Source organism: Vulpes vulpes, chromosome 9 (genome assembly GCF_048418805.1).
Source record: "Vulpes vulpes isolate BD-2025 chromosome 9, VulVul3, whole genome shotgun sequence".
NCBI classification, from domain to species: domain Eukaryota; kingdom Metazoa; phylum Chordata; class Mammalia; order Carnivora; family Canidae; genus Vulpes; species Vulpes vulpes.
This window is the reverse complement of record NC_132788.1, coordinates 17,712,552-17,784,640: the sequence shown is the minus strand read 5'-3', so window position 1 is coordinate 17,784,640 and position 72,089 is coordinate 17,712,552. Positions and strand designations below refer to the sequence as shown.

General features: G+C 47.0%; 1 protein-coding gene across 2 annotated transcripts; it reads right to left on the bottom strand.

Moving 5' to 3' along the window:
• Positions 1-24,687: 24,687 nt before the first annotated feature.
• Positions 24,688-66,532, bottom strand: SLC25A37 (solute carrier family 25 member 37). Of its 2 annotated transcripts, none has more exons than XM_026007914.2 (4): positions 66,094-66,532; positions 32,202-32,430; positions 30,150-30,206; positions 24,688-28,318 (listed from the first exon to the last, which is right to left on the bottom strand). In XM_026007914.2, the coding sequence occupies exons 1-4, from the start codon at positions 66,301-66,303 to the stop codon at positions 27,798-27,800; spliced, it is 1,017 nt and encodes a 338-aa protein (XP_025863699.1). In that variant the 5' UTR covers positions 66,304-66,532; the 3' UTR covers positions 24,688-27,797. The 2 variants fall into 2 exon arrangements, with proteins under 2 accessions (XP_025863699.1, XP_025863700.1); XM_026007915.2 differs by having other exon boundaries at positions 31,731-32,430; positions 66,094-66,449.
• Between the last annotated feature and the right edge of the window lie 5,557 nt (positions 66,533-72,089).

The following is a 72,089-nucleotide window of genomic DNA, read 5'->3' as shown; positions in this document are numbered from 1 at the left end:
TTTGACCAGCAAACTAACATTGGACACATCATCTATAGTAGTTGAAGTTGAATTTGCAGTCTGAACATAATCAGATTGATTACCTGTTGAAACAAAATAAATATTCTTCAGAGGACTTTAATAGGACTCAGAGTCTCACAACATAATATTTAAAATACTCAGAAAACAATCTGAAATTATCTAACCTGCCAACAACTAAGGAAATGTGGCTAATACCCAAGTAAAGATAATTAATAGATGCCAATCCTGGATGACCCAGATGTTACAATGATCAGACAAAAACTTGAAAGCAGACTGATAACCATACTTCATGAGATATAGGTATATACTTTTGAAAAGAATATAAAGATAGATATTCTCATCAGAAGAAATAGCCCACTTTTTTAAAAGCTAGAGAGTCTTAGTAGAACTAAAAACAAAACAAAACAAAATAAAAAACAAAACAAACAAACAAAAAACAATTCACCAGATGGGCTCAATAGCAGAATAAAGATACAAAAGAAAAAGTGAGTTAACCTGAAGATAACTCAAAAGTAATTTTTGATCTGAAGAAAAGAAAGTTAACATTTTAAAACACACAAATTGAGTTTTAGGGACTTATGGGATATTAAAATTCTACACTTAAGTCATTGGAATCCCAGAATGAGAGGATACTAATGCAGAAACAATATTTGAAGAAATAAGGGTGAAAATTTTCCACATTTTGTGAAAGATAAAGATATATAAATTCAAAAATATCAATGAATCCCAAGCAAGACAAACACAGAAAACCAACAAATAGTAATCAAATTGACAAAAACAAAATACAAATATATATATACACACACACATTGAAAATAGCCAGAGAAAATGACACATTATGTATATGAGACACTAGTCAATTACTGTAGATTTCTTTACCAGGAACCATGGAGGTCAGAAGAAAATGGAACAGGGAAATGCTCAAAGAATTATCAACCAAGCTTCATTTCCATTGACTATACTCCTGAAGGCAAATAAAGACATTTTCAAATGAAAGAAAACTAAGAATAGAGGATCTGCTCTACAAGAAATGGTTTTTTAATAAAGATTTTATTTACTTGTCATGAGACACACACACACAGAGAGAGAGAGAGAGAGGGAGAGAGAGAGGCAGAGGGAGAAGCAGGCTCCATGCAGGGAGCCCGATGCGGGACTCAATCCCGGATCTCCAGGATCACACCCCGGGATGACGACGGCATTAACTGCTGAGCCCCCCAGGCTGCCCTCTACAAGAAATGATAAAGGAAGTTCTTCCAGCTGACAGGAAATGATATTGAAGGAAAATCTAAAGGGACGCCTGTGGGGCTCCGTGGTTAAGTGTCTGCCTTCAGCTTAGGGCATGGTCCTGGAGTCCCAGATCAAGTCCCAGATTGAGTCCCAGATGGAGTCCCAGTAGGCTCCTGCATGGAACCTACTTCTCCTTCTGCCTGTGTCTCTGTGTCTCTCTCTGTGTGTGTCTCTCATGAATAAATAAATAAAATCTTTTTAAAAAATTTTTGAAGGGAAATCTAGAACTTTGGGAACAAAAAAAGATGAGCAGCAGCAGATAAAATCTAGAAAAATTAATAGACTGTTTTTCTTAAGTTCTTAAAAATATGTGTGATTCATGGATAGCAAAAATCATTTTATATTGTTTAGTGCGGATGGAATTGGTAGGGATAGAAAATGATGCACCTTATTTTTTTTTAAAGTTCTAAAGCACAAGGGAATTTGCAGGAAGTGATGGAATTATTCTGTACCTTGATCATGATGGTGATTACATGACTCTGCATTTCTCAAAACTCTGAACTGAACACCAACATATTTCATCATTCTTTATGTAAATTTATAAATACATTTTTAAAAATTTAGCAGACTGTTAATGCCTTCAATTCCTAATGTCCCTCCATTAAGTCAACATACATGTTTCTAAAAGCTAAATGCAAACTGAACTCTTGTAAATTTAAATATTTAAAAATCCACTAAGGGAGCTTGCTTTTAAAAAGAACCTTAGTGTGAATTATTTCACAAAGTAAACTGGGTGCATCTGAAATTCAACTATTATCTATGTGAACCAGAGATTTGAATTGCATCACCTGCGTAAAGGGAAGTGAATGTGTAACACCAAGATTTTTCAGGCTCTTCTTTCTTTTTCCATAGCTCTAAGGTGGGTTGGGTGAGTTATTCTCATGGCCTGTCCCAATGTCACGACTGGAAGAAAGAGTTGGAACACTTCCAGGCAGTTCACGTCCCCCAAGACCTGTCACTGGAGAAACCCATGTTGTCTAACTTAGTGAAGAGGACACTGGAAGGCAGGGCTGGGGGATCCCAGGGCACCCGGACTCATCCTTTGTAAGACTGCACTTCCAGCTGAAGGTCTCTGGGGCTGAGCCCCATTGAGCTGGATCATAGCCACATCCCTCCTCTCACTGTGCCAGCTTCCGAATGCCCTGATGTCAAGAGCAAACAGCAACCCCATGAGAAGGAGGAAGTTGCCTTTGTCTCAGCCTGGTGCTTCGTGATGTATGTCAGAGATGACACCTGTTCAACAAACCAGGTAAACTTTGTGCACTTTGTTCTGGCTGCCTTCAAGCCCCACAGTTAGCTCAGGTGCCCTGCCCCACCGGTTTGCACATCCTGGTCACATTTCCTCAGGTCTCACTTTCCCAAGTTGTGTTTCAGGTTCAGTGGTCTTCCAAAAACTCAGACAGCTCTGCCCTTGCCCCCACTAGGAAAGTGTTCCTCACGTTGCTCAATAACATCCTGAAAAAATAATGGATGCAAATCTCATTATTATCAATCATGGAGCATAATAAAAGCCTGGGGGAGTTCCCTACAGAGCAGGCCCAGTGCGGCTTCATCTACAAATTGAAGTTTCCTATGTCAACAAAACTAAAAGACAACCTACAGAATGGGAGAAGATATTTGCAAATGACGTATCAGATAAAGGGCTAGTATCCCAGATCTATAAAGAACTTATTTAACTCAACAGCAAAGAAACAAAGAATGCGATCATGAAATGGGCAAAAGACATGAACAGAAATCTCACAGAGGAAGACATGGACATGGCCAACGAGCACATGAGAAAATGCTCCGCGTCACTTGCCATCAGGGAAATACAAATCAAAACCACAATGAGATACCACCTCACACCAGTGAGAATGGGGAAAATTAACAAGGCAGGAAACCACAAATGTTGGAGAGGATGTGGAGAAAGGGGAACCCTCCTGCACTGTTGGTGGGAATGTGAACTGGTGCAGCCACTCTGGAAAACTGTGTGCAGGTTCCTCCAAGAGTTAAAAATAGACCTGCCCTACGACCCAGCAATCGCACTGCCAGGGATTTACCCCAAAGATACAGATACAATGAAATGCCGGGACACCTGCACCCCGATGTTTATAGCAGCAATATCCACAATAGTCAAACTGTGGAAAGAGCCTCGGTGTCCATCGAAAGATGAATGGATAAAGAAGATGTGGTCTATGTATACAATGGAATATTACTCAGCCATTAGAAACGACAAATACCCACCATTTGCTTCGACGTGGATGGAACTGGAGGGTATTATGCTGAGTGAAGTAAGTCAATCGGAGAAGGACAAACATTATATGGTCTCATTCGTTTGGGGAATATAAAAAATAGTGAAATGGAATAAAGGGGAAAGGAGAAAAAATGAGTGGGAAATATCAGAGAGGGAGACAGAACATGAGAGACTCCTAACTCTGGGAAACGAACAAGGGGTAGTGGAAAGGGAGGTGGGTGGGGGGATGGGGTGACTGGGTGACAGGCCCCAAGCAGGACACTTGACGGGATGAGCACTGGGTGATATGCTATATGTTGGCAAGTTGAACTCCAATAAAAAAAAGAAAAGAAAACCAAATTGAAGTCTCCTTTTGTAAAGGAGTTAATCCACCTTTCTACACACACACACATGCACACACACACACACACACACACACACACACCAATTTCTCTGGCTACTAAATCCTTATTGACACAAAATGGTTTTTTTGTGTGGTGAGGAGTCACTCTCCTGGGTTCCTAAAATTACCTATGCTTTAATGCAGTGTTTCTGGGAGGCAATTAAGCTTCAGCTGAATTATTAGATATCAAAACCACTCCCCAGAGCTCCAAGCTCCTGACAGAAGTATTTCCTCTTCAGTCTGCAGCACACAGCAGCTTCTGCTTATCTCCTAGCCCCATCCAGCAGTCTCCACCTTTATGGAAGAAGGTAGTGGCATCACTAAGGAGGATCTACTCAAGTAAAGCGTGCAGTTAGGAAACAAGAAATAGGTTGTAACGTGTAAATGCCCTTTCACTGAACCAAAATACACCAGAGTTTATTTTCCTTTTCTGGGGCTCTCACTCCAACTGCAAGGGTAAGTGAATGTTGCGAAAGTTTTATTTTTTTAAAAAAGATTTTATTTATTTATTCATGAGACACAGAGAGGGAGGGAGAGAGGCAGAGACACAGGAGAGGGAGAACCAGGCTCTATGCAGGGAGCCCGACGTGGGACTGGATCCCTGGTCTCCAGGATCTGGCCCCAGGCTGAAGGCGGTGCTAAACCGCTAAGCTACCGGGGCTGCCCATATTGCGAAAGTTTTAAAACAAAGCTCAGTACAAGTCACATTTTAATTGTTAATTATCTTATTTTGAAGGTGTCAAAGAGTATCCGCTAATAAGGAAGTCCACAGACCCCCTGGTCCACTTCCTTCCTCATCCTGTGCCGGGCTCGCCCTATGCTATCTGGTCCACTGGTTGAAGGACAGTAGCAAGTCAGGAGGGCTGATTCACACCCCCAGACCCTGCTTCACCTGGCTGCCAAGTCACGTTCATCCTTAAGGACTCCATGGCAGAACCAGCCATAGGAGCAGAACAGTTTCAATGACTTTATAGGCCTCACTTCCTATGTCCTCACCCCACATCAAATCAGACATTTTAAATTTACCCACATACCACATTAAATAGGATTTCTACATGGCTACATAAGCAGTTAATTCACTGACACAATGTTTTATAGACATTTGATTAAATGTTCATTTAATTTTGATTTGGGATTTTCTTTTCATATTTTGAAGTTAACACATTTCTTTTTGGGTTCCACACATTCCCGCTGTCCCCTGTAAAGCTGGTCCTCCTAAGGCACTGGATCTATAGTGTTTAATGCATACAATGGCCTTGCACAGAGGAACCCAGAAATGGACCAAATCTGTGGTATATCCAGCTCAAAATGTTTTCACCAACCAGGGGCCAAAATGTTTGAATAGAGGAAGAACTCAGCTTTCGAACACCTAGTGGCAGTCAGCTTAACTTATATCATCTATTCAATTCTTTGCAACACTCTTTCATGTTTGGAAGAAAGTTCATGTTTCGTCTTCATGTAAAGAAAGGGAAAAATAAAGCACAAAAGTTCTTAATGCTTGTCCAAGATCCTCCTGCTTTTGAATCCAGGTCTCATGGCCCCCAAATCCAGTTTTCAACCGAGTCCTGTCTCCTGCAAAGGTAGCAGAAAGTCACAGCTGTCCTTCCTAACATTTATAGTTAAATAAATATTGCCAATTTCACTGATGACTTAATTCTGTCATTCATAGATCTGCTTATATTGTTTAGAAGCTATTTATTCATATTTTTCTGTCTTTACCTTTTGGTCCAAAATGACCCTGTTAAGCTGTAAAAAGTACTCCTCATGTAACTGTTGTTTGTGTTGTTGTTTCAAGGGGCTAGAGTTGAATCACCTTCTCTCTCTCAGCCTTACTGTATCTCATGAGGAATTCTCCTTGGGATGCCTACATCACACACCATCTTTCAAACTCATTTGGCACTTGGAACCCAGTGTCACTTTTTTATTTCTACTCATCTGGTCTCTCTTAAATTATACTCTGAGATCTGCTAGGCAAAGATGGGGTCATATGCTTTTTGCTATCTCCCTTACCAGTGGGATCTAGTGGTAAATGAGTCCTGGTTTCCAATTCCCACTGTGAAGCTACTCAGTTATGTCACCTTGGGCAAGCCACCCAACTTCTAAGTTTCTCCATTTATAACATGAAAACAATAGTTACCTTGCTTAGTTAAAGATGAGAAAGCAAGCTGAGCAGTGCCTGAGTGGCTCAGTCAGTTAAGCATGTGACTCTTGATTTTGCTTAAGGTCATGATCTCAGGGTTGTGAGAATTGAGCTCATCTTCTGGTTCCACACTGGGTGTGGAGCCTGCTTAAGATTCTCTCTCTCTCTCTCCCTCTCCCTCTGCCCCTCCCCACCTGTCCCTGCCCTCCCCTGCTCCCCACCCCCCAGCTTGTTCTCACTCCTGTGTATGTGCTCTCATTCTCTCACAAAAAAGAAAGAGAGAGAGAGAAAGAGAGAGAACACGTAAGCTGATACATATGTAAATGCTTTGCAATCTAGAAAATAACTATGCACATATGCAGGGTGATTAGTCAAAAGTATTACTGATTGTCACTGAAGAAGCAGGTTCCCGGAGTCTTTTGCCAAACTAAGAAAGTTCATAGACAATAACAGTTACACTGCTACTGTGTTGGGCTTCCCAAGGTCATGGCAGGTGAGTGAACCAATGGATCAGCTATGATGTGACAGCTGGGTCAGCAACTGGGTCCCAGAAGAACAAGGAAAAATCGTCAGGCAGCCATATTCTCATGAGACCTTTGTGAACCTCCTGGATCCCTCAAGAAATGATACTGAAACTCAACCCCTGACTGGTACCATCTGATTGCTGAGCACCTAGAATGTTCTGAGAGGTATTGCCAACACTCAAACAATCACCCTACGCTCGATGCTTACCTTAAGAAAGCATGACAGGTGCAAGCACAGATGCCAGTACATGAAGAGGGCACTTTGCCAAACCCTTTTCTTAAAGCCCCAAAATGTCAGAGTGAAAACACTGTCACAGTAGGACAGGCTAATTGCAATGAAAACTGGAGAAAGCTGATATAGGAGAGAATGACAGGGAAGGAGGCCCCCCCAGCCAGCAGGAAAGGGAAAATCTGATTCAACTAGTCAATCTGGCCTTAACAGAAGGAATTAACCAGGAAAATGTCTATGATGGAAAAATAATTCCCTCCATTCATGACTCCAAATAAAAGTAGAGCCATCACCTGTGATAGAATCCCAAGCAAAGAAAGCTCACCTAGGCTCAAGGCCCAACACGGCCACACCTCAGTCTGCTCCCCCATCTAAACACCCATCTCTTTCCCTAGTCTAACTTCTACTCCAGCCAAGTAGTCCTCTTGGTTCTTTTGGCTCATTTCCAGGCAAATCTCTCCCCACTCACAGAGCACCCACCCCTGCACCTTTAGTGGCCCCCTGAGCTCCTCTGAGCTCATAGAAGATGTGATGCAGGCATGGCCAGGGAGCCACTTTACTGTCTCGTAGAGCAAACTTTTCTAGAAACATGTGTAAGCAAACGTGCATGTTTTTGGTTTCGTGGAGCTTCAGTCAAGGACCTCAGTGCTGGTAGTTTATTTGGAAGGTGATACCAGAAAACAGAAGTAAGACAGTCCACAGTGTGAGAGAAGAAGAAAGAAAACCAGCCAAGGATGCATTATAAACCAGCTGCCACCTTCATCAATGGGCCTCACACCCACCAGAATCCTCTGAGGAACCATGGAGTGTGCGCTGGGCATTGTCCTAACTAAAGATGGGAGGCTAGGGCCTATGACCAAGGAGTTATGCCTCCTTGGAGGCTTCAACTATCCCACCCTTTGTCCTTCAGGTCTTAACCTGCCACAGCCAAGTAAACTTCTTCTGCTTCAGAGAAAGCCCTGAGGTAGCTAGGGGCTGCATCGTTTTTTGTACAGTTCTCCACAGGTCACAAGACTTGCTTCACTGAGCATGTGTGTGCTTTCTCTGTGCAGCTAGATAGCAAGCTCCTTGAGTGTAAAGATCCTAAAAGGGGAATGGTAATGATGCAAATGGTTTCAATCGTAAATTAATATGATCTTGGCTAAAAAAAAAAAAAAACCTTTGAGATGGCTTGCTTTTTGTTGTTTTAACTTAGTGGCATTTTACCAATTCATTACCCCTATGCTATCATTGAAAAATGAGACCTTTTTGAACCATTTTTATGGCAAAAACATCAGATAAGGAAATAGTAGAAGAAAAATAATTGTCTCCTTTTGCTCTGTGAGGCAACAGCTGTGTATATTGCTGCATTCTGGCTGTAATAATACAGAAAAAGAAATGAGGAAATCTTACTTTGGTCTATCAGATCCTGTCTAACTCTTACTCTGCCCATCCCTCAATAAGCAGGGTCAGACAAGAGGGCCAAGTGACCTTGGGCAAGTCATTTCACCTCTCTGAGCCTCAACTACTTTCTCACCTATAAGGCAGAGATAGTAACTGTGTTGACATCACAGGGATATTGTTGACATTAAACATGCTGGTGTTTGAAAAGATGCTTGGTAAACTGTAAAAGGCTATTCAAATATCATGTATGATCATAGCAGGCCTGGCTAAGGGGCTACCTCACCCTGCAAGAAGCCCTGATGTACTCAGCCAGGTGGATCACTTCCCTCTCTGAAAGATCCAATGCAGGTTTTATACCACCTAAGTCTAGGTGTCCCGTATTGCCTGGTATTATTATCTACATAGGCATCATGTGTCTTTCATGGTGCCCCCCCTTCCCCCTGGTGTACTTCGCATCTTGACAATCCATTAAAATGGTCTTTGACTCCCCCCTGGAGAAAACACAGCTCCTCAGCATGGCCCTGGTGGTCGTGCTGACTCCCCAAGTTGTAACACACATCCCCACCTCGACTTTCTCCATCTGACCCACACCCATAGTTTAGAGTCAGCTTCACTCTACTCATCCATGAAACACTTCTCAGCCTTCTTCACCCATGCATTTCATAAGTTTTGTTGTAGTTCTTTTGTCTTTTTGTTTGTTGGTTTTGAGTACCTACAAGGTGCCAGTTCTGTGCAAGCTATAGGGGGAACAATGGTGAGCATATTGGATTTGATCTCTCTCTCCTCATGGATCTAGAGATGTTACTCATAATAATGCTCTGGAACTTAGACAGTTTGCCTTGTGAGTTTTTCCTTTATGGTTATTTCATTCACGTACCTTGTACAGACCCAGTGTGAAAGCTAGATTTGAATAAGGCTTATTTGTACCCTCTCACTCACAAGCAAAATGCGTGTAGCATATATGTCAAAATACTTCGTGTCTTCTCTCTTGGCTCTAAGGCAAGAAAGACATGAGGAAAGTTCTCAAAGTATGATACATATTCAACACAATGATCAATCACAAAAATTTAAAATGCACGAGCACACCTTGATACAGATATGAACACCAGACAAAAAAAAGTTTGGTTCAAGGCTGCTAGACAAATGTAAATTAATGCAATTTCCATTAGAGATGTTGCCATTCGAAAAAATAATCTGGTACGATAAACTTCCCGAAACTGAGACAGGTGTGGGTTTCCAGTTTGAGGGGTGAGGTGAGTGATTCTTGTATTAATGAAAATCAGATGCCATCTTGTGGCCAGAAATAAAAATTCAAGAATTTAGTTGGGCACAAGAACTGATCGCTCTGGGAATCAGATATAATATTGCATTCCCCAAGCAATCTGCTCCATGCTAGTAGAGGTAGTGTATTCCCAAATTAACTCTCAAAGCACTTCTTTGATCTAATCTTTGAGGTTTTGCTTCCACAATTCTTAATTCATATATACATGACAATTACAAGCTTTCTAAAGCCCCCCTGCTCTAATTTATAGGGCTGGCTGTCTCCTCACCCAACATCCAGTGTTGATTAACCCCTGAAAAACTCTCAGGAAAATTTTGGTATCTTGTTACTTGTATCAGTAACAAGAGAATGGATGCTTTGCTAAAAGTTGTCTACAAAGGAAGTAATTTCAAAATATTTTATAATTTGTAACACTTACATTTTGTATTATTTTATAAATTAAATATATTTTGTGATATTATTTTAAATTATTTTTCTTTTACAAAATTGATAATTTGTGATGTTTTTTCGCCACATATATGACCAATTTTCACAGCATTGCAAAGTTCAGAATTTCCCTCAAACTAAGAGTTTTTCCAATAGAAAAAAGAACAATGTAAACATAATCATGCCTTGTTGCAGGTATTATCTATTTGGATGATTTTTTTAAGTTTAGAAATGCCTCAATTATAAGGCAGAAACTGTCAGAGAGATTAAAAATGAGCCTAAATTATTTTTTTGTCTACAGGAGACACACTTTACATATAAAGACACATATAGATTAAAAGTAAATGGATGGACAAAATATACCATGCAAAATGAATCAAAAGAATAAAAATGTAGCTATATTAATTTCAGACATACAGGACTTCAGAACAAGGAAAGTTATCAGGCATAAGGATAAGCATTACATAGTGATAAAGGGATCAATTTTCCAAGAAGGGAAAATAATCCTTAATGTATATGTACCTAAGAACAGAGCATCAAAGTAATTAGGCAAAAACTGATAAATTGAGGAGAGATAGATGAATCCCCTACTACATATAGTTGAAGACTTGAATGTCCCTTTATCAGAAATAGATCCAGTGAGGAGCAAATCAGTAAGGATACAGTTGAATTCAACAACACCATGAATCAATTGGATATAATGGGTATCTACAGACTGCTTCATCCAACAATAACAGAATGCACATTCTTCTCAAGCTCAGTTAGAACATTTACCTAAGGTAGAACACATTCTGGGACATAAAGTACACTTTCAAGAATTCTAAGAATAGAAATCATACAATGTCTGCTCTCAGACCACAGTGGAATTATATTAGAAATCAGTGACAAGGGCAGCCCAGGTGGCTCAGCGGTTTAGCGCTGCCTTCGGCCTGGAGCCTGATCCTGGAGACCCGGGATGGAGTCCCACGTCAGGCTCCCTGCATGGAGCCTGCTTCTCCCTCTGCCTGTGTTTCTGCCTCTCTCTGTCTCTCTGTGTCTCTCATTAATAAATAAATAAAATATTTTTTAAAAAATCAGTGACAAAAGATAGCTGGAAAATACTTGGGGGTTAGACAACACACTTCAAAATAACATATGGGCCAAAGAAGAAATCCAAGAGAATTTTTGAAATATTTTGAACTAAACGAAAATTAAAGCACAACTTATCAAAATTTGTGAGATGGAGTTATAAGAGATCTTATTATAAGACATCTGATAAAATTCTCCATGCAGATAGAACTCAAAGAGAGTTAGAAAAAACTCCCCCTCCCGCACGGCTCTGGGAGACCCAGCATGCTAGATCTTAGCTGTAGTAGGAGCTGGCACCCTTCACAAGGTGGCTGAATTCCCATAAAGGGCATCATGAGCAGAATGATGCTGAGGCTTTTCCAAGTGGCTCTGCAGACCAGGGAGTGAGAGCAGAAGAAATAGAGGCAAGACACTCCACACCATGCAGGATGGTCCTTTCAAAGTGCTTTCAAAAGACTTCTACAATGACCACCAGACCCCCATCAGGCATTATTCATTACCTACGATGCATCACAACCACTTGGCAAATTTATAACAAATTGAGTCTCTTATAACATGAAATCATTACTAAATGCTTAATAAGCTGTCAAAACAAAATTTCTAATTTCCCATTGCATTACATTTTCCTCCTTTTTTCCAGCTTTACTGAGGTATATTTGGCAAATGAAAATTGTATATATTTAAGGTGAAAAAAACTAATGGGACACAGCAAAAGTCATGTTTAGAGGGAAATTTATAGCACTGAATGCATCTATTAGAAATGAATAAAATAGGGACACCCTGGTGGCTCAGTTGGTTAAGCTTCTGCCTTCAGCTCAGGTCATGATCCCAGAATCCTGGGATTGAGCCCCATATTAGGCTCCTTGCTCAACAGAGTCTGCTTCTCCCTCTCCCTTTGCTCCTCCCCTTGCTCTAGCCCTCTGTCTCATTCACTCTCTCTCTCTCAAATGTCTAAATAAAATCTTTAATAAAGAGAGAAAAGAAAAGAAATGAAGAAAAATCTAAAATCAATCATCTAAGTTTCTACCTTAAGGAAAGTAGAAAAATAAGAGTAAATTAAATCCAAAGTAAGCAGAAGAAATAATAACAATTAGAGCAGAATTCAATAAAATAAAAAACAAATCAATAGATAAAAATCAAACTAAAAGCCAGTTTTTTGTAAATTGTTAAGTCTCTAACCAGGCTAACTAAGAAAATGAGAGAGGACATAAATTACTAATACCATAAATGAAAGAGGAGACATCACTACAGATCCCATGGACAGTCAAAGAATAATAAAGCATTACTATGAAAAACTGATGTCCATAAATTTGATAACCTAGATAAAATGGACCATTTTCTTGAAAAACACAACCTGCCAAAACTCACACAAGAAGAAATAGACTATTTGAATAGGTCTATATCTACTAAAGAAATTCGATCAATAATTAATAAACTTCCAAAACAGAAAACATGAGACCCAGATGGGTTTACTAATGAATTATATCAAACATTTAGGGAGAAATTACACCAGTTCTCTACAATCTCTCTTAAAAGATAGAAGCAGAGGGAATTCTTCTTAATACATTCTATGAGGACAGCATTACCCTAATACTAAAACCAAAGACATCACAAGAAAAGGAAAACTATAGACTAATGTCTCTCATGAACATAGATGCGAAAGTTTAGCAAATAAAATCCAACAATGTATAAAAAGAATGATAAACTGTGACTAATTGGGTTTATCCTAGGTATTCAAAACTGGCTTAACATTTGAAAATCAATTAATGTAATGCATCACATCACCAGGCTTAAAAAAAAAAAAAAGTCACATGACCATATCAATAGATGCAGAAAAGGCACTTGACAAAATCCAATATCCACTCATAATAAAAACTTGCAGTAAACATGGGAGAGAGGGGAACTTCTTCCATTCAATAAAGAATGTCTACAAAAAAACTACAGCTAACATAAGGTGAGAAATTTGAAGCTTTCCCAATAAGATAAGGATCAAAGCAAAGATGTCCCCTACCATCACTTTTTCAACATTTTGCTGGCAGTCCTAGCTAATGCAATAAGACAAAAAAAAAAAAAAAAAAAAGAAAAGAAAGAAAGAAAGACTACACTGAGAAGGAATAAAACTGTCTCACTGTCTCTGTTCACAGATGACGTTATTGTCTTTGCAAAAAATCTGAAAGAATTGATCTTTTTAAATTCCTAGAACAAATTAGTGATAGCAAAGTTGCAGGATATATGGTTAATATCAAAAGTCAATCACCTTCCTATATACCAGCAACAAACAAATGAAATTTGAAATTCAAAACACAATATCATTTAATTAGCAACCCAAAAAATGAAATACTTAATTTTAAATCTAATAAAATATGTACAAGTTCTATAAGATGAAAACTGTTAAACTCTGATGAAAGAAATCAGAGAAGAAATGAATAAATGGATGGATAGTCTATGTTCATGGAAAGGAAGATTCAGTACTGTCAGAATGCGAACTCTCTTCCCAATTTGATCTATAGATTCAATGCAATTTCAATCAAAATCCCAAGAAGTTATTTTGTGATATCAACAAACTGATTCTAAAGTTTATATGGAGAAGCAAAAACCCAGAATAACCAATTCAATATTGAAGAAGAAAGAACAAAGTCAAATAACCGACACTACTTGACTTCAAAATTTACTACAAAGCCACACTAATCAAGACAGTATGGTATTGATAAAAGAATAGACAAATAGATCAGTGGAATGGACACTGAAAGAGACCCACGTAAATATAATCAACTGATCTTTGACAAAAGAGCAAAGGCAATACAATGAAGATAGTCTTTTCAACAATGGTACTGGAACAATTGGACATCCATATGCCAAAAAAAGTTAATCTAGACACAGACTGTACACCCTTCACAAAAATTAACTTAAAATGGATCATAGTCCTAAATGTAATATGCAAAACTGCAAAACTCCTAGAAGATAGCATAGGAGAATACCTACATGACCCTGGGTTTGATGATGACTTTTTAGGTATGACACCAAAGGCATGATCCATGAAAGAAATAATTGATAAGCTGGACTTTATTAAAATTAAAAATTTCAGTTCTGCAAAAGATGCTGTCATGAAAATGAAAAGACTAGCCATTGACTGGGAGAATATTTCAAAAGATGTCTGATAAGGACTGTTATTCAAAACATACAAAAAACCCTTAAATTCAACAATAAGTAAACAAACAACCCAATTAAAAAAAAAGTGTCAAAGACCTTAACAGATACCTCGCCAAAATATATATATATATATATATATATATATATATATATATACACACAGATGGCAAATAAACATGTGACGAGATGCTTCATATTATGTTAGCAGAGAAATGCAAAAACAATGAGACAGAAATACTCACCTATTAAAATGGCCAAAATCTGGGGTGCCTGGGTGGCTCAGTCAGTTAAGCATTCGCCTTCAGGTCAGGTCATGATCCCAGGGTCCTGCACTAGAGCCCTGGGTTGGGCTCCCTGCTCAGCGGGGAGTCTGCTTCTCCCTCTCCCTCTGTCCACTCCCCACATTCCAGTTCATGCCCTCTCTCTCTCTCTCAAATAAATATATAAAAAAATCTTTTAGAAATAAAATAAAATAAAATGGCCAAAATCCAGAACACTGACAAGGATGTAAAGCAGCAGCAACTCTCCTTCATTGGTGGGAATGCAAAATGGCAAAATACTAGTCACTTTGGAAGACAGTTTGGCAGTTTCTTTCCAAAAAAAAAAAAAAAAAAAACCCATGGTCTTACCAAACAATCCAGCAATCATGTTCTTCAAACCAAAGGAGTTAAAAACTTTCAAGGCAAAAACCTGTACAAGGATGTTTATAGCAACTTTATTCCTAGTTGCCAAAACTTGGAAGCAATCAAGATGTCCTTCAGTAGGTGAATGGATAAATAAACTGTGGTACAGCCAGACAATGGAATATTATTCATCACTAAAAGGAATGAGCCAACAAGCCATGAAAAGACATAGAGGAACTTTAAATGTATATTAATTAAGTGAAAGAAAAGTGAAAGAAAGCCTCTCTGAAAGACTACATACATACATACATACATACTATATACATACATACTATATGATTTAATATGTATATTAATTAACTAATGATTTAAATGTATATTAATTAAGGGAAAGAAAAGGGAAAGAAAGCCTCTCTGAAAGACTACATACTATATGATTCCAAGTATAGGACATTCTAGAAATGGCAAATTATGGAAATAGTAAATAGATCAGTAGTTGCCAGAAGACAGGGGAGGGAAGGATAAATAGGTAGAGCACATTGGATTTTCAAACTAACAAAACTACCCCGTATGATACTATAATAATGGACACGTCATTATACATCTGTCCAAACCTATAGAATGTATGACACCATGAATGAACCCTAATGTAAACTACAGTCTTTGGGAGATATTAATGTGTCAATATACATTTATCAATTGTAACAAATGTACCATTCTGGTGGGATGTTAGTAATGAGGGGTGCTTGGGGCGCCTGGTTGGCTCAGTCAATTAAGAGTCAGGGTCCTGGGATTGAGCCTTACATCGGGCTCCCTGATCAGCGGGGAGTCTGTTTTTCCCTCTCCCTCTGCCCACTTGTACTCTTTCTTAAATAAATAAATAAAATCTTTTTATATAATAATGGGGGGGGGGCTGTGCATGTCTGGGGGAAGAAGGTGTATGGGAACTCTCTATCTTCTTCACACCTTTACTGTGAACCTAAAACTGTTCTTAAAAACCGAATATAGAGCAGCCCCGGTAGCCCAGCAGTTTAGCGCCACCTTCAGCCCAGGGTGTGATCCTGAAGATTCCGGATCCAGTCCCACATCAGGCTCCCTGCATGGAGCCTGCTTCTCCCTCTGCCTGTGTCTCTGCCTCTGTGTGTGTGTGTCTGTCATGAATAAATAAATAAAATCTTTTTTAAAACCCCATGTCTAATTTTAAGTTTAAACAGTCTCTACAATTAAAAAAAGCCACAGAAAAACTACATTGTGTCTTCCTATAGGGATATACTAGGTGAAAATAAGGGCATTACTACTATCACATTCCGGAAGTTGCAGGCACTTGATACATTATGACCTATTTTGTTTCAGGCATTGTGCAGAGCCTAGAGTTCAACACAGAGGAACAGTCAGCACTCAGAATTTAGATAGACATATAGGTAAACCAGTTACTGAATTACAGTTCTACAGAGATGTAGCAGTTAAAAGCCTATTACAGAGAAGGATGTGAAATACACTGAACATCCATCATTTTCCTATACCAATTTTCTGGATGTTTATATTTGATTGTATAGGAAACGAGAAGTGAATAGTAGTAAAGAAAAGTGATAATGAATGATCCTTTATGGCAGGCGGGCTAAAAGGTCTGTGGAGATTCTCTTTCCAATCTCATATAAAAAGCATGTAATCATACTTTTGATTATAGACTTAGAGACAAGGTGGAGCCTATGCTATATGAACAGAGGCTACTGCAGCTGAAGGAACTATTACAGGACATCTGGCCTACTCCTTTCATTTTGCAGATGCGGAAACTACAGACCAGAGAGATTAAATGATATGGCCAAGGCCACTCAAGATTGTCCAACCAGTTAGTGAGCTCCAGGACTAGCGTCCAGACCTTTGGATATGCTGACCCATCTGCTATGTGCTCAATGGTTAAAATGGACCAGAGCAAATAAATTACTTCATTATAACAACAAATAAAATTATCCATGTATTAGTATTCACCATAAGATAATTGTATGCTTTTCAAATCTGGTTTTTAGAAACTCACTGATCTTAAAAACACAAGACTTACAGAGGCCAAGGTGGACATTCAAGAGAGCGTCAATAAACAAAGATTTTTATCTAAGCCAAACCAACAAAAACAATCTCTTCAAAATAAGAAGCTGGTTCAGATGAAGCATGACAGTAGGAATTTAAGAACATTTGACATACATTTGACAACCCTCGCTCATTGGAACACCATGAAGCTTAGGACCTCAGATTCCATTCTGCGTGAAGGAAGTTTTTCTATCACGATGAATAATAGTCTCAGGGTCTGGTACAATCTTTCCATCTAGAACATTCTCTTTTCTCTTTTCCTGGCTGCTCCTCTCAGTATGATTGCCTTCGCAGTACCATTAGCCATGACTCCTGTATCATTCACCCAGATGTCACTCATGTCATGAGTTTGAGGGGAGGCAAGTGAGGATTATACACTACGCTTGGTCATCAGATCCAGGATCCTGCCTGAATACCGTGAACTGACCATAAAGTTTCACTATTATGGATATAAACTAAATCATGAATGAGATCACTGGAAATGCTAGAAAATAAGCAAGAAGCAAAGAAAGTTGTGAGCCTTTGGGTCTTACCAGCTTTTAGGCTGGTGATGCTTTTTCAGTCTGGGACCCAAAGCAGTTGAAGTTTGGACATTGCCTTGAATCCTTAGGTATTTTTTTCACCTAGGATTCTCGTTATGGAAAGTACTTACTACAAAGCAGTACCCATTAAAACCTCGTTAAGCCCAGTACTCCAGAAAAAGGGCATCATGGGTTTTTCATTGAAGTTTGCCCATTATTTTATTCCAAACTTTGCACAGACATAATTAGCTAAAGGGAGAAAATTTGCTGAAATATTTCACTCACATGGTTGCATTAAGGTAAATATATGACTCTCAGGATACATGTCTGTCACCTGTCATCCTGAGCCAAAGGCGTCCACCAGGAGGATATTCTCATTTTTCAGTAGAAAGCCAGAATCTACTTCCACAAGTCCAGAAACAGAAGAGAGCAAACGTTCTCGGGACTACTCTTTATTTCTTTTTTTAAGCTACCTCTTCTCTAAAGGCAGCCACAAGGGCCAGTGTGACAATAATGGGGAACCCATATATCCAGAGTGGGTCACTTCTGTCACTCTGGGCTTCATGAAGCTTCAGTTGGGTTCTGCTTTTTAGTAAGGGCTGTCAGCAGTGAGTCCTTCACAACAATAGAAATTCATGAGGATTCTAAAGCAATGGCAGGCCTCAAATGCCCTGGGTCAAAGACAAAAACAATGGATCACCTGGATTTCTATCTTTTCTTCCCACAGAGGAGTTTCAGATAACAGTGAACATGGGCTAGGCTGTCCCTCTTAGGGTGGCACTTTGCCCACTCAGCAAAGCCACCAGTGGTTCTCACCAGGTGCCCCACCTACAATGGAAAATGAAAGATCAGGACCACCATGGGTAAATAATAACATCAGCAAAGAGCTTCCTAATGAAGCCCTATCGGCAGAAAACTGGAATTCTAAAGTATCATCTCATAGCCACACATTTACCAAAGCAAAAGCTCACATGTTCCCCGAAACATTACTTGTAGGAGGCAAGGCCAGAGAAGTAAGTTTGGAAGGATTCCCAAATTGTGTAAATGTACTGGGGAGTCTGAACTTTAAATATGGTGTTTGGCTGGAGACCCCTCATGAAATTTTCTTCCTTCCCACTAAACTACTGGGATAGCCTGGATGTTCTACAAATTATTTGACTTCTTGATAGATATTGTTTCCAGCTTTTGAATTTCATGAACAATCCTAAGATGTGCATTTTTGAGTACCTAATTATCACCTATGGGAATATTATGTCAGATACATTAGGAATGGCGCTGGGAGGGAAAGCAGGTGAACTTGGCAAAGGTGGGATTTATAAGGCAACTAGTAAAGACAAGAGTAAAGGGGGGGGAACAAACCAAGGACAAGAGCAAGGAGAAAAATGTGGAAACTTTTAATTGCTTTAGTTGTTTCCCCACCACACATAAGCAGGTAGAACTGATGACACCTCCTCCTTCTGAAAAGCTTCAGCTCTTGGCGACCTTCATGGTTTTCCAACCACTCGAGTGTTTCCCAGTTCCTAGTTTTTTCATTATTAAATCTGAGCATTCTAGAAAGTCCTTGTTCTCTCTTGGAGTTCTCATCTGTGTGCATGGCTTTTGCCACCACACCCCTTTGGGTAACTGTCAAATCCTTAGCCCCAGTTCCAGCTTTGCTCCTGAGCACCAATATTGTTATTCCTTCTGAGTAGGTATCTCCACCTCTGATATCCCGTAGGCATTCCAAACTCTACAGGACTTCAGAAGTTTGCTAAATACAGCTAATGATCGTTGCTCTTATGCAGAATGAGGGAAATGATAGGATGGAGGAGTGCTGTGGAGAAAAGAATGAATGAACAGCAGTTTCTGTTCTCATGGAGCACACATCCTGCACAGATGGTAGCAAAAGTGCAAAGCAAGGTAGGGTCCAGTGACTCTAGGCCAGGTACTGACAAGGAAGAGAGAAAGAGAGAGATCACATTTGATATGAGAGACAGGAAGAACTTTCCAATGGAGTAAGAAATGCCATCTTCAGGGCATCTTAAATATAAGACTTTGATGGGCAGAGAGAGGAGGTAGGGAAGAAGCAGGAGAGGGAGGAGGACATTCCAATGGGAACAAAACACTCTAGCCAAATGATGGAAAGAGACCAGATGTCCATCTGTTCACCAACAGATGGATGGATAAAGATGTGATATATATAGATATAAATATATACACATATATGTGTGTATATACATATATATACACACACAATGGATACAGATACACACACATACAAAATGGAGTATTACTCAGCCATCAAAAAATGAAATCTTACCATTTGCAATGACATGGATGGAACTGGAAGGTATTATGCTAAGCGAAATAAGTCAATCAGAGAACGACAATTATATGATGTCACTTATGGAATTTAAGAAACAAAACAGAGGATTATAGGTGAAGGGAGGGAAAAATAAAACAAGATGAGATCAGAGAGGGAGATAAACCATAAGAGACTCTTTTTAAAAAAATATTTTATTTAAATTCAATTCACCAACATATAGTGTAATGCCCAGTGCTCATCCCATCAAGTGCCCTCCTTAGTGCCTGTCACCCAGTTACCCCATCCCCCACCTTCCTCCCCTTCAAAACAAAGCAACCCTTTGTTTCTTTCCCAGAGTTAGGAGTCTCTCATGGTTTGTCTTCCTCTCTAATTTTTCCCCAGTTTCCCTCCTCTTCTTTATAGTCCCTTTCACTATTTCTTATATTTCACATATGAGTGAAACCATATAATGATTGTCTTATTTCACTCCGCATAATACCCTCCAGTTCCATCCACATCAAAGCAAATGGTAGATATCCGTCCTTCCTGATGGCTGAGTAATATTCCATTGTGTACATATACCACATCTTCTTTGCCTGTTCATCTGTCGAAGGACATCGTGGCTCCTTCCACAGTTGGCTATTGTGGACATTGCTGCTATGAACATTGAGGTGTGGATGTCCCAATCATTTCACTACATCTGTATCTTCGAAGTAAATACCTGGTAGTGCAATTGCTGGGTCATAGGATAGCTCTATTTTTAACTTCTTGAGGAATCTCCACACTGTTTTCCAGAGTAGTTGTACCAGCTTGCATTCCCACCAACAGTGCAAGAGTGTTCCCCCTTCTCCTCATCCTCGCCAACATTTGTTTCCTGTCTTGTTAATTTTAGCCATTCTTACTGGTATAAGGTGGTATCTCATTGTGGTTTTGATTTGTATTTTCCTGATGGCAAGTGATATGGATGATTTAATCATGTGCTTGTTGGCCATGTGTAGGTCTTCTTTAGAGAAATATCTGTTCATGTCTACTGCCTATTTCATGACTGGATTGTTTGTTTCTTGGGTGTTGACTTTGCTAAGTTCTTTATAGATCTTGGATACTAGCCCTTTATCTGATAGGTCATTTGCAAATATCTTCTCCCATTCTGTAGGTTGTCTTTTAGTTTTGTTGACTGTTTCCTTTGCTGTGGAAACGCTTTTTATCTTGATGAAGTCTCAATAGTTCATTTTTGCTTTTGTTTCCCTTGCCTTCATAGATTGTGTCTTGCAAGAAGTTGCTGTGGCCAAGTTCAAAAAAGTTGTTGCCTATGTTCTCCTCTAGGATTTTTATGGATTCATGTCTCACATTTAAATCTTTCAACCATTTTGAGCTTTTCTTTGTGTGTGGTTAAGAGAATGGCCTGGTTTCATTCTTCTGCATGTGGCTGTACAATTTTCCCAACACCATTTATTGAAGAGACTGTCTTTTCTCCAGTGGATATTCTTTCCTGCTTTGTCGAAGATGAGTTGACCAGAGTTGAGAGTCCATTTCTGGGTTCTCTATTCTGTTCCATTGATCTATGTGTCTGCTTTTGTGCCTGTACCATGCTGTCTTGATGATCACAACTTTGTAATTCAACTTGAAGTCGGGCATTGTGATGCCCTCAGCTTTGGTTCTCTCTTTCAACATACCTCTGGCTATTTGGCATCTTTTCTGGTTCCATACAAATCTTAAGGTCATTTGTTCCAACTCTTTGAAGAAAGTCCATGGTCACCAGGGACACCTGGGTGGCTCAGTGGTTAAGTGTCTGCCTTTGGCTTAGGGTGTGATCCCAGGGTCCCCGGGTCGAGTCCTACATCGGGCTTCTTGCATGAAGCCTGCTTCTCCCTCCACCTATGTCTCTGCCTGTCTGTCTCTCTCATGAATAAATAAATAAAATCTTTTTAAAAAATAAAAAGTAATTAAAAAGAAAGTCTATGGTATTTTGATAGGGATTGCATTGAATGTGACCACAAGAGACTCTTAATCATAGGAAACAGTCTGAGGGTTGCTGGATGGGAGGGGGTCGGGAATGGGGAAACTGGGTGATGGGCATTAAGGAGAGCATGTGATGTAATGAGCACTGGGTATTATATGCAACTGATGAAGTGCTGACCTCTACCTCTGAAACTAATAATGCACCATATGTTAATTAACTGAATTTAAATAAAATAAAATTTAGAAAAAAAGATCTGGAAAGAAGGCAACACTGCTCTGTTTGGGATTGAGACCTGGGATCTCATACATCTATCCTGCTATCCTATCCTGTTTCTCTTTATTCCTTCACACAGGAAGCTAAATCAGGTACTGGCATATGTAGGAGAGCCTATTCTTAAATTCAATGGGCAATGAGGAGCCTTGAAAGGTTTTGAGCAAGTGAGTAGCACGGTAAGCCTCTGGCAGCAGGGGGCAGGAGTCTCTTGGAACTAGGGGACAAATGTTAAGATTTGGAGGATCTCCAGCAGGCACCTGGACATTTAGATCTGGAGCTCAGGAGAGAAGTTGGGGTGCTATATCCCACATCTGGGAACCATCTTTCTCAAGGGACCAGCTGAAGCTATGAAGGCAGGCCAGCACCAAAAGAGGGAAGAGAGACAGGAGGTGCAAAGGCAGAAGCTTCCCGAGCAGCCATCGCTAGGTGGCCCAGAAAGGAACTGAAGCCAGGGGATGGTAGTCAAGGTGGACAGCCTGAAGGAGAGCGGGAAAATGGAAGCCAGGAGAGGGGAGCTAAAGAGGCAGCTCTTAGCTAAGACCTCAAAGCTCTGGTATTGTGCATGCTGGAGGAGAGGCTGGATGTAGAGACAAGGTACCTTCTCTGCCACCACCTGCTATTCCTCTGGGCCAAGTCTCCCCCTTGACACCACCCCTGCTCTCAGACAGTGAGCTCTCGTTCTCATCTTTCCATACAGTCACGTGCACCCTGCCCCCAAGCCCTGTAGATCCCACTTTTACACGCTTATCAGCTACATGCACTCTGTTCTGGTCACCTTGCCATTCCCTTCATTATCCCACTTCTGGGTGGTTTCACTGTGGCACCAAAGCGACCATCTCCTGGCCGCAGTATTCCCTCTCCACCTCATCCTGTCCACTCCTGCCAGAGACTCTTCCTAAAGCCGAGCTCACGGTGTCCTCTGCTCCAAGACCCTTAATGGCTCCACATCACCTACTGATTCAAGGTCAAACTCCTGATGGCAGTCAAAGCTCCGATTTGCAGCTTACCAACTGGAGCACCCCCTACAATGCTCAGATGGCCACACACTAAGCTGTTCTCTCTAGTTGCACTCATCACTCCTAGCCCAGGGCTGCCTCTGCCTCAGACCAAAGACAACTCTTCATTCCCCTGTGAGCAGTACCAGCCCACCTGCACACCCTCCCAGTGATTGTCTCTCTCTTGCACAACTCTGGGCTTGTTACATCCTTCTCGGAGCTGTTTGTTCCCTAAGACCACTCTCGTGGGTAGGACTGGCATCTCTCCCGAGAACTCAGATAGAAAGGAGACCTAAGCCCAGCAGGAAAGGAACCTGCTTCCCTTGATGGCTTTTCTAGGGCTGGCATCTGAGGAGCATGGATGTGCTGGAGAGGGTCCACTGTGATGAACAGGGCCTCTGCCATGGGCATAACTGGAGGGTCCAGCACTAGAAGGGGAACCGGTGGAAGATGAAAGGTTTCTCTCAGCACACATTTCCCAAGCACCTGCCATGTGCCGAGCACTGGGCTCTGCGCCAGCTGTAGCAGACTGGCAAGCTGGTAAGAAAAAAGCCCTGACTTGTAGCGCATGCCTATTTCTGTGGTGCAAATATTCCTGCCATCCCTGATTTCAAAATAGCAGCATGACAGCATGGCACAGGAAGCTGGCAGGAAATTTAGAGTCTGCCCCAGGGAGCTGGGTGCAGGGGCTGGCTCTGGCAAACTACCAGTGGGGACAGTCATGAATAAGAGGGCCAAGAAAATCATGGCCATGGAGTTTGACCCAGTGGCATTACGTTACTGTTTTATCCCTGTGTATTCCCTTATGTTCCCCTATTGGGCTGCCTAAGGCTGGACAGGGCAGGAACCACAGGGTATACTTGGCTGTTTTCCCCAAGGCCCCAGACACGGTGCTCTGCTTACGGGATGGACTCCAGCCTGGGTGGCAGATTGACTTAATGGGGCACACAGAGGAGGATGGACATGTATTCTCTGGAAACAGTCCCCTGCCCCCATGTCTGCCACCCACCCCAGAGGAGTGGAAGCAACCACAAGCCACAGATCTGCTTTGAGAAGCTCGGGTTGGCCTTTGGTAAAAGGCCACAGCTTCCAGTTTACCTCGAGCGCTCCACACTCTCCAATCCCTTTCCCTACTTCATGCACCCTTGCCCACGGCTGGTTCTCAGGTCTGCCCTCGATTTTGACTTTTCACCCTTGCTATAGCCTTCAGTGGTGATGCTGCAAGTAGGTTCTCTGACCTCCGAGCTTTGTGAAGAGTCAAGACCTGTCCCTGGCTTTTCAAAAGGGTCTGAGGTCTCTCTCCACCCCTCTCCTACCTCCAGAAAAGGTTAGGTATCTGGCTTAACCTGTGATCTTCAGGAATTATGTGAGGAATCTAGTTGCTCTTGGGCGCCTTCCATGAAGAGGGACCCTCACTGAACTTCTAAGACGGGTGGGGGGGGCACATGGGCACACATGCCCACACACAAAGCATGAAACAGGCACATTCCAGGTACCAGGTCTGTTCATCCCATATCCTCACAGCCTGTCACCCTCACACTCCCACACTAGGAAAGAAAACTCCCACCCTCCCCAGGGTGGAGATCAAAGTGAGAGGTGGCTCTCAGCCCTTGCTTTGGCATGATGATGTGACCGTCCATCAGCTGCCCAACGTAGTGATCTGCTTCCATTTCTAGGAATGCTGAAACGGCATTTTCTATCCCAGCCATGGATCTGGTTTTGCATGAGTGAGGCTGGACTAAGCACCAGCCCCATGGATCAGCCTCCTTCTCCCCATCCACTCTCCTCTTTTCAATATTCCCACCACAGAGCCCACAACACTTCAAAGATCAAGGCTTTATTTTCTCTAGCTCCAGTGTCACAATGGTAGCAGCAAATCTGAAATATCCCCACACATAAACACACATTTGTCCCTGTTCCAGAGAGCTGGCAACAATTGAGGCAGAAACTGTGCTACTTACTACAGGCATTTAAGAAACAATACTTGCTCACCCTTCTACACTGTGCATCTTACAGGTAGGAAGCAGCAGTACATCCGCATTTAACAGACACAATCATCCTTAAATAAAATTAAATAAAACCTTATTGGCATAACAATGTGCTAGAGATGAAGCTTTGGGGGGGGGGACTTTGGAGGACAGTGCTTGGAATAAGACATCATTACAAACAAACAGAAAACACACAGGATGGAGGCCAGTAAATAGCTAGATTCAATACAAAGTTAATAAAACCCTGTTCTACAAGGGACTGAATCTCACACCACGGTCTGGGCATAGGAGTTCATGCCTGTGTACCCACGCAGTGACTGAGCACTGCACTCAAGGGGCACTGCCCGGCTGCAGACGTCACCCCAAAGACACGAACGAACAAGCACATGCCATGATTACGTTAAGGTGATCATCACCGGGGTGGGGTGAGGACACTTTCCCATTTAGTTACTTCTCAATGTCAAAGTCACTATTGATAACTGGACTGCAGCCTGCACGGCGCAAGGACACAAACTTTGGAGCTCAAAGGGGGAAAATTAATTCCCATAAAATTAAGACAACTTACATTTGTTCAGTGCTTCACTACTTTCAAAACTCTTTCAGATATATGGCTCATCCAGGCTCAGGACGGTCCAGGGGGGGAAGGCAGGATGAGTGGCCTCACCCCATTTCCCAGACCTTCCAGCTCAGTCCACAGAGCTTTCAAATCCACTCCCTGCCTCTCCTTCTTGCATCCCTCACCCAAAGGAGTTTTCCTAGAGAAGTGAACAGTTTCTTTTCTCAATACCATCGAAAACAAAACCCCATAGGAAAGAATATTTTGCAGCAGTGTGGCAGATCTTAAGAGGATGAAAAACAGCGGTTGTATAATTATTTTAGAATTATAATTGTCTTCTTTTTGCAGAATTTCACAGTAACGCACAGCATGTTTTAGTACAAGATGCAAATACTTCCCAGAGCACCATGGTTTCCATGGGCTTTTGGCACCCCCAGGTGGGACAGAGGCATCCTGCAACTGGTTTCTGACTGGTTGGGTGGAGGAAGGTGAGGGAGTGGGAGTGGCCAGCTCCAAAGTAGGACAGGTCAGCAGCCGAGACCTCCCAGCCCAGGAGCCAAGGTCCTGCTCAGGGGTCATGAGTGGGAGCTGCCTGATATGGCACCGTCCTGTCTCTGATCTCAAAACGACTCCTGGAGGCAGTATGCAGGGTGCAAGACGAAAACTGTCCCAGTGCCACCTTGAGTTCTTTGCAGGAGTAACAGCCCCCAAAGGAGTCTGGGTGGGGGCCTCAGTGAGATGCACTGCATTGACCCTGTGGAAGGTGAGGGGCAAAGGGCAAAGGCCGAAGGTCAGGGCTAGGCCCACCAGATTGAACACACCTGTGCTTCCTACTCATTTTTAAAGGGCTCCAGAAGGAAACCATGAAGCCACTTGGTCTTCCCTTGGAGATGCCTGGCAGCCAATCAAAGGGCGTGGCCAGAGGAAACAAGCTTGCATTTTTCTTAGTAAGCATCTGGCTCGGATGTACCATTTCAGAAAACAAGGCAGTTAGGCCTCGAGTCCTCAGCTGATGCAGATAAGTGAGGCTGCAGCCAGCTCTGGAGAGGCGGCTTGACTTGTGCACGAGGGTCTGGGCCTCACTTCCGCAGCTGAACTTGGCCGGAGGATCTGACCTCAGTCCCTGCGAGGCGAGAGTCTCTGTCACAGGACAGGTGAGCTCATGGTGAACAGAGGAATGGACAAAAGCCATCAATATACTTGCTAGGTTTTTCAAAAATCCCTGAAACCACACAGGGAAACGGATTTAGTCCACACACACATGCGCACACAAACGAGACTATCTGGAGTGCCGGAGTTAAAGGCTAAAGCAGAAATAAGTCCTAGGATAAAGGTAGGACTTATCCCAATTGCCTGCCCAACAAGTAACAAAAGATTGGCATGTCAAGAGCTGCTAAGTGCTGGCCCAGAGTGGCACACATTCGCATCATTCACAACGAAGAAGGGAATGGTGTCAGTAGGTATCCCGATCCTACTGGGGGCCACTGGCCTCCAACGCAACCCATCCTGCCACATGATGTGTGCACACGTGTGTGCTGACAGCAAGAGAAGACACTCCAGGGCCAGGTCTTCGGTCCTGGAATTTTCAGGAGACAGAGGGAAAAGGCACATGAAGGTGACTGATTGAATAAAAGGAGAAAAGAAGTAACTGGAAGTAATACATCATCATTTGGATTTTGTTTTCAACGTACCTTTTACCCCCACGAAAAGAGAACTTCAAAATAGAAACTTTATTATTTTACATTCAAGTGAAACTGCCATCTGGGGGCTCCACACAATTTTAGGCCACGTTCAGCAATTTATCACTTTGGCGCCTTTTTATTACTTAACCCAATGGAAGAATCCAGCCCTCTCTTTTTTTAAAGAACAGCTGATACTCCCAGCTGTACCACTGATCTGCACACACACGCTGGCACACACACACACACACCCCGCCAAAAACTTCTACATAGAAAAATAAAGGATAAACATTATCCATCTATTTTCGACTGTGTACTAGAATTTTTATGTACAGAATTCTCTGTTTTTAATGTTTCCAGTCACTGCACATTTCCTCCCCTCCCGTGGGAGCTGATTCTAGGGCAGGAGACTGCAACAGTGAGGCAGAAAAGCTACATTCCTGTCGAGGGGATGGAGAGCAAAAGCCATTCCTCGCTCCCCTTCCAAAGTCTTTCCCCATCTACCACCTCGGATGTCCCTGCGGACGGCCTTCCGGTAAGCGGCTGTCCCATTGTCCCCTGAGGCGTCAGGGAGCAGAGGGCCCCCCCCTCCTGCAAACCTCCTGCCAAGATAACCTCAACCAAGTATGAGGACAAGAGAAAGGAAGCAGGCAGGGAAAGCCTTTTAAAAATAAAAGATTCTGGAATCACTGCCCACAGCCTGTTCCTTTAGTATGGAGTTCGATTCTCCAGCTGGTGCTTGGTGAGAAAGTACTTGAAAAACTCATAGACAGACCAGGAAATGGCAGTGGAGGGCATCTGGTAGATGACACGTGCCTGGATGCCTTTGAAGTAGCCAGGGAGGCCATTGAGCTGATACACCATCCTGAAGGCGTTGGCCATGCCCGACAACCGGCCGCTGATGTTGGCCAGGTTGAGGGCCATGTTCTCCTGAGTGTTGAGGAGCGTCTTACAGACGTCCAGGGGGGTGGTGGCAGCGGCAGCGAGGGCCCCGGCCAGCCCGCCCGAGATGATGTGGGACTGGGGGTTGTAGCTTCGGTGAGGGTTGACCTGCTCCTGCAGGAACTCATAGGTGATGAAGTGGATGGACTGGAAGGGAATGTTCATGGTCAGCTGCGTGGTGTAGCTCCGATAGAAGGCCCCCAAGCCCTCGGTCCTCCAAACCGTCCAGATGCAGCTGAGGGCCGACCGGTGTGGCGAGTTGTACATCTGCATGCGCTGCTTCACAACTGTGGTCAGGCCGCCGGCAGTCAATGGGTGGTTGGTTGGGTTTGGCCCCACCCCAGGTCGGAGTGAGAGGGGAAGCCAAGCCATAAAGAGAAACAAGCAAGTTTAGACACACTGGTAACAGGTCCCAGAGAGCTAGCACACACGCAGCCCCAGCCTGAGAAACCAGAGCCAGCTCCAGGCACTCCTGCCTACCAGTGTGGCCCTGGAACCCAGTGCTGGGTCACCCCCTGCCTGAAGCCCTTGTAAGGTGGTCCTCGAATTGGGCAACCACTTCAGACTACATTCACCACCGATCTGATCCCCCTGGGGCCCGGAGGCCTCCAGCATCACACCTGCAGCAGAACTAAATCCTGCTCTCTGGTCCCTCTGCCTGCCTCTCTGCCACCCCAGCTGCACAGGTGTCCCGTCTTTTATTCTCTGCACGTATCCTGTACACAGCATTTTCAGCCTCTGTGTGTCACAGGGCTCTTGGGAGAAACACTGGCATTAAGTCAGCCCGGATTCAGGACAAACTCCAGTGGAGAGCCTGGCTGGTTCAAAGGAACAGGAGGCAACGGGGATCAGCTGGGGCCTCTGAGAAATAACAGCCCCCACACATGGCCAGGTGAACACATACAAGGTGCTTTGCTTTGTTTTTCAAGAAATGAAGTCCTTGGGTCAATACGACAAAGAAAAGAGAGGAAGTTGGACCTCACTTATTTCTCTTTTAAAAGTAGAAACAGAATTCTTGCCTGGTTGCCATGGGCTAATTAACTGGTCACTAACCAGGTCCCTGTATGCACTGCCTTAAACACACAAGAACAGAAGCCCACCTCTCCCAGCCTGACCCATCACATCCCTGCAGGTCAGAACAAGTCCTCTGTCTGCTAGGGGATGGGAGGCAGCTGAGAGCAAATTAGGAATTTTAACCTTAAAAGACAAAAACTCCTAACACAAGACTTGAAATGTTGATGTTCTACCTTGAATTTTCCTTTCTGGCAAGGGACCATTTTCAGATGGGGACAAAGGTGGACAGTTATATGCATGGCACACAGGGAATAACTCCGCGGAGAGGATGCCCAGGACAAGGCCCCACTGAAGCCCCTCACCGTGAGGACACGAGTCGGCTAAGGACTCCAGTCTGCACAGCTGACAACTGTTTCCCAGTGCTCCCAAAACTCAAAATAAAAAATAAAATAAAAAGTAACGTGGGAGGAGTTGGCTACGACAGGGACGGCCAAAGGTTAATTCATGAGGAGAGTAAGGCACACGTGGGCATTCCTGACACTCTTCTCTCTACAACTGTGTAGGTTTGAAATGGTCAGAATTTCAGGTTTCTTTTAAAAAAGCAAATTGAACCCAAGCCCTAATGAATGGCCTTTTACGGCCTCCCCCTAAATTTGTCTAGGATTGATAAAGGTTAGGGTGTGTGTGTGTGTCTGTGTGTATACGTACATTACATGTACACACAGGTTTTAGAGGAGTGCCAAAGACTAGCCAAGGGAGCTTGTTAAAACAGACTCCCTGTCTCTACTCCCAGAGATTCTGATTTAGCAGGTCTGGGGTGGGACTAGAATTAGCATTCCTAACGTGCTCCCAGGAGGTGCTCCGAGGAGATGCTAACGCTGTTGATCTCCCCGGATCATAGTCCCACTCTCTGTTCAAGGGATCAGGACCTACACCATAAGCTCAAATGCTCAGTCCCTTTTCAAGGCCTTTGCTAATGTGGTAAAGAATTCTGCTTATCCTGACTGGAAATCCCCTGGCCCGACCTTCTGTCCCCACCACCACAGTTTTTCCTGCCCCTTTGCACATCCCCTCCTGCCATTCCCTGGGACCATGAAGCATTACCTTCTGCTGGATTCATTACCGCATCGTGGAGCAGGGTGGCCATACTCCCAGCTATCCCTGCAAAACAAACTTCAGAAAATTACCCTCTGGGACCGGGCGTTCTGAGGAAGTTCCTGGAACCTAAAATCAGACGGAACGCTGTAGAGAGCTTTCTAAGAAGCAAAATCTATGATCAGCTGCACCCAGGTGAGCACTGACTCCTCAAAACATAAAGTGATGATTGAACTGTTGGGGAAAATGGGAACGATAACACAGATGCCATGAGCCATATTTTCATCTTGCAGATCTGTAGTCACTGCCAGGCAAGGCTAGACCTGCTGAAGTCAGATGGTACCCAGGAACCACACCTTGTGGCTTTTCCCAGTGGACAACTGTCCAGGTTTTAATTCTCTCCTGTCCCCTCACCTTTGTCTACAGATTAATTTATCTGCCCTCAAGCTGGGGCAAGCAAAGGGGATGCGATTATATACACAGCTAAGAGGGGAGGACAAAAAGAAATTCAAAAAGAAAAAAACCCTTAATAAAATCCAGGCATTTTCAAGAAAACAGGCAAGGGAAGCACACGTCAGGAAGCTCTGCATACGGCAGGTTTCCAGGGTTGGTCTGCAAAGCTGTGACTTGTCTCAGACGGCAGACCCCATCTCAGGCTCTCATCTGGCCTGGCTTCAAGAACCAGGAGCTTTAAATGTCTAATTCAGGCCTGGAATCTGGCTTTTGGCTTTGGGTTTCCTCCCTAGACAGGTGACACTGCCCAGCAATTAAGATTAGCACCAGAAGGGGGAAGGAATGAGCAACAGCAGGATAACGCTTCAGAAATGCGTATAAAGCCCCCGTCCCCTTCCACACACACTTACGATTACCACCAGAAAGGTCAAAGTGCAACCACAGCATACATCACAGCAAAGCAGTAACAGCGCTGGGCAGAACTGTGTTCCATCCAACCGCCTACAGGGGGTTCAGCGACCCAGGACTAAACCATGACACGAGGCAGTTTCAGCAAAAGGTAAGCCCTGAGGCCATGTACTCAGGGAACAGCATCAAAGTGTGACCTTTGGGGGCTGTCTTGATAAACACAACCAGGGACCCGGTTTTGCTTTGTTTTTAAAAAGCAAAATAAATGTCTGCAAACCAGCCAGGTAGTTATTACCAGGGTTTGCTGATGGAAGGGATGCTTTGGGGTTCTCTCTTAGTGGAACAAAAAGAAGGGGGGGAAGCTGTCGCTGGTCACTCTACCTCTTCGTTGCTGAAAAATTAGTTTTGTTAAAATAAATATACCTTACGCTGCTCTTCGTAGTCCCCTTCCATACTCAAAGAAAAACCAACAAAAGCAAAACCCACAGGAGGGGGAAGGAGCAGCTACCACTGAGCCGCCCGCTGACCCAAGCCCCCTCCCGCTGCTCCCTCAAAAGGACAAAGGAAAACCACTCCAGCCCTTGCTCGCAGGGCTCCCAGAGATGTGCAACCTCGACCAGAGACCAACAGAAGAGAATGGGGGCGAAATCCCCAAATCCCCAGAGGCTTAAGACGGAAAAGGTGGCCTGCGCTGCAGCAAATCCTTTGTCAGCCATAAAACTTCTTGACCTTTTAAAGCTTAGTTAGATCTTGACGTTGCAGGGACCTGTTGAACCAGTTTTTAAATAGTCTCAAAGAAGCTGTCCAGATAACTTTTTTTTTTTTTTGAATCCAGCATTGAAAAGTTTTGTTTCTATTCAGGGTTTTTTTTTTTTTTCCTAGATCTGATCATTAACTGCTTTTCAATGTCTTAAAAAGAAAAAAAAATGAAAAACCCACGCAACAATGCAAACTGAAACACCTCTGTCACCGACTTCCCCCAGGCTTTAGAAAGCGAAGAAGGGGAAACAGAAAAAGCCTGTGTGTGTGTGCGTGCGTGTGTCTGGGTGTGTGTGCACACACGACTCTAGAGTCCTTTATTCATAAGCAAGCGCGGCGGAGATGAGGCGTCAGGCTGCTGGGTCACGGGGAAGAGAACCCCGGGGAAGGGTCTGTTGAAGGAGAGAGCTCTCTAACTCCAGACAAACGCTTTCAAAATACCGTTGGCTAGGTGGCTGTTTCCTTGGTGGTGGAGAACGGCATTTAAAGTCCTTTTCATGTTTTCATAGCAGGCAAAGTACATGGCGTGGGCCGGCCCTGCGCCCATCATCATCACGTTGAGGCCTCGCAGGGGCCTCCAGAAGCCTTCAGTCCGAATGATTTTCTTGAGGGCTCCGTAGACGCTTGTGTACTGCGCTTTGGGATCCGGATTCAAACTCTGCATTCGTGTCTGGGGATGGGCAAGAAGACAAAACAGTGGATGTTAACAAGGATGATAGGAAAAAGGAGACCTGGGGCAGGGGGAGAGAGAGCTGTCCATTGTCGGTTTCACAGGATTCCTCGGTGAAGAAAACATTTCTTCCCTCCTTCCTGGAGGACTCCCTCCCTCACAGACGCACATTCCCATGGATTTCATTACAGCCAGGAGAGGGGAAACAGGTGGGGGGGCAGATTTGGGATAGGAATAGGTACCCTGGGGACACCTGGGTGGCTCAGAGGTTGAGCGTCTGCCTTTGGCTCAGGCCATGATCCCGGGGTCCCGAGATCAAGTCCCCATCGGGCTTCCTACATGGGGCCTGCTTCTCCCTCTGCCTGTGTCTCTGCTTCTCTCCCTCTCTCATGAATAAATAAATAAAATCTAAAATCTAAAAAAAAGAAAAAAAAAGGAATATGTACCCTGCCACTGGCAAGCTGTGTGACTCCTGACCCCTTAATCTCTCTGGACCTCAGGACCCCCAATTAAAAAAACAGGATTGCCACAAACATCAAATGAAACAATGCATAATAATTCCTTAATAAACTCAGAGACCTAGTCACATGTAAGTATTCTTTTTTAAAAAAATAGTTTATTTATTCATAAGAGACACACACAGAGACAGGCAGAGACACAGGCAGAGGGAGAAGCAGGCTCCCTGCAGGGAGCCCGATGTGGGACTCGATCCCAGGATCATGACCTGAGCCAAAAGCAGATGCTCAACCGCTGGGCCACCCAGGTGCTCCCACATGTAAGTATTCTTATCCTATGGTTCCACCTCTGGTCCTAAAGTCTGTGTCCTCACTTATCTGAAAGTTCTGAATGCTCTTGTTCAGCCCCAACTGGGCATCTCCCGAAGGTCCTCCAGGCCTCATCTCACATCTCCTCACATTGTGCCTTTAGAAGTTAGCACTTATATTTTTTTTAAAAGATTTTATTTATTTATTGATGAGAGACACACACAGAGAGAGGCAGAGACACAGGCAGAGGGAGAAGCACACTCCATGCAGAGAGCCCGACATGGGACTCGATCCCGGGCCTCCAGGATCACACCCTGGGCTGAAGGCGGCGCTAAACCGCTGGGCCACCAGGGCTGCCCAGAAGTTAGCACTTTTAAATACAAACGGTCTTGTTCTTAATTTGTTCCTGTGTGCAGCCCTGCCCGCTTGAGACAGAAGCTTGGCTTTCCCCACCTCTGTTATCCCTATCAGACTACCAGGGCGCTGAAGTAGGTGTGACAGTTCATCTACGAGTCAACGTGGCAAGACCATGGTAGCCACAATGGCTCCAACTATGGCCACACACTAGTCTAGATGTTCTATGGAGGAATTTCTTTAGATGAGATCAACATTTAAATCATTAGATTAGGATCCCTTGGTGGCTCAGCGGTTTAGTGCCTGCCTTCTGCAGGGCGTGATCCTAGAGTCCCAGGATGGAGTCCCACATTGGGCTCCCTGCATGGAGCCTGCTTCTCCCTCTGCCTGTGTCTCTGCCTCTCTCTCTCTCTCTCTCTGTCTGTCTCTCATGAATAAATAAATAAAATCTTTAAAAATCAATCAATCAATCAATCAATGAATCATTAGATTAGACTTTGAATAAAACAAATTACCCTGTGTAGTATAGTGGATCTGCATGCATACACACACACACACACACACACACACACACACACACACATTCTCTCTCTCTCTCTCTCTCTCTCTCTCTCTGTCTCTCTCTCTCTCTCACCTGGTTTGGCCTCTGGAGAACCCTGACTGGTACAGGAGATAATGTCTGCCAGGTGAAAGACCCACTCTGGTTCTGTCCTGCAAAAGCAACAGCATGCCTTCCTCGGCTCCCCTCAACACACGCACAGCCCAGAAGGGAGGGCTGTGGCGGGGATATCCTTTCACCACCAAACAAAAATCATACCCAAAGCTAATATATAAAATGGAAGAAGAATTTCTCCAGCTGGGAATGGGGGAAGGGCCCCCGGCTCTCTCCTCACTCTAAGGCAGAGACATCCATCCCCTCGGTAATTCTAGGGCTCAGAGGAACTGGGTGAAAACCAATGATCTAAATTAACACTCATCTGTGGAATTTAAGAAACAAATGAACAAACAGAGAAAAAAAAGGGACAAACAGCAAAGAAAAAAAACAGACTCTTAACTACAGAAAACAAACTGGTGTTTGCCAGAGGGGCGGGGGGTGGGAGGATGGGTGAACTAGGTGATGGGGATTAAGAGTCCACTTACGGTGATGAGCACTGAGTAACATACGGAAGTGCTGAATCACTACATGGAACTCGTGTTTTTTTTTTTAAGATTTTATTTATTTATTCATGAGAGACAGAGAGAGAGAGGCAGAGACACAGGCAGAGGGAGAAGCAGGCTCCATGCAGGGAGCCCAATGTGGGACTCGATCCTGGGTCTCCAGAATCACACCCTGGACTGAAGCCTGCGCTAAACCGCTGAGCCACCCGGGCTGCCCACTACACTGCACTCTTGAAGCTAATATGACACTGTATGTTAACTACACCTGAGTTTTAAAAAATAAATAAATTTTAAAAATTACCGGTCAATTTTCCGATTTCACCAGCTAACAAAAACCACAAAGAAAATGGGCACATCACTGGCAACTTTTCATTTTGCCAAGAAAGAACATAAAACAGTAACAACATGAGCAACCAATCACCAATGTCCTCCATTACAACCATTTTCTATGAAAGGACATTTTTAATGTTCAAAAAAAAAAAAAAAAGGAAAGACTCCCTCTGATTATAAAAGTGTTCTGTAAATTAAATTTAGCTTTATTAAAAACTCACCACTTGGGGCACCTGGCTTGGTTGGCACATGGCTTAGTTGGCTAAGCGTCCTACTCGATTTCAGCTCAGGTAATGATCTCAGGGTTGAGCCCCACGTGGGCTCTGTGCTGGGCATGGAGCTTGCTTATCCCTCTCCCTCTGCCCCTCCCCGCAAGTCTCTCTCTCTTGAAAAAGAAAAAAAAACAAAAAACAAAAACTCACCACTTTAGGCCTTCTTTTCTACCACAGACTGGTGAAAACACCCCCTGGTCCAGCCCGAGGTAGCTGCCTGGCACACCGGACACACACTTCTCGGGGAGTGCAGGGCAGGAATGGATGGGGGTCAGGGTCACTGTACCTTTGGTTGAACTGTTTTCTATTCTAACATGTTTCCAATGTATTCGACGTAGCTTAGTAATGGAGGATACATTATAAGCAAAGGAGAAGTGAAATGGTCAACCTAGAGGACACCTGACTTTGCTCCAAGTGTCCTGCTGGCCGGGGCAAATGAAGTATGGGAAGTGCAAAGTGCCCACTTTGGAAGAGGCACACCTGCTTCTTCAGGACAGCTGTGGCTACCTACGGCACTAAATTCTCAAAGACACTTAGATTGCTCATATTTTAGAGCAAAGAAAGCTTTGTATTCCCCTGCCCTTTTCCTATAATTGCCCCTGATAAAAAGCAGGAGCATAAGGCAGGAGGCGGCATAGGGCGAAAGGGGATGAGCCAGGTCCCATCCCTTATGCTGTGACCCTGGGCAAGACAGTTACAAGTTACACTCTTCCTACTTTCATTTCCTCTGGTGACAGAATGGTTGAGAAAATTAAATGTCTATGACCATCATTACTGTTAATAACAATAAAGGATGTGGTTCTAGTCATCTAACCCTGCAGAGGTCTAAGCTCCATGGAAGCAAGGGGCTGCATGTGTCTTATTTACAGTATATCTTCGACGTCTATTACGGTGTCCAGCTCACCCAGGGAGTCCAATAAATATTTGTTGAACGAATGGATGAACAAACAAATGTGTGCAACATATAGTACCAACTGGGGTCATGGGGTACTATGTCTCTTATTTCACTTCCCCCCTAAAATATGATGAGTAGATTTTCTGGAGTTACCTGTTCCTCCCACCACCCCTTCCCTATTGATTAAAAAAAAAAAAAAAAAAAGTTCCCGTTTTACTGCATTTCCCAAGACCAACTGTGATCTGCTGAGCCACAAGCAGTCCAGAGGCAGCCTGTCCCTGGGGCCTGTCAATAAAGGGCTGCTCCTGGCAGTCCTGTTCTCAGAGAAGCCCCTGGGGATGGAATGCAGAAGCTGGCTGCCTTCTCCACCACCCACACTCCCTGTTTCTGGCCTGGGACAGCAAGAGCAGTGGTGATGAAGGCTTCCCTCGGGTTCTAGGGAGTAGGAACCCTTACAAGCAGGGGTGGCATTGTAAGAAAACACATAGGACCTGGAATGAAGAGCGGAGAGGTTGGATTCTGGACCTGACACCAGCTCCAACAGGGCCAAATGGCCTTGGCTATGGCATGTCATCTCTCTGGTCCTCCATGTCCTCAAATGGAAAATGAAGGAGAGGATCACAACAGTGGCTGATGACCAGAATCACAGGGAAATGTTTAAAAATGTCCTTCCAGGCACCACTCCAACACATGTGGATTCAAAACTTTTTTTAATTCCCTAGATGATTCTAATCATCAGTGTGGAGAACTCCTAAATAAAGGGCCCATTCGGCCCTAGCACTTTCCAGTAACATTCTGTATCCAACCTTGGCAGAAAGGGACACACCTGGGTTAAGTAAGGGGGGGAAGGTGGGGGACACAGTGTGGACAGAGAGGGGGGCAGCGGCAGGAAGCCTTAGAGCCAGCCAGTCCAGCTCTGGGACCTCGGGCTGGTTCCTCAAGGTTGGGGTGTGGAATGATCCCCAGCTGTCAGAAACCAGAGTGAGGTAACCGTGGGAAAGGCCTGGAGGAGGAGGCAGGCAACAATGCCCATCTTTTCTCCCACTCACCCTTTATATAGTGTCAAGAAGGCTTCTCCCTGACAAAGCTGCTCACACTGGCCAGCTCTCGTGGACTCAGAAGGGAAATTTGGGATCGATGCCTCATCTCTTTCTTTTTAAATTAGGGGTGAGGGGACGCCTGGGTGGCTCAGTGGGCTGAGCATTTGCCTTTGGCTCAGGACATGATCCCGGGTCCTGGGATTGAGTCCTGCATCATGCAGGGAGCCCGCTTCTCCCTCTACCTGTGTTTCTGCCTCTCTCTGTGTGTCTCTCATGAATAAATAAAATCTTTAAAAAAAATAAGATAAAATAAATAGGGGTGAGGCAGCTAGAGTAAATTTTACTGAACCAAAATGCACCACACCCTGTGAACAAGAAAAAGACAACTGGGTGTCTCTGCACACTCAGTAGACTTCTGTGTCCAGTAGACTTCTGAGGGTCTCCTCAAAGGAGGCCACGTTTAGTGACACAAGCTTGGGATGGAGGCAAGTGGCCCCTGAACAGGGGGAGAATCCAGTCAAGGTCCCTCAGGCCCACCGTGGCCACAGTGGCCAAGTTCAGAGCCGGAGCCCCTTTAGTGCCATCTACATTTTTCAATCTGCTCTCAGAGTTCACCTACCCTTCATTGGGCACCTGGATGCAGAAAGGAAAAGTTGATGGGGAAATAAATAGCAGGGAACATGGGAGATGAGGGGAGAATGACACAGACTCTCCGTCCATGTGGCACAGAGGATCTCCGAGAGGGGACAGGAGTGGCCATCTGCACCAGCATGGTCGCCGGAGCTCTCCCAGGAGAGAGGCCGAAAGAAGCCAAGGTGGCTCAGGAGTGGCCACAGGAGTGGCCGCAGCAGGGAAGCCCCCCAGTTCAGCATCTTTCTTTCTTTCTCAGTGACTCTACTTGGAAAATGTACAACTGAGGGCCAGGCATTTTTTAAGTGACTTGTGGAACCGAGAAGAAGCTGGGGGTGAGTGGAGACAACCCAAGCAGCCCTTCCCTCGATGGATGAATGCATAAGCCAAAAGGGATCCATACAGACAATGGAACACTATTCAGTCTTGAAAAGGAAGGATGTTCTGGCCCAGGCTATAGCTTGGGTGAACCTCAGAACATGATGGTGAGTGAAATAAGCCTGTGACACACACCCGCAAACAGATATTGTGCAATTCCACATGACATGAGGTACCTGGAGCCGCCAAAACCACAGAAACAGAAAGTAGAATGGGGCTGCCAGGGGTTGGGGGAAGGGGAACGGGGCTGCTCCCCAGGCACAGAGTTTCGTTTCTGCAAAATGTACAGTTCTGCCAATGTACTTATTGCCTCCGAACTGTGCACTTGAACATGGTTAGGATGGCACATTCCATGTTATGTGTATTTTACCACAATTTGTTTAAAAAGCCCGGGTGTGACAGGGGACAGAAGGAAAAAGACACAGAGAAAGGGCAGAGATTAAAAATCATAACCAAAACAAACCAAAAAGACAGAGACGGAGAATTTCACAAACTGCCTATCCTGTCCTGGGTTTCAGTTCCTGCTCAGGCCTAGCTGTTCACCCTTTCTTTATGATAAATTCCCATTCTTCACATGTTAATTCTCCATTCTGGGAACTTTGGAAGACTCGGTAGCACATTCAAGGCTCTGGGAAGTCCTTCAGGAAAGTGGCCAGTGAATTTTGCTTAACAACGCACTTTTTACATGCGTCTGTCTTGGGCAACAGAAACCTTGTCTCACCGAATAACCAGTTCCGCCTCACAGAACACACTTTGAGAAAACAGCTGGGCCTGGGAGCAGGAAACACAGGGAGCAGCTTCGGGTGTCAGCAGGATCCGGCCCCCTGGATCCCAACCCCCACCCCCACCCCCTTCCCAGGCAGCCTGGGCACAGAGCAGCTGGCAGGGGCAGCCTGGAAGGCAGGCCCAAGAAGCAGCTAGGCAAAGGTGCAGGATGAGCCTCTGGGCCGTGTTACTCCAGCGCCCCGGCCCAGAAATCAGGAGACTTGGGTCTCAAGCCTGGCTCTTCTCACTCACTGTGTGACTGAGCAAGTCTCCTCCGGCTCTAGAAGGGCAATTCTACAGCAGGGCTCCACCAATGAGACCAACTCTGTACTCGCATGAAACGGGCTCCATAAGCTGCTAGCAAGGCCAGCATGGAGTGAGGGGCAAGCCCCTTGGCCCAAACTTCCCCCTAAGAAGACAAATCAGGATGAGCCTGCCTTGTCTTGTTCCCCTCTCGAGAGGAGGAGAGGGCGCACAGAGTGGAAAATGTGTGCTCTGCCTCAGGTGAGCTCGCAGGATCGAATGACAGGAGCTGCAAGGGCCCCAGGCAGAGGACACATGTAGCTCAGCACCTGCCTTTTCAGGTAGGAAACTGTGCCCAGCAAGAAAAGCAAAGGGAGGGAGCAAGCTGAGCCTGGGGTGGAGACCTCTGCCTCCACTCCAGTATCCTGCCCAACCCAAGGACCTACAGCACCACTGGGCAACTGTCCTCCCACCTGGCTCAGATTCCAAGTCCTCCTTTCTTGGTATTTCTTAAAAACGTCCTGTGTTAAAAACATGTGCACTTTCAATACCGGGAAATAATGAGAAATCTACCCATTCATCCATTCAAAAGCAGTTGCCAAGCTCCTACTCTGAGGCAGGGCCGGGAATGGGTGTGAGTGGGGCTCCCAGTTTAGGGTGTGAACAAACATCCCACCAAGGGATGGGGACTGGGCCCTAAAAGGCTACCGAGGAGTCTCTGTTGTTCCAGACTTGCTCCCAGAGAAAGGAAATTCAGTTCAGGCACCCACAGGGTGTTAGAAAGATACCAAACAGCATTAGTGTCTGCCGCCCAGTGTCCGTTGCAGAATCAAAGTCAAATCGGTAAGTTTAATTCTATCCCATTTGCTAACAGTTCCCAAGTGGCACTGACAGTCATGAAGTGGAACTACAGCCCAAGCCAGACTGCAGGTCCCAACCCCAGCCACCTCCCAATTTTCCAAGCCCCATGGCCAGCCACCCATGGGCACACAGCCTCACCCTCCAGCCCTGTGGCCCGAAGCTCTCCCACTTCCACCCACACCCCTTCCGTGGCACAGTGCGTCCATGGCAGTGGGGCCTGCTGCTGACACTCCAGTTCCCACCCACAACCACAAAGGGCAGACAGAGGCAAGCCAAGGAGTCTGTTCCCACGTGGGTGTCGCTTGCTGACACAGAGTTGCATGGGCTCCAGCAGGCAGCCAGGAGAGAAAGGCTTTTTTGGCACAGTGCTGTGAGGAAAGAACCATGTTCCAGAACGAAGCTATGGACCTCATCAAGGGCTTAGAAAGCACTATCCTAGCCTTCCAGATCCTTAGGAGGCATGCACAACAGAGAAGCAACCCTAATCACGTCCAGGAGAACCCCGCACACACAGTCACACCTTCGGCACTCTAGAGCTCAAGACTGCCAGCGTCCCAACTCAGAATCTGCATCCCAACCTGCAATCTCGCCCTTACTCTGTGTGATACAGAAGATGGACAATCACACCCTGGCCCTTTGAAAATACTTGTAGAAGCCATCAAAAGTGAAGCATGAGGATGCTGCCCTGCATCATCATCCGCCTCCCCCCCCCACACACACATTAACCAGGAACAGAGCACTGCAGGAAATGCTTTAAGGAGAACCCACTATTCACGGCAAGCAGAAGCACTTCGAAGTTTATTCTCAAGGTCAGAATTCCAAATCCTGTCTTTTCAAATCTCCCAAATTGGCCAAAGTATGTATGTAAAGAGAATATACTTGGTCTCTCTTTTTTCATCACAAGGAAACCTTGATCCTCTTAAAGTTTGGGAACCAGCAAGAGGAAATGACTCCTTAAAAATCTATGCCTCCCCAGCATCAGCCCCAAATAAAATGGGGGCATGAGGCAGGAGAATGAAGTGTGTGGTGGCTTCAGGAGAGGGGCTGAGCATTATATAATCAATAAATGTTTGCTCAGAGAAAGGCAGGTTGGGGCTGGACTTGGGAGACCCTGAACTGTATGTTCTGAAAGCCCCCGGTAAGAACCACTCATTTAGAGCAAACAAAGGGCAGGTGCGTTATACAGTCAGAAGGGCTGTGCCAAGACAAAACAGAGAAACAAAATCAGAGAGCTGGTGGGAACACACCGCAGCTAAATTGTGCCTGCATCTATTTCCCTGCCTCACCTATCAGAAGGGCCAGACTCTCCTCTGTTCCAGGTCACTATTCCCGGTCACCCTGATGCTCAGGCAAACCAGCAAGGCTGCTCTTCCACTTATGTCCCACAGGAGGCGCGACTTTCAGAACTGTCACCTCTGCCCTTCTGAATGGACCAGCCACAGTCCAGCGGGCTCCTGGTTACCGGCTGCCTCTGAAGCGTGGGGCCTAGCCTGCGGTGAAGTGGTTGGGCCATCTCTCACTCCCACATTCCAGAAAGAATCCCGAAACCTTCAGGGCCCAGGATGAGTATGCTTTCAGGGCACTGCTTTTTCTAAGGATAAAATGACTACGGGGCAGCCAGGGTGGCTCAGCAGTTTAGCGCCGCCTTCAGCCCAGGTTGTGATCTTGGAGCCCCGGGATCGAGTCACACAGTGGGCTCCCTGCATGAAGCCTGCTTCTCCCTCTGCCTGTGTCTCTGCCTCTCTCTCTCTCAGTCTCTCATGAGTAAATAAATAAAATCTTTTTTAAAAAAATGACTACGTATTTAGTAGGAAATAAAAATTCCACCAAAACCAAGCCTCTCGGCCTCCCAGGGGAGAAGCCACAGTACCAAACATCACTTTTCCTAGGAACAGGCCACAGCGGGAGGAGTCAGACCCCAGATCACATCCAACCCAGAAAAGGGTGGCAGAAGAGGGGCCACTTGAGCTCGAAAGAGGAACAGTATTGCGATTGCTAAGAAATGGAACTGTCTTTGCAATCCCTTCCATCCGATTTTATTTTTTGACTTTGGGCATGTGTTACTGTGATTGGAAAAAAAAAAAAAAGCAAACGGGAGAGAGAGGAAGTGACTGATTCTGCTAGGGGGAGGGGAGTGTGCAGGTGGGTCTGGGAACCAGCAGAAGGTATGGCCAAAGGGGATGTTTAAAGGGAAAGGCAGGGGTAAGGTGCAGTGGAGAGGTAGTCCTGGACTCAGGAGAGGGGCTGAGCATTATATAATCAATAAATGTTTGCTGAGAGAAAGGCAGGTTGGGGCTGGACTTGGGAGACCCTGAACCACTTGCTCAGGCATCTGGAATTTACTTTATAGTCAAGTGTTTTCCATGGTTACGTATTGCACTCGAGGGCAGCTCTGCGGAGCCACACAGTAAGCAACACAGATGGGATGAAATCGCCAGCTTCTGGGAGAAGGGATCAGGCCCAGGCAACAGAAGCCCTCCCTGCCTGGGCTCATTGCAGGCCGGCCACGCTCTGCTCTCTCCAAAGCTGTGGCCACAAGCAAGGCCACTGCACCACCACCGCACAGCCACGGGCAGCGAGCAGCTTACTGCCCTGCTATGGCTCAAAGGACACCATTCCCTCATCCCTTTATCCGGGGAGCTAAACCTGGCCACTCCTCCCCTTCTCTAGAAAACTCTCCGGCAGATGCAGGCAGGGATGAAAGAATCTGTGTCTGGGTCGGATCCAATGTACCCAGGACACACTTAGAACATCCAGTTTGTGGTCGCCCCAAAGGATTAAATGATTGCCACTTTACAGGTGGTAAAAATTGCCAAGATTCCAGGTAACGGGGCTCGGAGTTCACGGATGGGATTATGATCCCCCTGGGAGATGGGAGAGTGGAAGCCTGAACCACCAGTCACTCCTATCCACCTTGTCTGGCTCTGGCAAGACAAGCAGGGGCCCAGGGCCCAGGATTCTAGTCCCACATCTAGTATTAAGGACTGTGTGGCCTGAAGCAAGTCAGCTTGTTTCTCTGAGCCCCAATCCTCTATTCGCAAAATAATTATAATAATAAAACAGTCATTCTAGTGACTAATTATCCCCATCTTACAAACAAGTCAACTGAGGCAGAGAAGGAATAAGCAACTAGCTCCAGGGTCACAAAGTACACAGAGGACTGGAAGCCAGGCAGACTGGCTCTAGAGCCATGCTCTGAACCAGGAGGCCACCCAACCTCTTGTAAGGGGGTGGACAGTTAGGGATCACAGGTGATCTCCAGCTACCTTCCTGTCTCTGATGTGTTCTGCTTCTCCTACCACGCTAAGTCCTATGTATACCACCCCTTATTGCCTGACCTTTGTGAAGAGGGAGTAGTCCTGACGTTGTCAAAGTCACCCAAATCCTCCCCAGTTAAGACCACAAAGCTCCTGAGGGATCTATGTCCAGCCTACAAGCAGGGTACTTACAGAGAGTCACGAACCCAGTCACATGGAGACCACATAGCTTCACTGTTCCCCACCGCTGGCCACCTGGCCACTGGTCCCCAGTGGAACCGGGTAATAGTGGCTCATTCTATATGAACCCATTCTCACTCCTCCAAAAAAGCTTGAACCATTTGCCCGCCCATGTTGTGGGCGGGAGGGGCATCTTGATGGATGAAAGCCTGGCACTCTTACAGCATTCAAAGGCTAAAGCTGAATATTCCAGAGTTCAGACTCCTTTGGGAAGAATTTAATTCACTGCTAGATCTGGGCCTCCCCAGAGCCTGCCCTGACTCAGCAGCCTCGTCTATGTCATTGGCTTATAAAAACGCCCCACCTACAAGTAAGGACAAGATGCAAGGGGCGGAACTGAATGAAACACCTCACTCTCCAACGTGTTTTATTTTCCTCGCAGATAGGCAAACTCGCTGAAGCATCATAACGCCACATCAAAGAACAAATTTAATGCAAGAATCCACATGGAAGTACCCTTCGAGCACATGAAGCCACCCCAAGGCACCAGGATTACCTGAGTGCAGAAGTACAAACTCTGGGCACTGAGTCTCCACGTGACAATCTGGGCCCTGCTCCCGACTTCAGTCCTGGCAGCTCGGACATCATGGTTTGGCAGGGTGGGGCCCTCCATGGGTTTCTCTTGATTTCAGAGTTCCACCACCCATCTAGCCCCCAACCTCCACTGTTTTCTCTAATTAGGAAACAGTTACGTGACCAGCCCAAGCTCCCAGAGCTGGTCACCACTGTGCCAGGACTGGCCAGGGCTCTAACTCCCAGACTCTGGCCAGCTGACCAGCTTTCAACCTTTTGCTGAAAATCCCAACGGTGGAATCTCAAAGAAATCTTGTTTGCCCACCCACCGGCCTGATGCTCAGATGGTCCCTGGGGTTTGAAGTTCATCCATTCCATTACAAATTCTACTCCAGGCCTGACTCTGTGACTAGGACCTGAGGACACAAAGATGTCCCCAGTCTTTAGCCACCTCTCAACAGAAGTCCTATTCCATTTTTCAGCTGTAGGCATTTGGAGGAAGTTACTCAACTTCTCTGAACTGCGGTTCCCTCATCTGTGAAAACCCCTCCCTCACATGCTTCCTGCAATGGATACGTAAGAAAACGTTTAAGCACATGGATCACCTCGCAGAGTACAGGAGGCCTCCACAAATGTGTATCATCTCTGTAATTATTTCTGTAAGGGCTCCAGCTCCATCCCTAAACAGTTCCCTAAACCATCACCTATGTTAATAAAACAGCTTTGAAATCTTATTAAGAACCACCACCAAAACTAGCTTCATCTTGCCGGGAAGGTGGGAGGCTTTTCCTCCTGCTTGCTGACAAATGGCTCTTTGGCACAAAGGATCTCATGACAGGTTTGAACTGAACATCAGACCACAGAGGGGGCCAGGCCATAAACCACACACACACAATAGACCCGAGGGTCCCAGAGGAAGCTGCCAGTCTCGGGGCTCTGGTGCTGAGGATTCTGCACCCTAGTTCCTATAACCTCAAGAGGTAGGGACAGGAGTGAAACTCAAGCCCCATCCCCTCTGGTCAGAAAGAGGCTGGACAAAGCAGATGGCCTTCCTGCTTGCAGTGACGTCTGGACCCGCAAAGGCCAGCCACCTAGGTCTAAACCCCACTCTGCTGCTTCCTCCTCACACCTTTATACCTCTGGCAAGTTATTCGATCTCTCTGAGCCTGTTTCCTGATCTGTGAATGGGGGGCGGGGGGATGGGAATCATAACAGCCCCTCCCTCTCCTAACATTTCCATGAGGATTAAAGGAAATAACGAATGACAAGCCCTTTGCTTGGGATCTGGCCTACAACAGCTGTGGCTTTCCTTTATTGGTGGGGTTTTTGTTTGCTGGTTTGTTTTGGGGATAAACAGCAAATTCCTACGAAGATTCCAATTCCTTCATAAAACTCCCATTTTCCCGGGGGAGGATGCCCTCGAGATCAGCCCTGGTTGGGAGCAACAGCCCACCACCCACAATGACCATGCGCTGAGACTACACAGACCACCTGCACCACCTTCACGACAGCCCGAGCGGCTTGTAGTTCTGCTGCTCCTAACAGAAGAGAAAAGTGTGGCCAGGGGATATGCCCACAGCACCCACAAGGGCCCCTGTCCCTCCCACCGGCTCCACTCCTGCATTCGCTTTTCTTGGCTCTCAATTTCTAAATCGATGGACCTGGCTGCTTACATTAATCCTGATTATGTAACAAAGGGAACTTGGGTAGCCTGAAAGGTAGAGGGAAAATTCACCAGTGTCAGTTTACACTGGTGCAAACGGTCCAGGATGACTGTGCCTTGGGAAGCTTGCTTGCCAGGCCTGGCTGCTGGGCGGCAAGGGAGGTTCTAGAAACCTTTAACCAGTGCTAAAGTCCCAAGGTTCCCGGACACTGCTGACTGCAGCCCATTCCCTCGAGGTCACCACTGTGGAAAGGGCCCTCCCCATGCTCAAGGACTGGCTCCTCTCTGAACTGTAGGGAAATAGCCAGATGGGGACAAGAGGAGCTACAGAACTGGGTATGGGGAGTCCTCTGTGGGTTCTGCCCCCTACCCTGTGCTCTACAGTCACCCTGAAGGATGTGGGCCCCCCACCCTGGGTATGGGCAGGCTCTCAAGTCCCTCGGATTCTGGGTAATAAACCCACATGGTGCCGCAGGGCACAGACGTCTCTAGCCACAGATGTCTCACTTGCCCAAATGGGGGCAATCCTCCCAAAATGTGCACCTAAATGTGAGTACAACTGAATGGACAGAGCCCTGTTCCAAGACTGAGAAGACCCAGACTCCAGGCCAGTTGTGCCCTCAAATCCCTGGGGAGCAATCTAGCCTAGCTGGGCATCAACATGGATATCTACCACCAGGTAAACACCAGAAAGGATGGGAGATTTCTTCCATTTTCTTCTCAGATCTATTACAATTTGCAAATATCTGTCAAATGGGTCAATGGAGTTAATACTGATGTCTCTAAGGAGGTCCTTTTTGGCCTCATACAGTCTAAATTTATAAGAATTAGATAAAGAATCCTTTAAAAACCAAATGTGTGGGTGTGTCATATATGGGGGCAGATAAATCCATATATCTACATTACTGTACATCAGGCCTACCTGCAGCTTTAAAACACCTGTATTTAAAAGAAGGGAAGGAAGGGAAGGGTAGGGAAGAAAAGAGAAGGGAAGAAAAGAGAAGAAAAGAGAAAAAGAAATACAGGAGAAATTGGAAACCTCATGTATTGTCACTGGGAATGTAAAATGGTACAGCCCCTATGCAAACAGTACAGTGGTTACCAAAAAAAATTTAAAAACAGAATTACCATATGATCCAGCAATCCCACGTCTGGTTTATAACCCCCCAAAAATTGAAAACAGAGTCCCAAAGAGATAGTTGCACACCCATGTTCACAGCAGCATTATTCACAATAGCCAAGAGGTGGAAGCAACCCAAGTGTCCATACGTGGGTGAATGGATAAACAGAACGTGGTATATCATACAATATTATTATTCAGCCTTACAAAGGAAGGAAGTTCTGACACATGCTACCACATGGATGAACCTGGAGGACATCATGTGATAAGCCAGTTACAAAAAAGACAAATACTGTAGGACTTCACTTCTATGAGACACCTAGAAAAGCCAATCTCAGAAAGTGGAATGAGGTTGCCAGGGACTGTGGGGGGTGAGGGGAATGGGGAGTGGTTGTTTAATGAAGACAGTTTTACTCTGAGAAGATGAAAAAGTTCTGGAGAGTAGATGCACAACAATGTGAATGTACTCAGCACTACTGAGCTACACACTTAAAAATGCTAAGATGATCTTGGATGCCTGAAACTAAAACAACACCGTATGTTAGCTATGCTGGAATTAAAATTAAAGACGTAGTGAAAACAAGAAAAAAAAATCAAGATGGTAAATCTTTCATGTATTTTACCATAATCTTTTAAAAATCCTAAATCTAAATCAATAGCTCATGCCACACACTTCTCATCATCTGAAATCCCGCCACAATCAAATAATTCCCTAGAATTCCTGTAACACCTGAGATAGTATTTTTTGTTTGTTTGTTTGTTTGTTTTTGGCAGCCAAGGATGTCCAATGTGCAGCGTGATCCCCTAGACACAGCAACAACTCTGGTTCCAGAACCTGCCTTGGAAGGAGCACCTGGAAGGTCAGCCCAGGAGGCTCTTGGACAGAAGGCCAAGCTTTACCAGAAGGCAGGAATGGATAAGATGCAGTTTGAATCTCCATCCTTTCCCATAGGCTGACCCCCACCAGCCTCAGTGATGTAGCACTTCCCTGTCTCATGAACACTAGCCTGTGCCACCCCAAACGATATTATCCCAGGGATCAGTACCCCAACTGCTCAGGCATGGAGGTAGCTGTCAAAAACCAGCCAAGTGTTTGGATGTGACAGACTGGGTGACGACACGGATGACAAGCCATCAGAGCCAGGAAGTGAAGGGGGTCCCCTGAACGCTGTGAGTGACAGCCCTCCTGGAATCCATCCGAGACAGGCCCAGGGAGCCGGGCACCTCAGAAGCCCTACGTATGGTTCTCAAGTCAAGTGTGGTCCTGTCAGCTTCTGCAGCACCAGCTTCCACACCCTTCCCAGAGGCCACACCCTCGAAAGCATGCCCCACTATTAGCCTATTATCCACAGGAAGAAAAGACTTTTCAAAGCAGCCCCATCGCCAGCCTTCTCTTGCTCATTTCTCTACTTATAATTATATCAGGTGATGCGTCTGCATTCCCGTCTTCCAATAAAGTCTGAGGACAGAAAGGAGGGGACAGCCTCATGCATCTGTGATCTCAGTGCCCTGCCTATGTGCTTTATAAAACAGACACCCAATAACCACCTGTCAAGGACTCAGAGGTATACAAAATTTCACCCACAGGCATACAGAAAGTAGGCACTTGAAACCCTGCAGGCACTCCCCTTGCCAAACAGCCGTTGCTTTGCTGCCTGCCCCCCCCCCCAAAGTCTATCTACCTGCTGGGTCCTGCAACACGATGAGCCTCACCATTTTCGGGGGCCTACCACACAGGGTAAAAGCCGGGGACATAAGCTCCATCGAAGCTGGGCTCCAGAGTTCAGTGTATACTAGAGGCCTAAGGAGGGATTCAGGGTAAATTCTCGGATGCTACTGAAGCCAGGTTTCCCACAAATGCTAAGATCAAATTGTCTCCATGATGTTCGCTGATTAACAAGGGTGGGGTCAGGTCACAGCTGGAGAGGACGTTCTGCTCTCTTCACGCACCTTGCACACCAGCCAGTAACAGAGAAAGAAGACAAAAATACCAGAAACACCAGGCTGGATGTTCTAAGGGTCTCAGGGGAAAGACACCACAGGAAATATCCCAAAGATTTCCCTTTCAGCCTCTGGAACCCACTTACACGTAGCAAATGTCTGCCACGTACAAACTGTTTCACAAGCTTTTGGGGGAGTCATATTTAAGTTTTACTGGATGCCGAAGGGAATGACAGGAACCTACAATCATGGGTGAGATTTCGTGCTGACTAAATCTCTCGTTCTGGAAACAAGAGCTATAAAGGATTTAAAATGAAGCCGTCTGACGAGAAGGGTTTCCAGAAGTGAGAGCAGGAGATGCGCATGGGGGACAAGGCAAGCGGCCTCAAATTGGTAAAACAATGGGGTTTGGGGGTCAGCTGGGTGGCTAAGTAGTTGGACGTCTGCCTCTGGCTCAGGTCATGATCCGGGGTCCTGGAATCGAGTCCTGCACTGGGCTCCCCACAGGGAGCCTACTTCTCCCTCTGCCTATGTCTGCTTCTCTCTGTATCTCTCATGAATAAATAAATAAAATCTTAAAAAAAAAAAACGGGTTTTTCTCCCCAAGTCCATAAACATCAATGTGCCCTGGGGGTGCTGGGGCTGAACAAACCTTCGAGAGGTTTGTTGTCTTAGTAAGGACAGCTCGAGTAAACCAAAAATCATACAAATAACAAAATTTCAAAGTCTAAGGGCAAAGTAGAAAGTGAAGGTGCTGGGGAGCAATGCAGGAAGCCTCGTGTACAAGTGGGGAGGCATCCCGGTGGAGGCAAGCCCTGAAGCCTGGGCCTGGGGAGAGTCAGGCAAGTGGAGCTCAGGACAAAGGGGCTACCTGGGGCACAGGTAGTGAGTGGCAGGTTGGAAGTGGCCAGAGGCCCCAGGAAGGCTGGCAGCCAGCTGAGCAGAGGGAGGTGACCCCAGATAAAGGCCTAAGAACACAGACCCACGGTGAGCCCTGAAAACCACAGCAGCAGAGGAGGATCGGTTCACCCTTTGGTCTGTTTGGTCCTGACCTCTGGCTTTGGAGGAAGATTCTCTTGGATCAGGGAACAGAGAAGGAGGAAGTGGGGAGAAAGGAGGTAAAGGATACAGCGGAACATTTCCCACTGTGAAATCTAAACGGAAGCACAAACCACAAGGAGTGGTGGTGCTCTGGTCCCCATGAAGGGACAGACCCAAAGGCCTGCGAAGTGAGGAACCCCCCCTCCCACATACCCCCCACCATCCACAACAACACTCGGGTCATCTGGGCTAACCCAACTTGTGCTGCTGGCAACACTGCCTGACCTTGGCCGTGCCAGCTAACCCCTCAATGAGTCAGCTTCCTGGTAGTGAACTTGTAAAAGGTCCCCGGCAGGAAGGAGTCAGAGTTATAAACAGGGCCTTCCAGAAGCATCTGCTACACGGCTCCCCTTGATTCCAGGGTGGGGCTGTGGCCATTCAGCATTTCTGGAATTGCCTGAATGAATGGTTTGCAGTCTTTCAGCACTGTAGCTGGAGGTTCCAAGTAAACCAAACAGCCTATAATTTCTAGTAGTCTAGTAAGGACCAGCAGGCACTCTGGGATGCAGGAACTCCCAACAATACCCTGGCTGGTCCCTCTCCCTGCTCCTTATCCCCCCTGGTACAATTCCAGGGCAGGAGTCTTCCAACATCCTCCTCCAAACAGAAGTGCCTGTTAGTCTAGACATTCCAGGTCAGAAGACGATGTCCAAAAGTTATAATGCCCCATGGAAATAAGGGGTGGAACTTTTAGAACTGGAAGCTTCCTAAGAGATCATTCAGTTTGAGCTCAATCTTGCCATTTTACAGATGAAGAAACAGAGACTCACACGAGTAAAGTGCTTTTCTCAGAGTCACTAGTTGCTCAGCCTCTCATCTTAAGCTAATTACAATTTGCTCTAAAAGGCCAATGCTAAAAAAAAAAAAGAAAGAAAAATAAAAAGCCAATGCTAATGTTATGTGTGCATATGTACAGAAAGAATCTGCTTTTGCTGTGCTTTTCCTCAGTTTGCTCCCTGCCCTCTATGCTCAAGTTCTAGGTTGACAAAGGTTCTCCCTGTCTCTTAAACTGGCTGCTCAGAGATCAGAAATCTGTTTCCAATTTAAAGCAGTTTCTGGTAAAAGTCCAGCTTTGTAGTGACTCTCAGTTCTTAGGGTCTGAAAGAGAACGTCAGAAACTTTCTTGTGCCTGGATCATCAGAAAATACAAAAGACCCTGGAAGGAGACACTAGGAAAGTTTCAGATGAGAATTCCTACCCAAGGTCAGGGAAAACATGACCAGAGGCCTCAGGAGCCTGGCGGGGTGGGGGGGGGGGGGGGGAGGAGACAGTGTTAAGTCCAAGGATAAATGGAACCTGCCACCACCTGAAGCCATCCTGACATGCACACGCGCGTACACACACACACATACACCCCAGGACAAACTGGTATGGAGTGCCAGCTCCTTCTCTACTTCCTTCCTAAACTCAAAAGATTCTTCTGGAAGCACAGAAGGACCTAGGAGTCCTACCAACTTGTCAATAGATTCCTTATTGCTACTACATTGTTCTGTGCGATGAAAAGTCACTTTTGAGGCAGACATTCTTAAAGCTCTAAGTGCTAACTATAAATATGCAGTAACTGGCAAAGTCGGTTCCCTGAACCCCCCATCCTTCCTGGGCTGCATAAATACACATACGTTAATTCTGTTTATTATCTGAGAAGCCAAGATTCCAAGGGGGGAAAAAAATGAAACACTTACATTAAAAGACAGCTCTCAAGTCTCACACGCTATTTAGGATTTTAACTATTTCACTGATCGCTCCTGACCAGACAGGGCACTTTCTATGGCATAACTTGAACCAGACCAAATCTTGGCTGCTACCCTGACCGTTTCTTCTGGGTAACAGCTCAGCATTGTCTAACGACACTGAAAAGGCCCACACACACCCTCCTTCAAAACACTCAGCAAAGAGATTCGGTAACAAAGACCTCCTGTGCCAGGGAAATCCACAGACACAGAAATAGAGGGCCAGCCTCGGGGTCAGCCAATTCTTGCCCATGTCACCGGACTGGCCTTTTAGAGAAACAGGACTCGGTTTCCAGAACCTGCGAGTTCCAGGAACTTCTGTCTAAACCCTAGACTAATACAGATACCAGGGGAGCATTCCTCAAGAGCCCAGTTTCGGGCTCTTTATCAAAACAGCCACGGGCTGCTGGGACAAGCCTGGGGACTGTACTCTCTGTATTTTATAAAAGGCTCCACTGGAGCCAGACAGACCAACAGGAAAGAGAGGAACGAGGGAAATGTTCAGCTACACAGTTGCCTTTAAAAAGCGATAAGGGGGCAGCCCGGGTGGCTCAGCAGTTTAGCACCGCATTTGGCCCAGGGTGTGATCCCAGAGACCCAGGATCGAGTCCCACGTCGGGCTCCCTGCATGGAGCCTGCTTCTCCCTCTGCCTGTTTCTCTGCCTCTCTCTCCCTCTCTGTCTCCTGAATGAATGAATAAATAAAAAATCTTTTAAAAGAATAATAAAAAGTAAAAAACGATTAGGAATGGCATGTGGATCTGAGTGTCAAGAACAGGTCCAGGTGCCATGGGGCTCTGGAACAGTCTCTGTCCTTTGGAATACACACCAGGCACCTACACTGTTTGTCAAGTTTCTCCCTCATAACTCTACAAACTGTGACCTGTGCCAGGAAAGGTCACTCAGGCAAACCCTAAACCTCCACCTAGTCACATGATGGTATTTAATTTTTAGCCACTTATCTGGCTGCTGCTGCAGCTGGCATTTGACACTAAGGCCACCCATTAATTATGAGACAATTAGGAGCAGAAGTGCCTTTGATATGACAGCCTTTCTCTCTGCCTCCTTGTTCCCACCCTCCTCTGGTCTTTAGCACTGTGGTTCAAGTTTCCACTCAGGGATGGAAACCCACCAGCCAATCACTTGGTAGCCGAGCAGGGAATTAAAATCCCAGAACATGGGAGAGAGAAACAAGAAACTTCAGAAAAGGGGAGTGAGAAAATTTCAGAACCGGGGGCAGGTTCCACGTGCAGGGCCCCATGAAAACTATCTCTGCTGATTCTGCAGTCAGAAGACTCAGAGCAGGGGAGTCTGGGTGGATCAGTGGTTGAGCATCTACCTTTGGCTCATGTCGTGATCCCAGGGTTGTGGGATCGAGTCCCACGTCAGGCTCCCTGCATGGAGCCTGCTTCTCCCTCTGCCTATGTCCCTTGCTTCTCTCTCTGTATCTCTCATGAATAAATACACAAAATATTTTTTTAAGTGGCTCAGAGTGGAACCCCAAAAGCAGAGTGTCAGAGGGGTACAGGCATCCTGATCATGACCAGGTACCTTGGGGACAGGATGTGACAGTCTAGGGGACAGACAATTGCAGGGCTCTGTTCTAACATCTACATCTCCTTTGGTCTAGATATAGATACTGAGATAATTCTTTGAGGGGCCCTTTCCTTTCCTGAACCTCTAGATGAGGTTCAGGTTCCCTGAGGACAGGCTCAACACCCACTACAATAATGATTTGTCAATATATCTATCCTCCCTGACAGACGAGGACTTCTTGGGGAGAGATCCCCAAGGTGTCAAGACTCTGGCTCCCATGAGGTCACTCTGCAAATGTCCTCACTCCTTAATTAATGGAGTCATTCAGTGAAGTCCAGCAGATGAAACTGCATTGTTGCAAATGCCTTTCAACTCTTCCATGGTTCTATGAATCAGGCTAACACAAGCCCACATTTAGCAAACAAGCCACGGAGACAGTGACTAAGGAAAGAGACTGACTTGATTCTTCAGTTAAAGACGTGCCCTGGGTCTGCCCTTTTGGCCCTCACACACATGTGTACACACACCAACACCTTTCCGTTGGAAAGGCTTCCCTGTTCCAGTCTGAGTTCTCAGATCTGCTCATCAGCTAAACCACCCTGTCCCATGATAGCCCTGGGACATCCTTGGGACATCCCCTATCCCAGGGGAGCGGAGCCCAGCAAGTCAATGGCAGTGTTTGGCACGTTCCTGTTCCGAGCAGGCCTGGCTGGCAAGCTTCCTGCAGGCTGCTGGTGTCCACCCACCACCACCTTCCACACCTACTGCCGGGCCTGGGGCCAGCAAGGCGCCAGCAAAACCCTCAAAGCAGGCAGCATGAGGAAACAAGAACCAGAGGACCTCAAGACAAAGGCACCTATGTCCTACCTCCTTCCCCTTTCTTTTCTATGACAGCGGTCGTGAGAAAACAAGGACAACACAGACACAAGGGCCCAAGGTGGGAAAGCCTCATCTGCCTGACACTCAAAGGGCAGACTCACTTAAAAAGTAAAAGTGGGCTGAGGAGCCTGGGTGGCTCAGTGGTTGAGTGTCTGCCTTCAGCTCAAGGCATGATCCCGGGATCCTGGGATCAAATCCCACATCAGGCTCCCCACAGGGAGCCTGCTTCTCCCTCTGCTTATGTCTCTGCCTCTCTCTGTGTGTCTCTTATGAATAAATAAAATCTTTAAAAAGAAAAAAGGGGGAAAGTGGGCCTATAAGATGCCAACTGACAGAGATGAACGGGCACACTGCTGTCCTCCATGCACACGACCTTACCATTCACTAGCCTAATCTCAGTAGCCACACACAGCTCTGCTCAGAGCCAGTTCCACAATAAACAATTCTGAATGTGTTTCCAAGCATGCTCAGAGTCTAACTGGCCCTTCCGCATCACCCAGCACAAGAGGCGGGGGCAGAGGGTCACCCTGGTCTTTACTCAACAGATGGGAGACGCTGTGTGCGGAGACAGGTGAAGCGCCCATGGCCGTGCAGCTGTAGCGAATCCCACAGTGGCTGGAAGAAGAGCCTGGATTTTCCATTCCAACGAGCTAACCTTACCCCTTTAACAGGATCCCAGTGTGATAGTAAATACCATGACCTGGCACCTACAGGGAGCTTTATACTTCTTCAACAGTATAAAGGTTGGTTTGCTGCGAGCCTGGCTGTATTTTCTTCCTGGATGCAGTAAGTAGACGTGAAAGGGAAGCAAGATGGTCACTGCTACACTTCCCTGGGTGAGGTAAGAAAACAGCTGTCCTAACTGACCAAGGAGCGATGACATAGTGCTCTTCCCAATAGGCCATCTCAATCCTTTGATTTGGGAAAGGATTCTCACGCCAGTCCAAATTCAAATCGCTATATTGAGCCCAATGTTTCAACTCCCCGCTGAAATGAGAAGGGGCCACAGCAGCTGCAAGTCACTCCAGAGAGAGAAACTGGACAGAGCCAAGAATTACCTAATGCAACGACCATTTGTCATCATCCCCTCGCCCTCTGTACTGGATGGAGTATCTGATCAAAGAACTCCTACTTATACGTTAGAGCCCTGCGTTCCAGGCCGTACTCTGATTTTCTGCTCACACTCCCTTAACTCTAGTTCTTCCTTCCCAAGAATGTAGCTGGGGCTGCACCATCTCCTCTCAGAACCCAGCTCAGGGGCTCTGCTGCCATTAACGTGTGAGTCTACTCCCTAGCAGCTCACTTACTTCCTCACCGTCCCCACCTTTAGCTCTGGTGTAACAGAAAATGCCTGAGTTCCAGAGCATGTTATTTTTCTGAAACTCGGTTTTCTCATGGGTGAGATAAGAAACAGCACATGCCTTTTCCCACCTTCAAAGAGCTAGAGAATCAAATGACAGAATGCAGGCAGAAACAATTCAAAAATACCGCAACATGAAAGCGCAAAAGCAACATACAAGCATAAACAGAGATTCAAGTAGTAACACTTTTAGAAATGATATAGGAGCTAAATTTAACTGACTGCTTACCAGGTACCTGATGCTATTCTTAACACTCTAGATGTATCCTAATTAATTCTCATAGCAACACTCTGAGGTGGGTACTGTGATGATCCCCGTTTTGCCGATGAGAAAAAGTAGGGGTAAAGCTACTGACGTAGCTTGTCTAGGCACCATTCCCAGGCAGGCTGGCCCCAGACCCTGTGCTGTGAACTTGAACTGCCCTCCTCTGAATCATTAAGCATATTGCCTCCGATACAATCTGTCATTATCTGGGCATGCCCAGGTTTACAAAAGCCACCCGCAAGTTCGCGATCCCACCTGAGCTCAGCAGCCCCGCCAAGTGAGTAAGCGGATGCTGTTAGTCTAGAAAACTAGTCTAGAACAAAGAGACATCAGCCTAGCCTAGAGAAGTAACTTGGCCAAGGTTTTAAAGCTGGCCAATGGCAAGACCAGGACTTAACTTCACAGGGCCTCCTGTGCTCCAGGGCAGTGCCCTTTTCTAGGGGCCTCCACGCCAGCACACACGGCCCTTCCCAGCCCTGGCCCACAGGAGCATCTCAAACGTAGCCTTTATGGTGGTGCCAAGGAACAAGAGCTGTCACCACGATGAGTGACCAGAGCAGGGGCTCTTGCTGGCCAGACCTCGGTGTGCCGCCCCTTCCTGGGCCTCTCGCCGGCTGCATCCAATACATCAGAGGAAGTCCTCTCAGCGACATGAAGCTACAGTCCCTCCACTTGACCCAACAATGGCCAGGCATTTCTTAAAGCTGTTATGCAACTCTTGCTTCAGCCAAGCTGCTGCTGGGATTTCTATTTCAACACGTTTTGTTTTCTCTTCGGAGAGAAAGCATGAATGTGAAACCATAACACCTCTTAGGGACCGGACAACAGCCCTTCCCGACTGTCTGGGGTTACTGGTAGGGTGGAGGATGTTTTCAGAGGCACCTTCTGGAAGCCAAGTTCAGCTTCCAGAATGACTAACCACCTCGGGGGTGAGCAAGAGGATTGGTGGGGTGGGGGGGCGGGCAGGCCAACTGACGGCCACTGTCTCCTACAGGGGAAGGAGCCAACTCGAGACTGCGTGGCAAAGAAGCCTTGAATGATGCTCCCTGGGCAGTCACTGGACCTGCAAGATGGCAGCTTGGGCACTCCAGAGTCCAAACACCCCAGACCTTGTGCCCATTTGAAAGTAAATACCAATTTGGCCCATTCCTACCCTCAAAGGGAGCCAGTCCTGCCACCTTAGCTCAGGATCTAATTATAGGGAGCAATGCTCTGGAAACAGAGGCCAGGACTTATTTTTGTTGTCCAGTGTCTAGCACAGAGACTGGCAGGAAAGGCGCTCAGTAAGCCTGGAATGAAGTGGGTGGCCAGATGAATTAACAGCTTAATGGCGATATAACTGTGGCTTGAGAATTCAACTACAAAAAAAAAAAAAAAAAAGACAAACACAAGGGCTGAGAAAGTCTTTCTACGGGCAAGGTACACGTGGATTCAAAAATAACACGCACAAAAACATTACAACTAGCATTTGTTTAGTAGCATGCTTCAAAGCACTTTTTCCCCCACATTTCTTCCCTTTTTTTTTTTTTTAGAGATTTATTTATTTATTTTAGAGAGAGAGAACATGCGGTGGGTGGGGGCAGGGGAGAGAAACTCAAGCAGACTCCCCACTGCGTGCAAAGCCTGCTGGGGGGCTTGATCCCACAAACCTGAGGTCACCACCCAAGCCAAAGTCAAGAGTCAGACGCCCAGTTGAATGAACCACCCAGCGCCACCCCTCCCCATCTCTTTAAAACAACTGAGCCTGCACTCATTCAACCAATATTCACACAATACCTTTGTCTTGCTCTGGTGGACAAGTCAGAGGGGAGAGGATCTGGGTCTCTGCACACTGTTCAAGGTTCAGGCTTTATTCTGCAAGCAACAGGGACAGCTAGGGGAATATGAGGCAGAGAGAGACACCAGCTGATATGAGATGCAGAAGATGGGACTGGTCCTCAGGCCCCAGTGTGGACTCTGCTACACGTGGAGCACAGGCTAGATTTTCCATTCTAGTCAACTAACCTTACCTTTTAACAGGCTCCCAGTATGATAATACCACAACCTGGCCCCTGCAGAGAGCTTTATACTTTTTAAATTGCATTCACTGTTTAAACACAGTTCACTGCAAACCTGCCTGCAGGTTTTTCTTCCCAGATGGAGGAACTAGACCTGAAAGGATGGGGATTGTGACTTGTCCCTATTTAAGAAGACTACAGCCACCCACAAGCTACAGGACTCAGAGGTGAGTGTGAACAGCTATGAAAGATTTCCAGTAAATCATTCAACAATTTCCTAACTGAGCCCCTATTATGTGCCAGGTATGGTTTCTGGCAATAGGAAGATACCAGAGAATAGAAGAGCAAAAGATTCCTGCCCACTGGGAGCTTACATTCAGATAAGGGGAGACAGACCATAAATAACACATAATATTCTAAATAGAAATAACATATACAACAAATATAAGTAATAAATATAAGTAAATGGCACTGCATGTTAGAAGGTAACACATGCTGTGGAGAAGAATGGCATGGCCAGGCCACAGGGAAATGGGGACAAGAAGTGTCTCAAGTGGTTGGGGATGCCATCGATCCAAAGCAGACAGTGAGTCCTCCCAAAACCAAGGCGTGGTGGGAGGGAGAAGAATAAATACATGCAGGAGCTATTAGAGATGCACAAATGGAAGGGTCTTGAAAACATAAGAGGTGGCGGCTGGGGAGAGTGGGCAGAGGTGAGAGAAAACGTGAAGAGGACCACCAAGTTTCTGGGGGAGGGGGGGTCCAGGCTGGAGGGGAGGCCGGGATGACCACACTGGACGTCCTGGCCACCGAGACAGCCAAGTCTCCGACGTGTCTGTGAGGCAAGAGGCTGTCCAGCTTCCAGGAAGACTGCACCAGAGACACCAATCTGCCATCTGTGAGTAACGGGGACCCAGACAGAAACTGAGACATGTGTCCTGGGAGAAGAAAGGAAGGTGGCAGACTGACTTCCAAGGAAAACCAGGCTGCTGCCCCTCATCAGAGAGACCAGGAAAACAGTGACTGATTTTATTAGCAAGATCACTAGCAGCCTCTGAGAGGATTCCAGCAGAGGGTTGGGCACAAAGCCAAAGGCCGGGGCCTATGAGGGTTTGGGAGGCGGATAAGGTGAGGAAGCAGAGACCAAGTGTCAATGATCCTTTCCTAACACTTGTTATTCTAAGGAGAAAAACCCTCGGGGCACACGGGGTCAAGGTGAGATGTCTAGGGTTTGTCTGTTATTTAAGATGGGACACGCCTGCACTGTATAAATGCTTTTAGGAAGGAATCACTGGTCAGGGGAAGGCTAAAGATACTAAAGCCGAGTTACTCATCAGAGAGATGACCAAAATAACTACCACCATGACCATTTATAGCACATTTGTGCAGGAAACACTGCAGCAAGAGCTTTATGTGAGTTGCCTCATTTAATTCTTTCAAGAGCCCTATAAGGTAGGGCTTGGTGTTAACATCCCCACTCTGCAGACAAGGATACTGAACTGGGGTAGAGGCAGGATTGTATGTGGGTGGTTCCCACACACCCCCTTTCCCCAGGCCCACCGACTCGCCTTTGGCAAAGGAAGGACCCTCTTACCTTACAACAGCAGGAAGGTATGGGACAGCATGCTGGTTGGGAGGACAGTGACAGCAAGATGAGCTTGACCGGGGTCTTGGTTTCTGGATGAGCTCGGGAGCAATATGCTAAGCAGAGGCTGAGAAAGCAGAGGGATGGGAAGTGGAGAAACAGGAGCCTACATGGTCTGGAGCAGCTGTTGAGAGGACTGGAAGCAGAATGACCAGAACCCACAGAAGGACAGGCTGAGGGCCCAGAGGCGTGCGCACACAGAACACCAATGGAGACAACATGTGATTTTTCCCCAGAAGGGCTTGACTGCTCAACAGGGTAACGGGCCATCCAGGATGGGGGTTTGGGCAGGCCAGTGTGGAGGGGAAGGAGAGGTCCCGGGAGCGGCTGCAGTGGCTCCGGTCTGGATGAGGAGGACAGGGCCAGGCTGAGGGGGAAGAGAAGAGGCAGGGACCTAGCCCAGTGTGGCCAGGTTGACACATCTGGATTCAAGCCCTCAGAGGTGCCAAAGCTCTGGGTTAGGACAAGGCCCCCGTGGAGTTTAGTAAGGCCACCGACCTGAAGGACATAAAGAACACAGGGATTTGGATTAGTCGGGTGGCACCCAGGAGGGGGGGGGGTCCTCAGAGTGATGACGGGATTCCTTCGTGGTGGAAGCAGTCTGCGCCAGACGCCCAAGTCCAGAGAGAGGGGGGCAGGGGAGCTGCACAGCTATGTTGTGGCCGACGATGGAGACAGGAGCACTGACCCACAGACAGCGCTCACCACACGGCAGGCTCTGTCAGCAATGTTCTCCGGACCTAACCCGCACAGTCGCTCCCGGGCAGCAGTACCACATTCCCCTTTGCACGGACGGCCACCGGGGCCCAGAGGGAAGATGGGAGGAGGGACTTGCCCAAGGTCACACCAAGCGGAGCCAGGACCAATCCATAGTCTGGCTCAAGGGTCCCTGCTCCTTATCATTCCACCTCCCGCCCTTCAGTATAAGTCAGGCCGGAGGCAGAGGTGGGTAGATGAAAGAGAGACAGACAGAGAGATGGAGAGAGAGAGAGAGAGAGAGAGAGAGAGAGAGAGAAAGGGGAGGAGCCTCAAAGGAGGGGGAGAGGCTGAGAAGAGGCTGGTCGGTAATGGTGAGAGGGCAGGAGCCCCACAGATGCCTGGGCTTGAGCTCATGGGCATGCTACACTCCAGAGTCTTCAGGGAAGGAGTGGCCTCAAGGGAAGAGCTGGATTTCTATCAGGACACGGAGACGGAAGGAACATTCAGTGCAGATATAAGGGAGCTTGTTCCAAGGAACTTCCGCAGGGTGTGATGAGAAATACGGTAAGCAGCAAGCGGTGGAAGGCTAGGTCAGGAGAGAGAAACCAGCGGGAAAATTAGGATCTGCATTTTACAGACAGAGCAATCACATCTCAGAAAAGCTATGCTTCCTGCCCCAACCAGCAAGTCAAAGACTAGGGATCTGAATCTCTCCCCAAGAGAGTTCTCTGAGGGTGAGAGAACCCTCAGAACCTTTCCAGCTTGGAAAGAGCTTGGGGGAAGGTCTGTAGTTCAAGACAAAGTGGTTAGATACATTCCACCCTCTCCCCACCCATAGAAAATGTCAGCCAGGAGCACTCAAGGTGGAGGCGGGGAGGGGAAGGGCAGGCTCGGGCTCCCCACGCCCGCCCAAGAGCCCCAGCAAGCAGCAGGACCGTAGAGACACGGCTGCAGCCTGCCCTGAGGAGGCCAGAGGGCTCAGAGGATGAAAAAAAGAAAAAGGAAATTCCCCGAGAAGGAAATGTCGGGTACTAGGAGAAATACGGAGACAGCCAGAATGTTCTGGGGTTGAAGAGAGACTGCCAAAGGCTTCATTCAACACAGAAGCCAGTTCATCCAGTGGGTTGGGGAAAGACAGCCTCCTAAAGCTGGAAGGGAAGTAAAAAAGGGAAAGTGGACTTCAGTCGGTCAGCGCTCCAAAGAGCAGAAGCTCTCAAGAAAACCAAGGAAAAGGGGATGCCTGGGTGACTCAGGGGTTGAGCATCTGCCTTTGGCTCAGGTCATGATCCTGGGGTCCTGGGATCAAGTCCTGCATCGGGCTCCCCGCAGGGAACCTGCTTCTCCCTCTGCCTATGTCTCTGCCTCTCTCTGTGTCTCTCATGAATAAATAAATAAAATCTTAAAAAAAAAATTAAGAAAGAAAACCAAGGAAAGGTCTGGGACACACACTCCACAGACACACGCGCACACATCCCTGAGTGCTTGAATGACACAGTCAGGTAGACTGTGTCCAGTAAGGCCCACTGCCTCGCCCTACTCAAGAGGGGAGGGCGCCCTCCCTGCCCATTAGAATTCTGGGGTGTCCCCCCAAGGCCTGCCCCAGCCCGCCCCTCCCCCACTTCCGGGCTGAGGGGGCTGGGTAAGGTCCTCCCCCTCTTCCCGGGCAGGCCTGCAAAGGTGCAGACCCAGGCTCCGGGCATCAGCAGGGGCAGTCACGAGGCAAACAAAAGGACACAAGTCCAAGAGTACACCTCTCTTCATTCTGTGCCCCTTCCAAATGCACCTTTGAGAAAAGCATCACCCACTTAAGGACAGAAAAAAAACGGGGGGAGGGGGGAGGGGAAGGACCTAAAGGAGACAAGACAGGAGAAGAGAGACGGAAAAATCACTATAATTTTCTCGCAAGAACTCGAGCAATTTGGGATTTCACGCCCTTTTGAAGCTGAATGGCATCTACTGAACTGTACTTGGTTTCGAAAACGCTGCAGTGGGTGCAGCCTTCCCCCCACCCTGCTGAGCACCCTGGCTCCCAGCAGGCCTGCAAGGCCGGGACCCCGGGGGGGGGGGGGGGGGGGGGGGGGCGGGGAGGGTGGTGGAGAAAACTCGAAAGCTGAGGAATGCTGAGCCATCCTGGCACCTGCCTGGTCACTGCTGCTCCAGAAACCCCTGAGGCCAACCGAGGTTTCCAACTGGCTCAGCACCCACCAGCTCCTCGAGAGAAGGCGAGCCTCAGGCCCTCGCGGTCCTCTCCTGGCCGTGGACTGTGCTGGAAGCAGGGCTGGGAAGCAGGGCTTCTCCCAGCACACGTAGGGACCGCGTTTCCCTGAGAAGCAGAGAGAAGGGCTGAGAAAGGGCCAGCGGAAGCTGCCTCGCTTCAAATCTTTCCTGTTTCCTTTTGCCCCCCGCTTTCACCACCACGGGATTCGGCATGGTCTAGAGTGGTGTGCCTAATCTGGTTGGAATTTCCTCCTCCACCCACCTGGCATTCTCCCCACAGTCTTGAGCACTCCCGACCAGGGCTTCTCGCAGCCACCCCACGCGCGGTCTAGGTGATCACGCCACTTGGCCACTCGGGAGCACCCGCTAGAGAATCAAGGAAAACCCGCTGCAAAGCCCCAGTTGGAAAGAAACGAGTAATTGCTACTGTTGGCGAAAACGCTGCAGGGCCCCCATATGCTCCCTCCCTTGGTACCATGCAGACCAGACAGGGAGTGGGAACCAACAGGAGGTCCCAGTGACCTGGCCCTAGCCCTTTGCAGATTCGTAAGCACTCACACTCCACCCCTAGGGACTAAGTGAGGGAAGGCGGCACAGGAAGGAACAGCAAAGTTGCCAAAGGTCTTCCAAATAACCCTTTAATAATCACAGACTGCTGGAGCTCGAGAGACATTAGTGATCATCGGGTTCAGTGTTCTTTTTTGGCTGTAACCCCCAGTCAGAAGGGGATTTGACACAGCCATCCAGGGGACACACACACACACACACACACACACAAAACCCAAACAACTTCACCAAGCAAGGCTTCTTACTGTATGGCACACACACACTTGCATTTTGTACTCTCACCATTAGAAAGACTGATCTTTCTTAAAATGTTGATGCCATTAAGGGGTCACAAGACACAGTTTGAAAAATACAGGTAATTAAAGTCACACGGGAGGGGGGGTATTAGGATGGGACTTCATGGGAAACATATTTAAACATAATAATGTTAAGCATCAGTAAGGTTGGCTTTCTGCCCTTATGACCACAAGAGCAAGCAGCTCCTGGCTCAGTGGTCAAAGTGACCAGCACTGAGTTCCATGGACCACAGCATCTAGGATGGAAAAACTGGAAAAAGCAGGCCCACCTGATACCCTCACTTAATTCACATATTCACAGTTCAAAACGTGTGCCTTATAAAATCAGAGAAAAATTTTTTGCCGACATACAATTGACACTGCCATGGCTTCAACTGTAATAATTATTTGGAATTTCAAGTATCATAAAAGAGGACAATAGGTTTTCTGTGTACATAGAAAGGGGGACAGATTAAAAATGGGGAGAAATACTCAAATGGCCCATAGCCCCCATTTTACAGTGACAAAACTAAGATATAGAACAGTGCCTAAAGCATGAAGCAAGTTAGGGGCAGGGCTGGAAACCCCACCCAGGGCTCCTGTCTCCATTACTCACGGTCTCCACCATCCAAAATATTTAAGAAGAACACAGTCGAGGTCTCCCCAAGTGAAGCATTTCTATGACTGAGGCATGGATGCGTCCCTGATATGTCATGCTGGGCACAGACAACTGTGCTGATCTCGGCAGACCTCGGCACTCGGCACTCGGCTGTAGCCTCCCTGGGACCATGCAACAGGACTCCCACCACTTAACTATCTCTGTGTGTGCCTTTTGTCTCAGCTGGAAAATGAAAAGAATAATCCTTGCTACCCCCCAAGAAAGTTGTCGTGAAAAATGAGGTGCTTTCAAACTCAACCTGCATGCTTAAACAAAGAAGGACTCCCTCACTAATGAGCTAACCCAGGCCTTCATGTCAAGCCCCTTAAGGTGAGTGACTTGTCTGGGACAGCCAATCCTGTTGCCTATCCAGAGGTGAAAACTGCTATGTAAAATAATACTAAGCACACAGGGACATGTGGACTAAAACATACAACGTCTACAGGGCAGAAGGCAAGGCAGGTAAGAAACTAAACACACAACATATAAGACAGATGCCTCTTTAGACTGACAGAGGAAGGTGAGAAGGCATGACTAATTACATCCAACCCTGAAGATAAGCTCTAGTGATGCTCTGAACCAAACTCAGCAAAATCTCACAGGTGATATAGCTCTCCAATGGGACGTTCATCTCAGCCACCCTGTGGGTCTGGTGCCTGCTGAAATAACATCTCCCTGCCCCTAACTTTCCCCATACTCTGTCCAAGGCATTGGAGACAACAGCTTCGAATATGGGAAATTTTATTACAAGAGATGGATTCTTTCCTATACAAATGCCATCTGGTATGTGTCCAGGGTCTTTCCTGGAGAAGCTGTGAAAACCTGCGGGGCAAGATCTGCCCCCAGGCCCTCCAGGCCCTCCATAACCCAGGCGGCGAACCCTTAATCCCCCCTGGGGATTCTGAAGGGTCAGAAGAGTGACCCTCCAAGAGTTTGCCCCAGGCCCTGAAACACAAAGGCTTGGGCCTCACCTTACTACAAATGCCCACACTTTCTCTCACTGGATTCCCATCTGTGCACTGACTGCTAGCTCGCTGAGAGCTGCCCAGGGCAGGGCAAACCCTGTCTTAGACATTCGGGTCTTCACACCGCCCCCCCCCCCCCATGTGGGGCCAGCCTCAGCAACAAGACACAGCCACCAATAGGGGGGCTCTGTGGGGTCCCGCCTTTCAAGAGAACTGCCACCCGGAGAGGCCCCCAAAATCTCCGAAAGCACTCTAAGGCTGGAGTCAGAGGAAACAGGTGGAGTATGAGCCTGGCCAGGTGGATCAGTTCATATCTCTTTGCCTCAGTTTGTTCATCTGTTAATCCCTGGGCTGCTGAACGGATTCGATGAGTGATGCCCACAAAAGTGCAAGACATCAATACCTGGACTACCTGCCTGCCACTGGGTGTCCTATACAGGCAGGCAGAAGGCAGCTCTAGCCTAACAGGAAAAATCCCCCTGGCTAACGCTGCCTTCTTGCAAAAATGTACCTAAAACTACCTCGGGGAAGGGCGAGCAAACCAAGTGAGTGCCTATTACACAACCCACAGTTAAAGAGTCGTATAGCAGAGCATATGCTCTCCTTGCCCGCCTTCCCTGCAACAAAAAGAGAAGGCAAATGTCACTGCAGGGCTCCCTCGCCTGTGGGCTGCTCGGCTGCCCCAACTCCTGCGGGAAGAGGCGCAGACACCCTGAGCGTCGCTGAACCGGTATGCCCGAGAGAGCTGCCAAGAACCGGTAGAACCCCTGCCCCTCCCACGCCTCCCCAGGGACCCGGGGCGCAGCAGCCACACACCCAAGCCGGGGCCACGTTTCTCAGCGCTGAGCGTGCCGAGCGCCTGCGGGCGGCCAGCTGCCGGGCTCCCTCGGACACTGCGCACGTGTGGGCAGCCTGGGCCACCCCGCACCGACCCGCGGGGCAGCGCGCGCGCCTGCGGAGCCGCGGGCAGCTGCAACCCCGAAGCCCCGGCACCGCGTGGGCAGGCGCGGTAAACTGTGCAAAGCCGCACCGATCGCCTCCCTCGGGCACCCCGCCGCCGCCGCCGCCGCCGAGCCCGGGGGCGCTCGCCAGTCCTCCTCCCCCGCCGCAGCGCCGCCAGCAGCCCGGGTCGGGAAGGCGGCGCGAGCGGCGGTGCGCGGCGCCTGCCGGGGCCCCCTCGTGGGCTGGGGGCTGGGGCTGGGGCTGGGGCGGGGGCTGGGGCGGCCCCGGGGCCCCCGCGCGCAGCCGGGAGCGGAGGCGGTTTCGGGGCGCTCCCCCAGGCTGCGCGCGCGGGATGCAAGCGCACGCGCGCGCCCCCCGGTCCCCGAGGTCCCCGCGCGCCTCACCTTCACCGAGTCGACCGGGTACATGACCGAGTGCTCCAGGATCCCGGCCATCGCTCCGGCTGTCATGTGCGTGGATAAGGAGGCGCTGGTCGGCAGGTTCTCGTAGTCCTCCGACCCGGCGTCCTTGCAGCCGCCGCCGCCATCGCGGCTGTCCCCATCCATCCTGCGCCCCACAGCCTGGCCCCCTACGCCGCCGCAGCGCAGCTCCATGCGCCAGCTCCGCGGGGCGCGGGAGGCTGCAGGAGGTGGGCAGGGAGGGGGAGGGGGCGAAAAACTTCACTTCTTAAAGTGGGAACCACCTCCCCGGTTTTGCGGCGCCTGACGCCATGGCGGGCTGGGGTGGAGCCAAGGGGCCCGAGACACCAATCGCTGGAAAAGAAGAGGCCGGCCGCGGCCGCGCCATTGGCGTGCGGGACCCTGGGGACCCGCCTTCCTGTGTGACGTCACCGTCCAGTGCAAATTTCCAAGCAACCGGACGGGGGCGAGAGGAGACGTTGGGGTGTCCCGGGAAGTTGTGGTGCCTCCCGGGGGCTGCTGCCGCGCTCGGCGCAGGCGGGGCGGGACGGGGCCGGCGGTCCCTGCGGAGGGTCGTCTGGGCCCGCGGCAGGGGGGACGTGCCCGGGGCTGCAGGAACAACGGTTAACCCTTCCCCGGAGCCCGGGGTTTTGCAAACATTGTTGCTCAGCAAGCACTGGCATTCCTCAGGCCTCGAGTGGGGACAGTTACTGCCAATGCCATTTATGGGGCAGTTACCGATGGCTGGATCGGAGGGGGGCGGGGGGGCCCACGTGGGGGTGGAGTGGAGTTCTGGAATTGGAGACACACTGCGCGAGATCTGGGGGGGCAGCAGCCTCTTTTGTGCAACACAAGGGCGTATAAGGTGGAGGAGACAGAGCTAAAACTCAAGGTCCTGTGCGAGGCTGCTTTGTTGGAGAGAACATTCATTTAGTGGAAATTTTTTCATCTCATTAGAACACATAGAGCTAAATTTGTTTCTCTTCTTATCCTCATCAGGACACTTAAGGGATGCCTAGGTGGCTCCTCGGTTTGGCGCCTGCCTTCGGCCCAGGGCATGATCCTGGAGTCCCAGGATCGAGTCCCACATCGGGCTCCCTGCATGGAGACTGCTTCTCCCTCTGCCTATGTTTCTGCCTCTCTCTCTCTCTCTCTCTCTCTCTGTCTCTCATGAATAAATAAATAAAATCTTAAAAACAAAAAAAAAAAAGGACACTTAAAGCCCCATTGCCCTGGACTGATCGAAAGACATGAGTAGGCATCAGAATGGAACCTCTCTGAGACCTCTTAAGCGCGTTTTTCTCAGGACTGGTATGCCTGCGAGGTCTTTAGAGGCTGGTCTCTCAGGTGCAAAGTGGCCCTGAGTAAAATCTTGCAGCATTGCATCTGCCTGCCTTTTAAGACTCTGGTCTCCTGGTTCTTAAAGTATCCCATGCTGACTTCCAAAAGTGTAACCCAGGCTTTATTTCAACCTAAACAATACTGTCTTGCTTTATCTCGGGGAAGAGGGAGAAATCAAAAAGTAGAGGAATGACCTGTCTATGGAAGTCTCCATGAAAGCATGGCATCTGCATACATAAAAGTGCATGTTCCGGGGCTTGCCACTTGGCACTTCTGAGGTACCAGACACCTTATCCAGAGAAGCCTTCTGGTCAGAAGAGCTGGGCCTTGAGATATGAAAGGGTGGGGGAGAGCCTGAAGATGCTGCACCCACTCTACTCTCACCCTGGTCCCAAGACTCAGGTCACAGCAACCTAGGCACCTCTCAGGGATTTCAGATACAGTGATGTATTGTGCATCAAGGCTTCAAGGCCAAAGGCACAATTCCCCTTTAAGGATGTCACAGGGAGAAGGAAGTTCTTTGTTTAGTGGTTAGCAGAGAAAATTTTCCCTGCTTTTACCATAGGTGATTTTTAAGAAACATTAACCAAAAGCCATTGATACTCATTTAAAAATGGATACCTTTTAACCAGTATGTGTTATTGCTCCACTTCTGGGAATGTGCCACAAAAGTCTAAGTATTCATAATCTCCTCTTCAAAGCGCTCTTTATAATACTAAATAATTGGAAACAATTGAAATGTTTAACTAGAAGGGAATGGCTGAGTCAATTATGACATGTATATTCGTAAACTATTATGGGGCCATTAAAAATTGTGGTTGTATTATGCAATAAGATGAGAAATGAGTATGATACAATGTTGGGTGAAGAAAAACACAAACCTCTATAAATACGACATTTATAAAGATGTAAATATTATGCACATGGGAAGAAGGAAGTGGTCATTGTGATAGTGACCTGGCATTAAAAGTATTTTTGCTATATTTTTCAGACCTAAATAATACTTGTATTATTTTTATAACTTAATTCTTTTTTAGGATATAATCTCCTAATGGAGAAAAAGCCTTCTGAACTTTGCAATGGTGATATTTGTAGAGAGAAGCCACCCACTGGATGATTAAGGGGACTCTTGGCAAATGTGAACAAGCCCATAATCTTCAGAGACATTAGATATATTTTTTAATTTCATTAAATAAATGTGAAGCCAGAGCTTCTTAGAAAATCTTTGGTACATTTGTTATAAGTATTCAGTATTTTTTCTCATCATATAAGGTGGTTTAGTTCTCAGCATCCATCTTAAACACCTTTCTGTTTTGCAGCAGCCAGATATTTTTTAAGCCATATTTATCGGATCTTTGCAACTAGTAGTCCAGATGTGAATTATATTCTGCTAGTTGGATGAACTGGAGAGATCTGGGAGGCAGTAAGGAGACAGAGGTCACTTTCCTGCTGTTTTGATGATTTCTGCTGCCTAGCAAAGTCAGAGACACTTGGGGAAGGAGCAGTTGGGGTAGGCAATGGCTTTCCTATTGCCACAGCACTGCAGTGTCCGCTCACCAGATTCATGGATGTCAAGAAGCAATGTGGAGTAGGAATGGCAGCAGGAATGGTGGCAGCCTCTGGATCCCTGCACCACAGCTTCAATAGGTAGCCTTCCTCACCTTTCAGACATGGCAGAGGATCCCTCGGGAAGCCGGTTTGGCAATGTGGATCTGAGAGTTATTCCCAGAGGCCCAGTCTAGTTTTCAGCTCTAACAATATTGCATATGGTAGCAAGAGGACATGATAATGAAGGCTCCATTCCTGGATATCAGAATACAGCCACCAGCCCTGGTTCTGGATCTCTGTGGAAGGCCTGTTTGGACATCCCAGATACCATCACCCAGTGCTTTGGCCACACTGTCAGCAAAAAGGGAGGACCATGGGGAGCCAGGAGCAGACTAGCAATCCTGTCCTGTAGGGTGGACCCGGAGACACAAAATGATTTGCCGGTTCCCTGAAGTCTTACATAAAGTTCCTGAATGTTGAAGTTCTGAAGATGTCATCATACTGCCCTCTCCCAACTGGGAGCCAGCCTTCATTAGAAAGGGGGAGCTACAGAGGGTGTAGGGTGAAGAACACTTGACTTGGAGTCATAGACCTGTTCAAACCCTGGTTCCATCATTTACTAGGTGTGTGGCTCTTGCCCATTGGTTGGCCTGCTTCCTCATCTCTTGGTAGGCATTCATACCTAACACATGGTGAATGAAACAGAGAAAAAATAAAATCTCGTGGTGAAGGATATATAATTTAGGAGTACTGAGAAGAAAGAAAATGGAAAAGAGTTAATGGTACAGAGGTAAGAGGTCCAGACTTTCTCTAAAATCTTACTTTTTTTTTTCACAATAATTGCTCCAACCCTGGCATCCACCTGCCCACCTGTGCAACACACAGACATTAACACCCTACCCAGATTTCAGCCAGTGGAGGCTCTGTGCCTTGGGGTGACTGCAGCTAGTATGATGTTTCCTAGAGCACCATGTGGTGTGGTACCAGGGTGTGAGGGGGGTGCATTTTGTCTTCGTTTTTCTCAATGTGCACTCATCCACATATCCATTTATTTTAAGTCAGGGTTATATGCTGGAAAGGCTGGGAGGACCTCTAGATGTGCAGGATCCCTCCTATATATACGTATATTGGACCGTGTATTCCCAGAATCTCCCACTTTTCCCAAAGACAGCACTGTGTTTCCTAAAAGCTCTGTGACTCATACTTTGAGATGAGTCTCTCCATAGGCAGAAGAGGAGATGAAGACAAAAAGCTAGTCTTAGGGGCACCTGGGTGGCTCAGTGGTTGAGCATCTGCCTTTGGCTCAGGGTGTGATCCCAAGGTCCTGGGATCAAGTCCTGCATCAGGCTCCCTGTGGGGAGCCTGCTTCTACCTCTGCCTATGTCTCTGCCTCTCTCTGTATCTCTCAAAAATAAATAAATAAAATCTTAAAAAAAAAAAAAAAAGGATCTGTCTATGGCTCAGGTCATCATCCCAGTGTCCTGGGATCGAATCCAACCTCCACTGCTCCCCCTGCTTGTGCTCATTCTCAAATAATTTTTTTTAATTTAAAAAAATTTTTAAAAAAGCTAGTCTTACTCCAAAGCCCCATGTCAAATACAGAAGTAGTGAGTGAGAGCCATCAGGCCCAGAGAACACGGAGCTGTTTCACTTTACCATCTTTTCAAAGGATGCTGATGGGCAAGGGTGAGAGCTGGGGGTTTAATCAGCAGGTTGGGAGTGGAGTGTTGACCTACTCTGCCTCCTGAGAGCCTAGCCCTGCTCACACTTCTGTAGACTCTACTACTGAGTCCACTGGTAATCGTCCCTGTGAGGAGGCTGGGCCCCACAGCTGGGGGACAGTCCCCTGACTCCTGTTCTGTGGATGCCCATGCCATCCACCTTCTCAGATGCCCCCATGCACTTCCTCTGATGAGACCCAATGATGCCAGCTGCCCCTTCCTCACATCAGGACCCAGACTCTCTGCCTTGCCACCATGCCCACTCCACTCAAGAGCGCATCCCCTACTGAATGGCTCAAGGCTCCAGGATTGGACAGGGGTGTGGCACAGGAGTACTGACACCCCCAAGGAGGCAAAGCTTTAGCTAAATTCTGAGTGAGAGGCGCCATGTCCGTGTGCTTGCATGGCTGGACCGTGGGCCATCCATTAGCCACCCACCACAACCCCTTACATCTGTGATTACTCCCTCTCCTCACCTTTCTCCAAAAATACATTCGATTCTCCACAGCTTAAAAAAAAAAAAAAAATCCCTCTTCCCTGCTCCACACTTTAAGCTATTTGCCCGGTTTCTCCCTTCATCCCGAAGAGTAATCTCCCCTCATCCTTCCATACTCATAACGCCCTCACCCCTGCAGCCTCTGCCAGATTCTAACCCCTACAATTTTCGAAAGGAGCTCTTGGAAAGGTCACCAGTGACCTCAATGCCAAATCCTGACCTCTTGACCGCTGCCTCTTCTGGAATTCCTCCCTCACTTCCTCTCTCTTCTTGAACTTCCAAGAAGTTCTGCCTCCTGTCTGCCTCCTGTCTTACTTCTCCACACTCTGTCCTCAGAGCCCCTTTCTATTCCTCCCTTGGGTCCTGTCTTCCATTCCCACATCCCCATCACCACCCCTGGCTCTGTTTTAATCCTGACCATTCCCCTGCACGTGGGCCCCACATCCTCTCATGCCTCACAGACAGGGCCATCTGAATACTCCACCTGAACCGAAACCTCAGAAGGCACCTCAGTGTTCCTGGGCTGCCATAAGTAAATACCACAAACGGGGGCTTCAAATAACAGAACTATACTCTCTCATGGTTCTGGAGGCGACAAGTCCAAAATCAAGATGTTGGCAAAGCCTCGCTCCCTCCGAAGCCTGAAGGGAAGATCCCTCCTAGTCTCCTCCTAGCTTCTGGTGACTCCCAGCTATGCTTGATGTTCTTTGACTTCTAGATGCATCACTCCAACCTCTGCCTCAACTCTCACATTGTGTTCTCCATGTGCATCCCCATGTCTACCGTCCAGATTTTCCTCTTCTTATAAGGACACCTGTCATACTGGATTAGAGGCCCGTACTATGCCAGGATGACATCATCTTAACTTGATTACA

What these genes read in the sequence shown, in the direction of transcription:
- SLC25A37 (XM_026007914.2), bottom strand. Translation starts at nt 66,303, where the DNA reads ATGGAGCTGCGCTGCGGCGGCGTAGGGGGCCAGGCTGTGGGGCGCAGG. An exon ending in ACCCGGTCGACTCGGTGAAG is followed by an intron (nt 32,431 to 66,093) that starts GTGAGGCGCGCG and finishes GCCCATCCCCAG; the next exon opens with ACACGAATGCAGAGTTTGAA. An exon ending in GGTAATGAATCCAGCAGAAG is followed by an intron (nt 28,319 to 30,149) that starts GTAATGCTTCAT and finishes GCCTGACCACAG; the next exon opens with TTGTGAAGCAGCGCATGCAG.